Source organism: Telmatherina bonti, assembly GCF_933228915.1.
Source record: "Telmatherina bonti genome assembly, chromosome: 2".
NCBI classification, from domain to species: domain Eukaryota; kingdom Metazoa; phylum Chordata; class Actinopteri; order Atheriniformes; family Telmatherinidae; genus Telmatherina; species Telmatherina bonti.
This window is the reverse complement of record NC_136620.1, coordinates 25,650,686-25,722,774: the sequence shown is the minus strand read 5'-3', so window position 1 is coordinate 25,722,774 and position 72,089 is coordinate 25,650,686. Positions and strand designations below refer to the sequence as shown.

At 38.9% G+C, this 72,089-nt stretch overlaps 4 protein-coding genes across 4 annotated transcripts; all 4 read left to right on the top strand.

Moving 5' to 3' along the window:
- Positions 1 to 33,786: 33,786 nt before the first annotated feature.
- Positions 33,787 to 36,243, top strand: pthlhb (parathyroid hormone-like hormone b). Its single transcript, XM_079253620.1, has 3 exons — positions 33,787 to 34,178; positions 34,364 to 34,482; positions 35,151 to 36,243. Exons 2-3 carry the CDS (start codon positions 34,379 to 34,381, stop codon positions 35,560 to 35,562), a joined length of 516 nt encoding a protein of 171 aa, XP_079109746.1. The 5' UTR covers positions 33,787 to 34,178; positions 34,364 to 34,378; the 3' UTR covers positions 35,563 to 36,243.
- Positions 36,244 to 39,240: 2,997 nt separating this feature from the next.
- Positions 39,241 to 40,164, top strand: LOC306766020 (galanin receptor 2a; the record flags this gene model as incomplete). Its single annotated transcript, XM_079253595.1, has 1 exon — positions 39,241 to 40,164. One exon carries the CDS (start codon positions 39,241 to 39,243, stop codon positions 40,162 to 40,164), a length of 924 nt encoding a protein of 307 aa, XP_079109721.1.
- A 13,350-nt stretch (positions 40,165 to 53,514) lies between these two features.
- LOC306765940 (shaker-related potassium channel tsha2-like) lies at positions 53,515 to 57,770 on the top strand. Its single transcript, XM_079253486.1, has 2 exons — positions 53,515 to 55,242; positions 56,517 to 57,770. Exon 1 carries the CDS (start codon positions 53,789 to 53,791, stop codon positions 55,220 to 55,222), a length of 1,434 nt encoding a protein of 477 aa, XP_079109612.1. The 5' UTR covers positions 53,515 to 53,788; the 3' UTR covers positions 55,223 to 55,242; positions 56,517 to 57,770.
- Positions 57,771 to 59,763: 1,993 nt separating this feature from the next.
- Positions 59,764 to 61,239, top strand: LOC306763227 (potassium voltage-gated channel subfamily A member 1-like; the record flags this gene model as incomplete). Its single annotated transcript, XM_079249999.1, has 1 exon — positions 59,764 to 61,239. One exon carries the CDS (start codon positions 59,764 to 59,766, stop codon positions 61,237 to 61,239), a length of 1,476 nt encoding a protein of 491 aa, XP_079106125.1.
- Positions 61,240 to 72,089: the final 10,850 nt, after the last annotated feature.

Genomic DNA, 72,089 nt, shown 5'->3' with positions numbered 1-72,089 from the left:
GGTAGCTTGCAGACTACCGAAACCACCTACATTTCAATCTCAGTTTCCACTACTGCTCTCCAACAGCGTACACTTCACCTCCACCAAATAAAGGTTATATAGCAAAAAAGATTATTTTGAAAGCCCCCAAATCAACATCAAAATGAAAGAATAGGATAAGTCCATTTTATCATAGATGCTCTTTCACAGAAACTTGATCAGATGTACAACTATAAGTACATGTACATAGAACAATAACAAAACAGGTTTCCAATTTCATCAAAAAAGCACAGCCAGCACAAGATGTTACGAGCAAGGAACATGCCAAATTCTATCACTGAAATGCAACCTGAGTCTGAAAACATCTGAATCTGCTTGTCAAAAGGATGAAGACCCTGCAGCAAGGGTGTCCAGCTATGGTCCTCAAGGGCCACAATCTTGCAGGTTTGCCATGCGCTCCTTCTCTAGCACACCTCACTCAAATAATTCAGCCATTGTCCGGCTATTGGATCCATTTTGTGTAAGCCACGTGTGTTAGAGCAGGAATACGTCAAAAACCTGCAGGACAGCGACCCTGAAGGACCCACTTTGGACACTCCTGCTCTGCAGTTAGACCCTAAGAGTCATGTGTCATTGTTCAAATACATGGTACTGGTTTGAGAGAGGGCAAAAGTAGCTTTCTATGTTAAACAAGAAAAATCAACATTAGATAGGAGGCTGCCTCAAGTTTGATCTGTCCAACCTGTGACTTTCCTTCCCAAACAGTTTAATAACCTTTCACACCTAGTTTTGAAAGCAAAACACATCATATCCTGGCCCAGCAGGTAAGAGACTCATAGATGATAATGACCATCAGGATAGTTGGGTGGGCCAGAGGCATTCATGTGACTTCAAAGACCATCAGTGTGAATTGCCAAACTGCAACTTATATGCCTGAACTACTGATCAGTCAGTTAGGAACGGAAGATGATGTACTTTTGCTCACAGTTTTCTATGTTTCTGTGGCATGCACAACAGCAAATGTAAACAGAAAAAAGAAAAGAAAACCTTAAGAAATCACCTAAATGAGAAAAGGAAAAACGCTAATCAAAATATTTTCCTATGAAATGTCTGAAATAAAATTTATCATGCCTTAATATTTTCAGGCTTCATCATTTGCAAAATACAAACAGAAGTCAAGTTGCTTTCTATTCACCTCCGGTTTGCCATCAGACAGAATGAAAGTCTGGCTTTTCTTTTTAGACTCCAACGGTTCAGTCAGCTTTAATGTATACTGATGACATGAGAAGTACCAAATAAAATCTCAACCTTTTTAGCTTGGCTTATAGCTGAATGTTTATTCATATTTCCTTTATCACCACTTTTATAGTTTAATAGCGTGTAAAGATGGGCTGCATTGTTGCACAGTGGTTAGCACTGTAATCTCACAGCAAGAAGGTCACTGGTTCAAGCCTTGGTTGGAGGTGACTTGAACAGTGGTCTTTCTGTGCGAAGTTTACATGTTTTCTTTGGGCTCTCTTTTTTAACTCCAGTGATTTGCTTTTGGGGATTCTTTACATCGGCGGCTGTGCCTCTTCAATCTGTGAGGTTGTTGATATGATGACTGTCCTGGTCTGGATGGCTGTGGGGGTCCTGCACCACAAACCCTGTGGCTGTGGTGTGGACCCCAGGCAACACCATTCCTACATTCAGTTAAGAGACAGTAATGAGTGATGGGAGTTCATACTCATCCTAAATGGGGTAGGGGTGGGCAAGGGGAATGTACATGTGCTGTGTTTGTGTGTGTGTCTGTAAGTATGTGTGAAAGAAAGCTTTTTGATATGTGTAAATTGTTTTATATTGTAAAGCACTTTGCCCTGTACATGAAAGGCTTTAGAAATTAATATCAATGTCAAGTTAACAGCTTGTTCTGCTGCCTCCCAGTGGCCAAAATGAAGCCCCTGTGATTTAGCACAGACCTGAGCCCTGATGGTAAAGGACTTAAAAACACTAAAACTTTATACTTTAGGAAATGAATTGAATGTTAAACCAAAAACAGTCAGTAATGCCAAAGATTTCATGTTATACATGCATAGTATGGCACAAAGGGACTCATCTCATTTGGTAGATTAAAAAATTGCTATAAAGGTTTGTTAAGAGGTAAACTGTTTTTTAATGAGCCTGACATGGCTGAACTGAGTGGCCGATAGTTCATGACTCAAACAGAGAGGGCGACCTCATACAGGTGATTGCCAGACTCTTGAGTTAACAGGAAATAAATATTTCCATGCTTTACTTGGCTGAACCTCTAAACAGATCTGCCTCTGCTTAGTTTTTCTGTTTGCATGGCTGAACACAGATTTGGAAAGAGCCAAAGGCTCATATTATATCTATCTATCTATCTATCTATCTCTATCTCTATCTCTCTCCATATATATATATATATATATATATATATATATATATATATATATATATATATATATATATATATATATATATATATATATGTATATGTGTATATGTATATGTATATATATGTATGTGTATATATATATGTATATATATGTATGTGTATGTGTAACCCAGACTGCCAAAGAGGAGAGGACACATTGAAGTGGCATGGCAGTGTCACAACAGACACATTACAGGAGTTTATATATACATATATATATATATATATATATATACATATATATATATATATATATATATATATATATATATATATATATATATACATATATATATATATATATATATATATATATATACTATATATATATATATATACATATATATATATATATATATATATATATATATATATATATATATATATACATATATATATATATATATATATATATATATATATATATATACATATATATATGTATATATATATATATATATGTATATATATATATATATATATATGTATATATATATATGTATATATATGTATATATATATATGTATATATATATATGTATATATATATATGTATATATATATATGTATATATATATATATATATATATATATATATATATATATATATATATATATATAAACTCCTGTAATGTGTCTGTTGTGACACTGCCATGCCACTTCAATGTGTCCTCTCCTCTTTGGCAGTCTGGGTTCTAAGGTCACAAACCTCTCACACAAATGAAAAATCGCGGTTTGGAAGTGTTAAGCTAATGTAATGAATGAGAAGTGGGCAATCATCAGAGACTCTACACCAGCCTTTAGCACAAGTGCTCAATGAATGCAGCATTTTATTGTAATTGTTGGCAGACCTTGAGGTCAATTTCCATATTACATACCGAAAAAGGAAAGAGAGTGGATTTTATCAAAGCTGACAACAAGAAACCTCTTTGGGGATCTTTGTGTGAGGTGCCTCCATAGACTGACAAGACTGTGTTTGTAATTTCCTTACTGGTTGATGTGGGGGCTTTCTGGTGTCATGTTATTCTAAGTAATAGTTCTCAGCTATATATCTACTGCAGCCAAAACAAACCTTCTACTTTAGCCGATATATTCTTATCTTTTCAATCTTGAAAATGGAAACTTTTGGGCCTCAGTGTCTCGCTGGCAGAATAAACTGCTCTTCAGTTGGCTCCATTATTCAGACACCAGACTAGGAGGTGCATCGTGTGGGTAAAAAGCACTTGCCACCATATTTATCATTCTTCCACGAGGCAGGCTCGAAACGAGGAATCTTGTAGCAGCTCATAGTTTTGGGTAGCAAAACACCGGGGGCCTATCGATGCTCTGAAACCTCACAGCGTGGCTCATCCGTGCCAGTGGTAAAGGACAAATGTGCCAAAGTCTGCTGGGTTTGGCTCTTTTCTCACCCCCTGGCGTCCAACGCTGATGTATCCAGCTGAGGTACAATAATTTGACACCTCTTAAGTTGCTGGACCCTTTAGCATGACAACCACTGCTTTGTTTTATATTCCTACCTATTTTGAACGCAATAAAAAAATTACAGTCAGCAACATCTAAACTGTGTTTTTATCCACTTTGGACTTCTGCCCCTCCCCACCCCCTTCAATCTCCTTTATCCCTCCCTTTCCGATGTGGGATTTAACATACACTTTGTGGTAACCCTGCAAAGTTATCAGTTTTTTCTATGTACTCTCACAGTGAATAAAGGCTTGTTTCTCTGTGCCTGCTTGTTAAGACTTCAAGGACAGCTCCTTCCATCTGGTATTAAGTATTGCTGGTGCCAGTGTCGGGTTAACTGACACTACTGCACTTAAACTAATGGCAGCGAACAGTCATCTCCCATGAGGTGTTCACCTTGGGAAAAAAAAAATCACCTTGCTCCCTCATCTACAATCACAGTGTTGCTCTCGCCACCCACTAAATGAGACCGTGGGCATGAAAAGGGGGATTGTTTCACTATTCAGGCATATATGAGGGCAAATGAAAACATGCAATACGCATGTCCTGTCTTGGATTTGCTCTCCTCTGAAGTTCAATGAGACATTGAGAAATGGGAAAAGTGGGAAAAAAAGGGAAAAATCAGCAAATCATTATATGATATAGTGTCGAAGAAGCTGAACTTCCCTTTGCAGTTCTTTGGTTTTTGTTTTCATTATCAAGCTTAAAGGTAATTGTGGTTTAAAAACAGAACCTATGACAATTGTTACTTAATCCAGAGTAACCTATTTGACTCTAAATATTAAGTAGAGTATTTTCTTTAAATTAATTTTAATTCTCTAAAAAAAACAAAAACGCAATTAAATTCATAATTTCTTGTGGGTCTGAGATAATCACAATAATGTTTAAGTATTCGCTTCCTAGCTAAAGAAATTAGTTGCCTAACAATGCCTCCAACTGCATTTTCCATCTTTATAACTTAACACATGTTCCAGACTATTTCCAGCACAGCTAAGCTGTGACACAATTATCTTGTACAGGTGAGCTCAGAGCAATGAGAGCACCTCTCAAACCTCAACAGAGCATCATCTTCAACCGTCCTCCTCTGAACCCCCTTCCTAATGGAAACCTAAACAGCTTTTTAAGAATGAAGTTTTTAAGTTTGTTGCTAAATATAGGCCACCTGGTGGGCGGTGGCAGGTTCCAGTGCCATTTTCAACAAAGATGAGCCCCAGGACCTGCCCAGGGCCTGGCGGGTGGCGACTGCCGGTGGTCCGCCTTTCTCTTATGCACCGGCTCTTAAGTAAACACTGCAATCCTGCGGTCAGCTACAACATGGCAACGAGCAAAAGGACTCACTGTGCAGCTACACACAGCTATGGTGTGTTGTCTCATCTGGCCCACTCAGTCCGGGCCCCTCCCTGTCACTGAGGCCTGGGCTGGGGTCGAGGGCTAGCGACAGACCTTGATGTGTGATTCCAGGACCCTGCTGGGAGCTCCTGGTGGGGGCAGTGTTGGACTTCACCTCCTAGACCACTTTGACCAAACATTTTTCATTGAAAAAATAAGTCTAAATTAAGAACATTATGACCATTTTTTACTTATTAATAATTTTGATTAGTACATTAGTATATGCTCAGAGCCATGCATGGCTCATACAGTCATAACTGATATTTTTATAGGGACAGTTTAAAGGTTCATGCTGACAAAAGGAAAGAAAATTGCACATTAAGAAGTTTAGTTTGTTCCAGAATAACAGCAAATATCAGATCTAATCCTGAAGTATATGAAAACAGAGCTAGCAGGATAATAAGTTATTAATCATCACTATCATTTACAATAAAAAACTAGATTAATCAAAGTAGAGGATAGCTGACCGCCCCAGAGCTTATCCACTGAGGAAAATACGGAGCAACAGGTAAGCCTTTATCCATTGAGCTCTGTTCTCACGTTGCTCTCCTATACACGGAGATCATAATTTAGAAAGTCTCAGTGGCTACCTGTAAGGACCACAGGGGTGGCAAATAGCAGGGCTGCGGCTTTCTGAGGTTCTTAGTGGTGGGAGCAGAAGGATTTACGGTAACTCTCAGACAAGCGTTCACAGCTTGGACTTTTGGCACAAATTCGATATTGTCTCTGGCTGAGCATCAAACCCACTGAACCTGAGGTCCAAAAGTACCTACACAAAACCAGAGGATGTTTGAATGATAAATCGCCGACATTTAGTGGGAGAACAAAAAAATATTGGCCTTGCTGGGGATATCAATTTTAATCCTAATTTACAGTGAGGGCTCACGCTGGGTGGCTTGATTGACCAAAGATCGACTTCTGGTTTAATTGACACGCTCTCCTCGTTTGGGGTGAGGATATGAGTTTTTTCTGCAAAATCAGCACAGGTGTAATAGTAGAAAGCAACTGTGTAGTGTCAGAAGTGCCACAGTAGCTAGTGGGGGTGCTATTAAATATCGGCTACAATTTAAAGTATATTGACCAAGTTATCTTTCAGTTAATATCCAGTCCTTTCGGGACACACTATTTATTTCACTGTGTGGCCGGGGTTGCTCTCAATGCCTGTTTTAGCCTTGTGCAGTCTTGAACTTCTGGTTTTGATAAAAAAAAAAAGAGAAACCCCCGTCAAGAGATTTTCTGAGCAGTGTTCAACGATAAAACCATATGGCTGCATAGCCTCTGACATACAGGGTAACATAATGGTTCAACTGTGTAATCTGTTCTGCTATGCAAGATTAATGTCGACATGAGCACGTCTTAGATATCATGGGGATCATTGTCTTCTGTATTACAGCCAGGTAAAAAGCATCATATAGGAGGCTTATGCTGTATCCCATTAAAGTGTTACCTGCTGAAGGTGCCAAGAGGTGTTTTACTGAGCCACAGGTCTTAGTATAAGGTCAGAAAAGATGCACTGAGCCAAAAACACCAACCGCCACCCTGGAGAAAAAAGCTATGGTGCTAATATTAGGGGAAAGACTGATTACAGTGCTACTATTAGGTCTTGGCATCCACATTGGTCCAAAGTAGGAACGCCCTCAACACTTCTCTTTGGTGTTCATGCCCTCGGTACTCAATGGCACACTACATGATATTATGAAGAGCCAAACCAAACATGCCAAGGCAGACCACAGGGTTACTCACAGCCCCTGCACATTCTTTTTGAGGCTGAAATGTGACCTGGTCCTATTTTTCAGCAGCTTGTCAGACTCAGTGTGGTGCGGGGACGTAAACTAGGAAGGAAAACTGTTGTCACCTTTCTATTGCTCTTACTTTTTCAGATGGAAGCCTCAGGTGTCAAAATGAGAGGGCTGGCTGTCACCACAGGTATAGAAACAAAGGATGTGCTTATAACAACAGTAGCAATGGAAATGAGTTTATTGGTGAAACTTTGCAAGTTGATGGACACATTCTGGTGAAGCAATAAATGTACTAACCACATGTGCTAAGGTATGCATTGCCACATGTGAGACAGAAATTGAAGTGACAACATAATGATCTGAGGCAAATTCAATGAAAACCTTTGTAACAGCTTGAGGAAACTGCATGTCCAGTGGTGTGTATGATGCTAAAAACATTGCTTTCCTGGATTATGTCGACTTTGTTTCCAAGAACATCTTTTTCTGTTTCCTCTCCCTATACTGTTTGAGAGAAAGCTCTTGTCGGACAACATCGTCAGAAACCTGGACTGAAAACACTTTCAGGCATTCAATATGTCCAAGCTTGTCATCAAATGAAGCTTATTTTGACAAATGTTTGTTATGACTGCTGCTAACCATATCCACCAACTCTGCGCCCAGTGAGAGGGGACTGACAGGAAGTCTTACAGTCAGTTAGGTCATGCTTAAGCAGGTTTTAGATGTGTGGATAATGAATAGACAGTGACACGATGAATAGGAGACATGCAATAAAACATCTTCGAACGTACGTAAAAATTTCCTTAAGTGATTATCCCACTGAAGAGAGTTCTTTTCCCAGAAATGTTTCAGTAGGTTGGATGATCCATGGTATTACTCTTCAGTGCCTGTGACAGAAGTTTAGGGAACTCTTTCCTTTGTGATTTTTGCTATTCGTTGTTTTCTTTTATGCCTGTTTACACCATCTGTAATGCGTTTAATGTTTTATGTAAAGCACTTTAAGTTGTCTGGTACATAAAAGGCGCTACACAAATAAACTAGATCAGCTCACAAAAAGCTTGCTGTTGATCTGAAGAGCAGGGCTTTTTATTTTTTTTCTTGATGACAAAACAAAAAAATGACTGAAAAAAAAATTAAATAATGGCTCATGATTTCTCATCATGCAACAACATCTTCCCTTGTTCTGCTACAACCATCCGCTTCTGGTGAGTTAGTTAGTAGTCTGGTGAATAAAGTTATGTTAAACAATGCTACAAGTTCTAAACATTTAGCACACCATTGTGCTTTTACTTTTATTCACGTATGGTCACTGGCAGCTGAAATCTCCATCCATCCATCCATCCATCCATTTTCTAAACCGCTTAATCCAATTCAGGGTCACGGGGAAGCTGGAGCCTATCCCAGCTGGCATTGGGCGACAGGCAGGGTACACCCTGGACAGCTCGCCAGTCCATCGCAGGGCGCTGAAATCTCCATCACTTTAAATATCTGTTTTCTCTATCCCCTTTTATCCAATTCAGAGTGATGCAGGCTAGATCTGTCAAAGCTGTCTTTGGGCAGTAGATGCACTTTGGACTGATCACTAGTCCATCACAGATCTCAATTGATTTTTATATACTTTTGTTTTATTTTCAGTATATTCTGACATTTCTTTATTTTTATCTCCACACATGACTCTAGTCTCGCCAAAACTGGAATTTCAGGAATAGAAAAAAACCCACATCTGATTCACATCAAAAGACCTGTGTCAAAGTTTGTAGTAAGCTATTGCAGAGACTTTTTCTTTTGAGCCTGATGTGCTGCAGATATGAAACATCTAAAACCTAATCTAAAAGACCATAGTTAAAGATGGTCTGAGATGGTCTGGCTGTTTTTACAGAACTGAAGCTCTCAAAACTAGATGAACAGATCCAGACAATGGGCTTAGGTGTTTTTAGAAATTGGTTTCATTTGAGGGATGGAGATGTGGTCACATACCTAAAACTCAAACTAGTTCAAAAGAGCATCACAGCTGCATAAGTCATACTTCGAATATGTGTTACAGTATACTAGAGTATATCTGTGGTATACCATGAACTATTGATCTTTTGTGGAGATTGATGAGTCAAAATTAAAACCTTGGTTAGCGGTGAATCAGAAAGGCAGAGTACAGGTTTCTGGAAAGTAATCCAGTCAGTAGAGAAATATTTTGAGTTAATCTGCAGATATTCCACCTCTATCCCAAGTTTCACAAGATTTGGCTTGGTGCGTTTTTGTGATGTTGCAAGCAGACAAACATATGCACAAGGGCCACTGGCAACATGCCCCCTTTGTCTTATCTTTGCTGTAGTAACATTGAATTTCTGATGCTAATATGCTGATAATTCCTCACACATTCCTGGTAACTTACCTGCAGGAATAGGAGACTCAGTACTTCAATTTAAGACATAAACTACTTATAATCAGTCTATATATTATTTTCAACATGCCAATACAACCAATTCCCTTCACTTCAGCTTTCCATTGGCCACAAAACCTACACATTCCTCCTCTGGGTTCAACCACAAACGCGGTTCAACTCTTCATTGAACAAAATTCACCGCGATAGTTTTAAAAAGGAATTGACTCTCCAAGAAACACAGCCAACTTTACCACTGAAATACATTTCTATAAATTATCATTTCCGCAGCCACTTTTCCCGGTCTTCAGAAGGTAATGAATTAGCAAACAAGGTTCTCAAAAGAGTTCCCTCCCATTTCTCTTTACTCAATGAATTACCCTCAACCACACAAGGAAAACAAAAGATGGCAAGTTTATTTTTCTGTGGTGGACCGTTTCAACATAGCAATTATTCACTGACACCACCATCAAAGGTTCCTCAATCAAAAACATTCCAGTACTTACACTGCCACATTATGTTTTATCAAAAATGAAAGGGCTTGTTTTGTGAATGTGCTCACAGTGAAAGAGGTTGTTAAAGAAAAATGTTTGTGATGCAGAGCTGATTGACAGAGTTTATAAAAAACGGGCTTGTTTTTTTTTTTTTTTTTTTAAATTTAAAAAAAAAAAATTTTTTATGCTTATAATAGTTTAAATTTGTTAATAATTTAATTTATTATTGTTTTAAACTGTCAATAAAATAATCGGTCATTGTTTAAAAATGTTATCTAGTTACAAAAAGAAATTCTTAATTATTGATCTAAATAATTTAAACAGATAGATAAGCTGAATATAATGTTATTGTGTATAAGATTGAATCATCACAGCAATAAAAAATCAAACAAAAAAGAAAATTCAGCATGACTGAAGCCAGGGATGTAGTTTTAAGGTTACTGTCCTATGTCCTGCTGTAATCTGAGAAACAGCACAACTAAAGTATAATACACTCTTGCCACAAAAACAAACAAACTAAAAAAAACTGACGCTAATATTTTGTTGGACCTCCTGAACTTCTGGTGAATGGGTGACTTTTCAGGCTCTTGGAGTCTTGGGGTTGGCATCAGACAATCTTAGCACAATGGGGCCTGTACTCCATCCTGTGGGACGACTCTGACTGGAGCCTTCCTCTTCTGTCTTCTGGGCAAAACTAATTTGTTTGACAGAATGCAGCAGCAGGACGATTGTTCTGGTTGCTCCGATGATGGACAGGACAAATAAAACAAACAAACAAAAAAGAAAAACAACTGATAACTAATCATCCTCATTTAGGATTTCTGTCCTGTTCCCTAATGTCATTCAAGATATTATTAGTTCATTGAACAGCTGTAAACCTAACTTTTGAAGTTTCTGCATTTCCTTAGATCAGAGATGGGACACTCCGGTCCTGGATGACCGCAGTCTTGCAAGTGTTCATAGCTTCCCTGCTGCAGTGCACTGGACATCAAATTCTGCACTACTCTGCTGCTTACCATTGATCTGAGTAAGGTGTGTTGCAGCAGGAAAAACGCCACCTCAAAGACTCAAAGACTGGCCCTCAAAGACGGCCCTCAAAGACTGTAGTTGCCCAACATGCCTGAGATGCTTTGTACTTCCACTGTTAAAGCATATTCCTGTGCCATCCTTGCACCAAGTTTTCCTAGTTTCCAAGTTTTTTTTTTTAAATTTTGATTTTAGCTTGGATGCTTGAACCTGCCTGCTAACTTGTAAGCCTGTATTTGGGTCCACATTCCATATATGCCATAGGAATTGTTACAAACAGACTGACATCTTTTCCAAGACCACAGTATGCATCTTTTTGAGATGGTTGTTTAAGAAATGAGAAGCTACTCTTTGCATCAGATGGGGTTAAATATGTTTTTGCAAGCTAAAAACTAATTGCCTTATTGTCCAATAGGAGGCTTGTACTTATTTGGTAAGTTAAATCCAGGTGGGGACCTTTTTTGGTGGGGCAGGCAGTGTATTAAAAGGTGTAATTTGTTTGAGAAATCCAAACAAAATGACAGTCATATAAAAACTGAGAATTTGATGGAAATAAGATATAGATTCAATTTTATGCAGAAACAAATATGTATGCAATGAAGATGTATGCAATGAAGATGAAATATATGATAAAATAAGCTTGGTTCTTGAGTAGTTTTTTGCTCTTATTGCAATAAAATGCATATATGTTTGTTTGTGGGAGGTTTTATAACTGAGTGTCTGTGTAAATGTGTGTGTGTGCGTGTGTGTTTAAGTGGCATGTGTGTGGCCAGACTCTCTGGGCTGATCTTGGCCTCTGGCGCTTGCTGGCACGTCTGTACAGAAACAGCTGGAGGCAAAGCCAACACCAGTCCTGCTCAGGAGCTCTGCCCTGCCAGCAGCGACAGATTCCAGAACTTTCCACGGTCCTGCGTTGCCATGCCAACGGTCTTGGCACGCCACAGCTGTCCTGATCCTCACACCTGGCCCACCAAGAGTCCAGAATCACCTCTCCTGTCACTGTGTGATGAACAGGTCATTTACAACCCAAGTGTTTGTGTGTTTTTAAGAGTTATGGGCCCAGGCAAAGAAAACAGCGTGGCAGTGGACCTCCTGTTTGTTGCCCTAATCAAACAGAGCAGAGAGCATTAGGACTGTAGAATAGTCGTGCTTAAATTTGTTCATATTTCTTGTGTGGAAAATTCACACAAAGGGAAAGTCAAAAAGAAACTTAATTACAGACATAAAGCTAATAAGGATGATTTATTTGTTGCTGATTTTGTTTTGTTTTTGTTGTTTTAGCTTCAGTATATAAAAGCAAGCAGCAAACTGATCAGAAGGGGATATTAAGGGGATATTAAAGTGCTATTGCAGTTACAAGGATTTGTGTTATTCACTTATAAGTGCTACTCAGAAGGGGCATTTTTTCATACATACATAAAATATGTAAATGGTCATCACCTGATGAATTCCGCACAGTGACCTGAGGGTAGATGTCAGTGAAGCAGACTGTGAATACAGTACAACTAATTCAGAATTTTTATCATGAAAGGGGGAAAACTCTTGTGTAATTTTCATTTTGTGGGCAAACTCAGCAGTTAATATAGCTGACAACAACTTATTTAAAAGACATGGACACCAAACACCTGACAATCAGGACTGCCTTTGTTTGGACAGCCCACTTGTTCTTATATATTATATTTCTTATTGTATTTCTTATTGTGCAGTGTTTTGAGCACCTTCATTTTATTGCACATTATTGTGTAACAACAATAAAATTTATTCCATCATGAAAAGATGTTTTCCACTCCCCAGCTGAGACATGTGAAAAGCACAATTTCCTCACAGGGTAAGAAATGACAATAATGAGTAATGGCTGCAGGCAGAAACTGCACCAGCTAGCTTATACTCAGTCAGCTTCATAACGGCAGTAGCTAGCCATGCTTGATGGTCTGGGACGATGGATGTAGCTAAAAACTCTTTAACATAACTTTTGCTACAACATGGTTTTTAAACTGTTTCTGAATTGAAAATAGCAGCAGACAAGTCTCTGGCTGACAATTTTATGTTTTGTACTGCTTTTTGGCTCATCTTGCCAATAAATGGATTAAATAAGTGAGATACAAAGAAAGTTGCTTGTATGAGAAACACTCACAGTACTAGAAATGCTACTGGCGCTGAATAAGCAAGAAAAATTAGGAATGAGTCTGTTTTGGATCTTGCTTTAGAGTCTGTGTGTTGCCATTTCTAGCAGTGACACTGGATCTCCTACATTTCCACTCAGGTTCAGGATAGATTCAAGATATTAAGTGAGGTAAATGTACCTTCACATTGTCAGTATTCAGAGAATGGCCGAGCAAGTTGGCAGGCAAGCAGGCAGGGAAAACAGCTGAGACACTGAAACAGCGGGTCAGCAGGAGAACTTCTGGACTGAGAGGAACAAAAGGTAAGATTCCCACAAAAAACATTAACAAGACAAAAAACTGCTGCAGTGACCAGAAGTTTCTACTGATGTGCAAGCAATGATCTGTGAGAGTATTGTTATCAAATTAGAGTAAATATACTGTGGCAAATAATGAGATGATCATTATCAGCGGTGCGTGAAACTTGCTGCCAAGTTAACTTACACACACACACACACACACACACACACACACACACACACACACACACACACACACACACACACACACACACACACACACACACACCCCTGCCATAATCATCAGACCCATGACAGGACAGTTTGTATTTATACAAAATTTGTACATTACATATTTTTATGGAGTTTATATTTATGTCCGACATAATCACTGTGGATTTTTTTTTCTTACTGCTTTAATGACATGTTTTGTATCACAATCGCTGCTTGTCCCTGTGTTCATATCAGAGACTGTATATAAAAAGTTCATATAAGACTGAAATCTGCACCAGCTATATAAACAAAAAATTGATCAGTGTTACACTTTTCTTCTGCGTTTTTATTTAATTGTGGTTAATAATATAATAGTATTTATTATTCTAATTTCACTTATTTCTTGTCATTGTATTTTATGAAGTATTAAGGACATTAAACTTGAGAAAACAGACAAGTGGAATAAAACACTGGAAATCCTCGATCAATCAGACACTGCAAATCCCACCTGAAAGTTTCAGGATAGTCTTAAAAGTATGACCCATTTACCATGGCCATTTTTAGGGCTGAAACTTCTCCCTTAAATTTCTGGGCTCTGGGTCCTGCTGGAAGGGGCCACGGAAGATCAAAATCATACTGAAGTTCAGCTCTAAATTGCACAATGCTCTAAAAGTATATGATAAAAAGAAACGAAAAGAAAACTGCTACCTTAAAACTCCCAGTTTATTATAGATATAATTGCCAGTTAACATGCAAAGGTTTTATAATCTAACATTAAGATTTTAGGAGGAAAATTTATATATATTCATCTTGATGTGCTCAATGATCCCAGTCTGTTTTGTAACGCAAAAACTAAGCAACCACTTTGGACTTGTGTTGGGTACAGTACATAAATACCAGATGATGTTGAATGGTCCGTAAAAATCATCTCTTAATCACTGATTCAAGCTGAGTTTCATGATAATAAAGTCCCTGGCTTATGAAAAGACCAACAGTAGGTTTTCATTTATGCTGAAGGATATTTTGCTTTCTGCTGTTCATGCTGGCAACCAACTGGAGTACTTTTTACTGCCGAAATGCTGCTTTCTTTTGAGGTATGCTGACAGAATATAAACCATTAAACTCTTACTTGAACTCAGCCGTATTTATGACAGCCAACATACAGTTAAGGTCTGAACTTTATATTCACTTATTGTGGATATGAATCTGAGGGAAGCTTAAGACTGTTGTGTTTTTGGAACATCACCTTCACTGTCTAAAGCAAAGGTACTTTTATATCGTGATGGACTGAGGGGCAGCCATTCAAAAAGGTAGTTTTGGATTCAAAATCTTGAGCAAAACCGTCTAACATTTTAAAGTCAAATGAGAGAGAGCCTGAGTAGTTTGGACCAAAGTATCAACTTTTTAGCAATGTGATGGTAGCATAGCCTTCGAAGGCTAATTTTATGTGTGTGGAACTGTGAGACTGAACTTTGGATGGAAATATGATGAAACCTCTCAGCCAATTACTATACATGACTTGCTATGGATACTGACTCACAAGTTGGACCACCATCAGTTAGCTTCTGGTTGACATCAAACTGTATGCAAAGAGTGAGTAAGACACTAACTCTCTCATCCACACCATCATGATCCACGGCAGGGATATAGGAATGTCATTCACACTGGAGAAATGCTGCCGGATTGATAACAAAGAGTGCAAAGGCAGTTCACACAGAGGCATTGCACTCACAGAACACAGAATAGCAGAAGTTGAGGAGAACTACAAGTACCTTGGAAAACCACAGACAAATATCAACCATGAGAAGGTCCCAAGGAAAGCTGCAACTGTCAAATAAGTGCAACGAGCATGGCAAGTACTGAGAGGCCTGCTTAATGGCAAGTAAAAGTTCTGAACAATTAAAAGCTATGCCAACAACTGGCCAAATGAGGAAATTTAGACCACACGTTAAAGCACAAAAGCTGCTTACTATGTGGGTCTCGTCTCATGCCGCTTATCCAGGGTCGGGTCGCAAGGGCAGCAGCCTAAGCAGGGAAGCCCAGACTTCCCTCTCCCCAGCAACATTTGCCAACTCTGTGGGGGGGGATCCCGAGGCATTCCCAGGCCAGCCGAGAGATATAATCCCTCCAGCGTGTCCTGGGTCTTCCCCAGGGTCTCCTCCCAGAGGGACGTGCCTGGAACACCTCACCAGGGAGGCGTCCAGGAGGCATCCTGACCAGATGCCCGAGCCACCTCAACTAGTTCCTCTCGATGCGGAGGAGCAGGGGCTCTACTCTAAGCCCCTCCCAGATGACAGAGCTCCTCACCCTATCTCTAAAGAACAGCCCGGTCACCCTCCCAATCACTCCACTCCAGGTCTCACTGTCATTGCCCATGTGAGCATTGAAGTCCCCCAGCAGAACTATGGAGTCCCCAGAAGGAGCACCCTACAGCACTCCCTCTAAGGACTCCAGAAAGGGTGGGTACTCTGAACTGCTGTTCGGCGCATAAGCATAGACAACAGTCAGGACCCGTCCCCCCACCCGAAGGCAGAGGGAAGCTACCCTTTCATCCACTGGGGTAAACCCTAACGTGCAGGCACCAAGCTGGGGGCTGATGAGAATGCCCACACCTGCTCAGGGCCTGTCCCCATGAGCAACTCCAGAGTGGAAGAAAGTCCAGCCCCTCTCGAGGGTACTGGTTCCAGAGCCCAAGCCATGCGTCGAGGTGAGTCCAACTATATCTTGCTGGAAGCGCTCAACCTCGCGCACAAGCTCAGGCTCCTTCCCCACCAGAGAGGTGACATTCCACGTCCCTAGAGCCAGCTTCTGCAGCCGGGGATCGGACCGCCAGGGTCCCCGCCCCTTGCTGCTGCCCAGCTCACACTGCACCCAACCCCTACGGCTCCTCCCGCAGATGGTGAGCCACGGGAGGCGGGGCCCATGTAACCCTTTCGGGCTGACCCCGACCGGGCACCATGGGCGAAGGCCCGGCCACCAGACACTGGCTCTCGTACTCCACCTCCAGGCCTGGCTCCAGAAGGGGGTCCCGGTAACCCACGTCTGGGCAAGGGAACATTTATGTCCAGGTTGGTCGTCGTCATAGGGGTCGATGAGCCGTGCTTGGTCTGGTCCCTCCCCTAGACACCTGTTTGCCATGGGTGACCCTACCAGGGGCATCAAGCCCCAGACAACATAGCTGCTAGGATCTTCGGGATGCACTAACCCCTTCACCACGATAAGGTGACGGCTCAGGGAGGGGTTACTATGTGGGTTTCACCCCAAATTCCGTGTCCATAGGCAGCATGATAAGCGCAAAGAGGGAGGCAGAGGACTAATGGCTCCAGAAGGCCATAAGGAATGAAGCCTTAGGCAGCAGAAAAGGGAAGGAGAGGGAGTTGAAGGAAGTAAAAACCACTGCATAGGTTGTGCCACTGGCAGATAGCTGAAGTGGCGGACATGAACAAGTCCACCATTGGCTTTGGAGGCCTAGACTACAACTCCAAATTAGGATGTTGAGGTATTGGGAGAGAAGAAGATAACAGTGAAGTTCTCATCCAGGCTGAAGGACAGTCCCCCTCCCCACCACCTCACACCCCACCATCACACTGACATCCCCACAGAGCTCATTTAGTGACAGACTGCTGCATTAAAAATGGGAAGGTACACTGTTGCAAGTCCATATTTCCTGCAGCGGAGTAGGTTGACTACAGTCAAGAAACTAGCACTGCTCCCAGAGGACGGCAAACACACTCAATAAAATCCAATATAATTTATTTATGTACATACTTATTTTATTTTACCTTTTTTATACAGCTATAAAGACAGTAGACACAGGTTCCTGGTTGAAAACGGTGTGGATTTGCATGTTATCCAACTACGTGTGAGTTCTCTCCTGGCTTTCTTCCACAGTCCAACAACATGCCTGATTTGAGGATCTAAAACCAAATAAAACCAAACCAAACTTTAATAAAAAGATATACAATAAATTCAAATGAAACCATATCAAAATCAAATCACAAAAATGACAAATAAAAGCAATAAAATACACAATGCTCACTTCAACTCTGTGACACATGGATAAGTAGCATCAGAAAACTGTTGTGATGGATTTAATCACCCTGAATGTTGGTACTGCCATCATTCAGGATGACTACAGAAAAAGAGAGACAGCGAGCATCTGGTCCTCTCACTCTTTATTTAAGTTAAGCCAGAAAAAAAAAAAATTCTTCTCCCTGGCCATTAATGCTTGCCAAATGGAGGGTACCTTGGATTCATGTTCTTATTTGTGTCTATGATTGCGGTTGTTATTATGGAGCACTTTGGTTTCAACTGAAGTTGTTTTTGAACGTGCCATATAAATACATTTGAATTAAGTTGAGTTGCCATCGGATAAACAGATTACAATAGTTACTTTATGATATTTGGAGTGATTTTATTACAGTCACATATATGACTTTTCAAAGCTGTCACTAGTCACTCTGATTCAATTATGGAAAAACCCTTTCAAAACTTGATGTTCAAGGAGAAGAAATAAGAAGTTATGCACATCATAAAAATGCACATTTCACCTGGTTATTTTGGCTGAATATCTTTTAGAGTAAGCCAACTGGAGAAAAAGTTTTGATTTAGTCTGTGTGTTTGACAGGGATTATTTCTAGCCAGGTCTCCTTGGATGTGGTCGCCACCCATTATATTCTAGTCTAAACTTACATACAAGCAGGCTTTCCCACATTATGGGTGGTGTACAAAGAAAGAAACCAAAATATTGTTTGTGAATGGAGGTCCAGCTAGCAAACACTGTGACTAATGGGCAGCTAAATAACACAGGCAGATGCTTATTGAAGACTGAAGACTGCCAGTTTGAGGGATACATTGGTATGTCCTCCATGGTAAATGATCAGGTGTTTGACTGTCTGGTAGGAAGGAAGCCCTTATTAATGTTAAGAGCCCTGGGGTTTAGCAGCCTCAGATATGCCTGCTTCCACATATATTAACATACACAGCACATGTCTACTTTTGCTGTGATTCATTATTGTTTAGGACAGCTGGTGTGCTCACACACAAAAAACCCTGATTAAGACAAGATATATACAGGCGTGGATGTGAGAATACATTTATCAACATCTTTCTGTTACTATCCCTGACATTCAATGTTCTTCTTCTCCTTTTTGTTTCTGCATTAAACCTGTCAAACCTGAGAGTGTCTGGGTTCTCTGATACCATTTGTAAGCACTAAATAAACATAATTACCTTATGGTATGGGAAAAATGATACTGGTCTAGGATTTATTTTCAAGATCTTCAGACAAAGAAAAAAGCAGATTTAGTTTACCTGACTTGTGTGAGGGTCAGAGCAGTTAAACACAATTAAAAAGTTAGGTAAAGGGGATCCACACTGTACAGCTAAACAGTATGATATGCATATGTTGTTCATTGCCTTTATCCCTAGAAGCCTTTTAACTTAGAAGTAAATATGTACACTGAATATGGTTAGAAAACAGTTATAGATGAGAAGCAACAACCTGTACAAGGCCTGTACAATTAAGTGTAATGAACACATCTGTGATATTGCTCTTGTATTGGGGTTGACTTACACAGACCATCAGAAGCTGGATTAATGGTACGGCAAACTGGTTATCAACTTGGCAATCCAACTCAAGGTTTTCCCATGTTGATCAGCGTGCACTCACACATAAGGGATGGTGTTTGCAGTGTCTGACCAATCCAAACATGCAGAACCCTTGCAGAGCAGCATACTTCACTATGGAGGAGCAGATAATTATTCTTCAGAAATAACAAAAACACATCATCCTGGACAAAAGCAACATTGTTGCTGTAGCAAAAGCCTCAAAGCCATGTTGGCACAAAATATCTTACTTTGTAAATACATAAATTGGTCAGATAATATTATATAAATTTACTTGGCAATATAAGAAGACAGTAGTCTGATCACTTTGTTACAGCCCAGACATTTCGGGCAGAGCTTCATTAGTTCTTTGCTTCTTGTTTATATATTTCATTAAGTACTTTTCAGGCCCCATAAATTCACAGTTCTGCTGTTATTCCACGTGTGACCACATCGCTAACTTGATTATTTCAGATGCAATCAGATTGGAGTTAAATGGACTTGGGAACAAGTAAAAAACAAGAACAAAAACATCATCCAAAGTGGTCAGTGACAAGGCTTTATTTCTTCATCAAACTAACGCATCTGTCCTTGAAAACACGGAAAAAACAAGTTTAATAAATTATGGGTAATTTTGTCTGATTTCCTTTGGTGGAAACTCTACAGAAACCCTCCAAAAAGGTGTGGGCTCATTGCCTCATCACACTTTCAACATACAAGAAGTCACTTTGGAACCAAAGATATTATGGGTAAAAGACTTATGAGACCAACTTCTTTACTGGACTACTTTAACCATTACTTTAATATAAAGCGATTTTTTTTTTCAGCATCATCTGCTACTGGAGTAGAGTATGACGTGTATATTGCATTGATGAATGCTTAAAAACAAGTATTTACTGAATCCACAGTTATGATTGTGGTCTGGAAGGGTATTTACATAATGCATTTCTCAAGAAACTTAGCTTTACAATGGTGTATAACGTGTAGGTACTTGGGAGGGATACATATGTCATGTCTCACCTAAGGGACCTCTGGTAACAACAGGTTAATGACGACAGCTTTAAAACATTCATTTTAAATATATTTTCTAAGAAAGAAAGAAAGAAAGAAAGAAAGAAAAAAAGAATGAATACTCTCATGGACTGGTATGGGAATTCCCCTTTCCCTCCACAGAAATACAAGCAATGAACTGAACATATAACACCTACACAGCCACTTCACTCCCACCATTAACACTGAACTTTAAGCGCCTACAACAGCTCTTTTCCTCCTGTAATTCATCTGAGCCAAAGAGCTCAATTCTCCCTTGAGACCGCCTAATACAAACATGTTGAGCTTGCCTCAGTATTTCCAAAGCCACCCATGCGAGCCCCATCTGAGAGAAAGGCGATCTAGCTCTGAATCAGTGCTGCTTTATTTACAATTCTTACAAAACAAACTTTAAAAAGCTAATTCACTTTTGCTCATGCAGTGGAGAGGCAATGAAAGCCTGGCCTTATGTTACAGGGTTGTAAGAGTGTGGGCAACACAAAACAAACAGATGTGAGCCCTGCCTTCCTTCCTTTGCTTTACAAGGGGATGCAGATTGAAGAAATATGTTGGCTGTTTTGAGCAAATCCGCTTCATGGATTTAGACTGTTAGAAAACCACAGTCGGACAGAAAACAAGCTGCCTGGCCAGAGCTCGTGTTTGACTTACACTTGGTGTTGATTTATCTCCTGCCCAGAGTGTGTAATTGAATGTCTAATGGACTCACTGTTCATTAGTAGATTAACACTTTTGAACATTTACATCATCAAGCCCAGGTACATGTTTTCACAAAAGAAATGGTTAATTTGGAGTTTTTGTACAGAGGGTGGAAACGATTCTGAAGAAATATAGAATTAAAGTAAAAATTTAATCAAATGAAGGTAAATGCAAGACCAAGACCTGTTAAAGATTCAATGATAATATTGCTGTCAACTTTGAAGGGGTAGTATTTAAATGTAATTTTATAGACTTAAAAGTGTTACTCAAAATTATAATCAGAGAGGAGATGACTGATTTAGATGAACTCCGCATTTGAATTTGATGTGATTTATTTTCTAATCTTTGTCCGTGTCTGGTAAAAAAAAAATCCTAGTGTCCAAAGACGTCACTGTGCAAAAAAAAAAGCCATAATGTTACTGTTCACCATATTTGGCTTTTCAGTTGTACAGACAAAAGAATAAAAAGTACAATCCTTCGATACTGCAAATGTGAAAGATGTGACATATTTTAATTAAATGATCTACAGGTAGTTATTTAGGACATTGAGTTACATAAAGTATAGCAATGGTTCCGAATTGTCTTGAGCCATGACCCCTAACTTTATGGTGTTTACAACACCATAAAGCAGTGCTGCTCAAATCAAAGAGACATAACAGAATGGACTGTAAACATATATTGTAAAGTAATTATTATTAAAAACAAATAAACAAAAATCTGTCTGACTACTGAAAAAAAATTGCACTAAAATAAATTGCACCTGGGCTGGACCTGAGCTCATGAATAAAGATGTTAGTTACTTTTTGTGATTTAAATATAAATCAAAATGACTGTTTTTCATGAATATCATTTCATATCAGTTGGTGGATCCTAAATTAAATTACATCAAAACTGTATTGTGACCGAATTTAAGATATTGGCAAACATCCAACCCCTATGCACTGAATTGATATAATATTGTATCGCAGTCAAACCTACATTTTACACCCTTTATATGGTATCTCATTTTCATATAAAATCAAGTTGATAACTGATTTTCTCTATACACTATACAGTATGTGAAGTGTGTGGGGGTTGTAAAAGCAATGTGTGTGAGTAAACTGCTTTTATTCTTTGTATCCTTCATGTTTGAACTTAAGATCTGTTCATATGCCCGACATACACAACATACATCTAAAACAATTTCTCTTAAGGATTGAGTTTCTAATGTCAAAGGAATTTTTACTTTTTAACTTTAGTTTCCTTGTGTGCCAGTTGGTTAATTAAAATTGTGATTAGTTTTGTCAACTATGCTAAATTTAAATGTTGTGCTATATTAGCATGTGTGAATAATAAATGAGACAGAACTCATTTAAGCTAACCTCTCAGTTCCATGTTTTTGCATTGAGGGAGATAATTGCAGTAATGAAATATAATAATTTTACTAGCTAACAAATAATTGAATTAATTAATATAGAATCAGTTCACATCTGCAGACACATTCAACCTTGTTTAACCTTCATGCTTGTAGTATAGCCCAACAAAGACCATTAAAATGTGCTGTATGAAAGGTTGTCCTTTTTAAATTTATCTTTTGTTCCTATAGATGCTCATAAGAAGAAGTTTTGGAGACAGTCTGTTGCTAACACAGTGTACAAAAACACTAGGCTACTCATTAGTCTCTGCTGACTGTTCAGGAAATGTTAGCTAAGAGGACTTCCCTTGATAAAATTCCTCTATTAGGAACATAACCAATGCACACAGCTCTCCCACCATGCAGTGCCTTTGCAATATACCTATGAGATATCTACTACTGCTCTTGTTTTTTATTTGACAGATAACATTCTCACTCCTTGAGTTACCTAGCTATGCTAGCTACTTAGCATCAAATTAGCTTTTTGGCTAGTAATAACTTGTTTCAATAATAATCTAAGAATAATGAAATAAAGTTGACACTAATAATTACTATGAAAATGACCTTTATATAACTAAATATATTAAAAATTCTTTGGAAAACCTTTTATGTTTGAAACGTTTCTGTTTTCTTACATTGGTTGCCGCCTTTTATGCTTTCTTTGCACCATCAATCATGCTTTTAATCTTTAATGTAAAGCACTGTGAAATGTCTTGTACATGAAATGTGCTATAGGCCTACAAATAAACTCACCTTGCTCTTTACTGTATCTGCAGCTGTATCTCTGCTACATCTGATACATGTCAAAACGAAAATAATTTAGTTTTCCTTACAAGGGTCAGATGAGTTATTCCAACACGACCCTGTAATTCTCCTATGCAGATTTATTTCTTAGTTGATGTACGCCTCCATTACTTCTTTTACACAAGTAAAACCCCAGTTATCTGTAAACCATGAGCTTATGCATGGTAATGAACACACCCATCTACAATAAGGGAAAATTTCCTGTCCAGTCCAGAATTTCAAAAAATGTGGTTTTATAGATTAAATAAATGACTGCTGTTGGAGTTAAGCAACTGGTCCTCAAAGACTAACCTACCCCATGAGCACCATTTAAATTGGATGCATCTGTTAAAGTAATATTTTTCTTTACTTTTGAGGTTAGACTTGTTTAATTGTCTTCCTAAAGTAGGTCTACCTATTCTCTAGTCAATACTGACATCCTCTATTGGTATTAGGGCTTTAAAAAATGTTTGCTATTCTCTTCTCCTGGAAAGGCAGAAAATTGAGAGGTGAAAACTGAGGCCTGGGAGTGCCTTGCCAGTCACTATGCCCTGGTGAAAACGAAGCGGGTGGCCTTGCTCAGTGCAGGATAAAGCTGTCCAGAGGCTGCCTTCAGCGTCCGTGTCTGTCTGCCAAGCACCGCTACCATGTCCCAGGGCAGGCTGGGAGGACAAGACCGCTCAACAAGACCTCTGCATTGAATGCAGTCCATTTAAAATAACCTATGGATAAATAAATACAAGACAAAAGTTCGCTGTACAGTAATTGGCCAGGAAACCAAGAGAGACAAGCTCATTTACTGTAAATGGATCAGCTTTGAGTTGGTGAAGTGCACTTGGCTTACAGCGTGCATTATAACGATTTGGAAACTACAAGTAAAGCAATTTTTTTCAGTTGAAATATTCACACTGAAATGGCTCAGATACAAATTTCTTTTGCTGAGGAAATAAAGCTGTATCTGTGTGTCCAAGCACAAACAAATATAGCATGATGTTAAATATAGATACAAGCAAAACAGTTATGTAGAGTTGATTAGCAAACACACACACACAAAAAAAAAACCCAGACATTTACAAGAAGTGTTACAACAGGATACTTTAGTTCATAAATGTGAATTTTTTTAAAATAGTTTTTAAGGAAATGTTAAATAATCTCTCCCTCATACATACACTTGCACATGCACACACACGTGCATACATGCACACACACAGTGGTTAGTCTGGCCAACCTTGTTGACCCACTGGCTTAGCTGTGGTTGCACGCTGGACGCAAAGCACTCATTAACGATTTGAGCCCGCTCTTCACTTAAGCAAACAAACAGACTCAGCCATCATTACTGTAACACCATGTGTGTGTGGTCTTCTCAGTCAGACCTTTATTGATTCAATTTTCGGAGAGGCTGAGGCAATACAAAATGACACAATTTGTCAGGTGAGTAAAGGACATGGAGCACGCCGACTTGTGGCATGTTTCAAAGTGGTTCAAACACCAGTGGGTATATTTTTCATCAGCCTCAAATATTGCACAGTAGTTACTGCTGTGGGCTGAAGTCTTTTCCACAGTCAGCCCCACCACATCACCCCAAGCCGCAAAACATAAAACACCACAGTAGGTTTTACATCGCGTGTAAAATGCCATCATAACAAGAGTGTTTGCCCTTCTCAGCCAGCTCCATTTTATGCCCAGACAAATCTTTGTATCTATACATGGACAAGCCTGACTGTGAGAACTCCTGTAAGTGTTGTTTGGCAGCTGGGTTGAAGTTTATGGTAATGGTTTGGGAGATAGGTCACAGGCAGGAGAGTGGGGGTCACTGTTGATAGCTGTGTGGGGTTTTAGGCCATGTCCAGCTGGCCTGGGAGCTGGCTCTGAGGTCAAAAGAGTGGATGTATGTGTGCTTATGTGTGGTGGCGGTTGGGGAGGGGCTTATAAATTGGGCAGCTTGTGGTTTAGGCTTGCGAGACAAGTGTGGGCTGAGAAGCTAACCCCCCCCCCCCCCCTTTCCAATAGAGCCAGGAGCACAGGGCCACTGCAGAGAGTAAGGCACCCCACCATTAACAGCTGCCAAGAGAGAAATGCTAATGTGGTGAGCACCACATGAGGCTAGGTCAAAGACTCAAGCTGTGGACTTGTTTTCTCTGCTTTTTGACTCACTTTGAATTACTTTTAGGGCTTGATCAAACACCGTTTAATCATACACTAAACAACATTTGCAGTAGTCACCAGAAACTGAATAGATGAGTATAAAAACACTACAAGTCAGATGAGTGTAGAGCTGTGCCAGGCAGGAATCATTTCATCTTAGAAATACATTTTACAGGCAAAATGTCCAATGGCAGATATTTCCTGTCTGAAAAAATAATGATTTAATGTACCTGTACTCTAGACTGAGCCTGGACAACATTCTTTTGTCCTGGCAGGACCTCCCGACTCACTGTCTCCAGGAGCTTGACATTTATGGTTAACATAAAAACAACATTGAGTTGTAAATATAAAATCAGCCCAAAAGCACTACCTGAGGAGGATTATCATATATCAAGCAGCTGAAACAGAAACAGACAAATCTTGCAGCTACTTTCAGATCAAATAAATGCATGATGGAGGAGGCCGTGTTTGGGTAACCCTGAGCAGGAATTAGGTAATGTTCAGGATGTGTGCTCTTAAAGTGTGGTGTGGTGACCCTTCTCTGACACCCTGACTAAACAGCCCATTGTGCATTGTAAGACAAAACCTGAAACAGTGAATTTGAAGTTGGAAACAAAAAGAAAAAAAGAAAGCATTGAACAGCATGTGTCTGGGTTTGTGGCATTAGATTTACTGTGAATGACCACAAACAGAGTATTAGAACTGTTTTTATTAAAAGGGGTTATTTGAAAATGTTTTGTGAAACCTATCCAGAAAAATTTCAGTCTTAATTGATCAACATTTCCAAAATCTACAGTGTTTTAGTTTCCCATTTAATGACATGAAAACTCTTTAAATCTCTACCACTCAAGTAGTTTTACATAATTGGGAAAGTAATATTAATTCTGTCACACTGCCACCATTCTGAGTTTGTCTTAGGTAGATGCTGTTTGCAGTGATTGGGAAAGACCCTCAGTCAAGTGAAGCCACTGTCTGAAATAAGTCTAATGAAATCATATTTGAGGTTAATGACAAATGAAATATTGCTCATTGTTTGGAAATGGCAATTCCTTAATTTGTGAAACACGACACTGCTGCCAGTGCTGGTATGTTTTCTGTTTTGGTTGGTCCAGATTTAGAGACTGAATGTCTCCAGCACCATATTTTGTGTCAAAAGCTTTCTCTGGAAAATGAATTGTAATTAGCGTAGCCCCTAATGACTCATTTCTGTGGAAATTCAACAGAAATTTTCATTTAGACTTGTGTGAGTGAAAACATCAGAGACCAATTAAAACTGAGCACAGATGAGGTTTAACATCAAAACTGTGTTGTATGTATACTTAAGAGCAATGCTAAGTTGTTATCTGTAGTCTGTCATTGTTGTGAAAATTTATTAGTTTTTTAGATCTTCACTGTAACAGGACCTAAACTATGTCATATTATTGCTGTTACAACACTCTCACTTATTGTGTCTTCTGTATGAAGAGCTGTCCGCACCAAGAACAACAAACATAACAATTACAGTTACATTTCAAGCAACCACACTGCTGAGCAACAGCATCTTTTTATGTTTACGTTTACACTTAATTGAAGTTTTAATGAGTATTATAAAAACTGGACTTGGTCCATAGTTGTGCTTATACTGTACTTAGTCATCAAGAAAACAGTAAAAAAGAAAAAAGAAAAAAAAGAAACCGATGTTACAAAACTGAATTTTAATAACAATTTATTACCCCCCCAAACGGGAAATTATGTCTTTACAGCATAAATTACTGTTGAGAAATAAATGAACAATTCAGGCACTGTATTTTCATTGAACTAACAGAAGAAAACATTTTATAAAATTTAACAAACACAATGTTCCAAAAATTGTTTAATCATTGCAGTAGAAAAATCAGAATCTTAACTCAAAATTAGATAATTATGACTATTATTTTGCTATGATCAAGATCAAGATGCCTTGTTCATAATTTAATTACAAACCACCCTGAATCGGCATATAAACTGGCTATTTGGCAACATACTGGGAGATGATGGGTGTAATCTGCAGTATATTCACAGCCGTGGCAGATTAACCAGCAGTGTACATAAATAATTGGGCTAAAGAAAAATAACTAAGAGCCTCCCATTGGAAAATACATTAGTCATTAATGTTTTGGCAGGCAGCAACATATTTTGACTTCATTGTGTAGCTTTTTATTTATTCTCCCATGTTATCACATGTTTTGGGTTTGTGGAAGGGACTGCAGGTTAATATGAGTGGTCTGCATCGAGGAAAAAATTACGTAAACACCTAAAGCTCAGTAAAGATGTGGTCCAGTGCAAGATCAAGTAAGGACTGTGGTTGGAAGAAAAGCTTGAAAGATCATGATAATGGATAGATTAAACAACAAATACGGAAATATTTTTAAAAAGTAAAGAAGTCATAACCGAGTTTCATCGTAAAAGTAAGAGCTTTTCTTCATATATAATTCATAGGGAACTTGTAGTGCAAGTCACTTCTCTATAGAAAAGAGTTTAAATATGTCAAGGGCTTGTTCACAAAATTGGGAAAAATGGATTGTGAGACATCTGCAGTGGTGCCGGGTTCTGCATTGGTCTGAGTATGAGTTGAGCCAAAAATCAAAACTTGTTTGATTTTTGGATCAATGTTCCTACCCAGATATTTAGGATGAGGGTGTGGAAGAACAGGACTGAGATACAAGAAGCTGAAACAATTTTACTCTGCAGGGTGTTTGGATTATCCCTTAAAGATATAGTTAGAAACTTGGTTATCCAGAAGAGGATCAGATTAGAACAGCTGCTCTTCATTGAGAGAAACCAGATGAGGCATGTAGGATGAATCCTGGATATCTCTTTAGTTTGGTGTTCCATGAATGTTCCTCTGGGAGAAGCCTCATGGAAAACAAAAGACATCACTTCTCTTTACTAGAAACACCTCAGGATCTCTGGAGACAACCTGAACGAATTGCAGAATTAAAGGAAAGTTTGCGCTTCTCCACTTAAACGGCTGCCCCAGTGATCTGACCCTGATAAGTGATAGGAGATAGATGCAAGGTGGCATGGATTTTTAGAGCAAGAGAAATAATATTTGCACATATTTTCATCAGAGTACAAACCTGTTTGACTTTCACATTAACAATACATGATTTTGGCAAAATGCAGTATTAATACCTTCTTGATGGAAAGAAATGTATCATTGAATGTGTTAATAGAAATATTGCCACAGCGAATGCATGATGTAATTAAGGCCAAAGGTGGTCCAACAGATATTAGTGCAACTTTTTCTTGGCCAAGAAATGTATTAATAATGTAACCGTCTGGTATGTCTTGTGTCATTTATCAAGGGCAGAACCATTTCTTTTTGTTGACAGGTTTCAGTAAAGAATAAAGAAATACAAATAAACAAGCAATGTTTTGACAAACAGTCAAAGTCAATTGCCAGTCGAGATGTCTGACAAAACTAAAAAGTTCAGAAGAGTTGCTCTCTTCCTTTAACTTTTTAATTTCTTTCTTTTTTAAATTTAAAATACTAAATCTGCACTAAAGACCAACAAAACAAGAATAAAAAACAGAAAAATAATCATTTTAGCACCTAAATACTGAGAGACTCAAATGAAAGTTTTGCCTCTTGAGCACTATGAATCATTACGAATCATCAGTCTCTCTAGCAGAACTGTTGAAAATAGCTGAACCCGGCGAATCTTACGAGAAATAATGAGCATTCTTCAGATGACAGCTATGATTGGTAGGTGTGAATGAGTTGTAGAAAAGTCTTCCAACTACCCACAATACAACATTATAAAGCACGCCTCAAATGAACCAAATGAAATGGCCCATACAGTAACTCACGGTTAAAAAACCATTAACAGGGAAAAGTAAGTCTGCAAAACTCATTTTTCAAGTGAGGTTTTCCAGGATAACAAACCTGAGGTTCTCATGTGAACAAATCAAAGCCACAAAAACACTATAAAGAGACCATTATCAAATATACTTTAAAACTTATATTGTTCTTTGCAGCTAAACCTTTCGTTAAGTGTGACATTTGAGGTTTTAGAAAATTTGGTTAAGTCTGCCATTTAACAGAAACGGCATCAAAGTCATTTTTAAAAACTAACTTCAGATGTTTTAGTCTTCTCTTTTCACTCTACTGTAATAAAATTAAAGTGAAGGCTTGCTGTGAATTAGTAATAGAATAACCTAAGATGTGTGTGGGACTTAGCAGTACAGACACACTCGTGATAAAAACACCATTTTAATGCCAAGCACCAACTCCTAAACAAAAGAAGGAACTGTGGCTGCAGTCTAAGCCAGAATTTATGACATAATAGGGTGGGCCAAAGCAGGGAATGAGTAAGACACATACCTACTGAACTCAATCTTCGGTGTGTGTTTGTCTAAATGCAGAGTGTATTCGGGACAGGAGAATACAATTCCATTGAAACTTGCGTGGCTGGATGTGCATCTGCACTGGATCCTTGAAGATGAAGCAGGCGTAGTGTAAAAAGGATGAAAAACGGACAGGAATACTGTGAGAGTGCAATTTAACATGAATCAAAAGCAGCTTTCCTGGCAACCATTATATGCTGCAGTGTGCCAGGAAATGGGATTTTTTTTTCATATTTTTTTGCAGGTAAAGTCCTTGTAGAAAGGAATCACATGAGGTATTTTTTTCCCTGAACAAATGCTGAAGTGTTGGATGTTTCGGTTAGGAGCACTGGAAACAGAAGAGAGCTTAACTTTGGAGACAGTGGGGGTGGAGGCAAAGGATCCCTTTCTGGACCCCTTGCTGAAATGAATCATGACCGCTTGTAAAATACTGGACCCTGTATTAAATAATCTACCACCAGCTGGTTTCTATGCTGGCCCTAACGTGATTCTACTAATCATCACTGCACATGGAAATAATTTATGGATTTTATTTCTCAGGAAAAATTAAAGTTATTCCATCCAGGCAAAATACTTAGTTGCAGCAATGAGGAAAATGAATTATTCTGCAAATAAGTTAAATAATCTTCTCCTGCAGGAACACATCAAACTTTGTTATAGCAGTGACAGAAAAACCTGGGGTCGAGTGACTAGGACAAACACTGATTATTGTTTTTATTTTTTTTGTGAATTAAAAAAAAAAACAAAACAAAAAAGAAATGAAAGTGCAAAAGGGTGTATGGGCAAAAGCTAGTTGCTCATAAAGCATCTTCCTATTACCAGTGAAAACAATGTTAAAACAAGATTAACTTTGCATGAAGAAAAGATTAGCAACATCAGCGCCACTGATGATAAGAGTGCTGAATGAATGAATTACTATTATCCACAACAAGAGCTTTAGATTTTAGTTTGTCATGATAATTCATTATTATGTTAGTTCTATCCTTTCTTTTAATTCATGTCAAAGTAGAGCTTGTTTTTATATAATCAGAACAACTCTCCCACAGTTTGACAGTGACAGATATACAGGTATGTCTAAGAAAATTAGAATATTATGAAAGAGTTCAATATTTTTTTCACTCATTTCAGAACGTGAAACCCATATATTATATAGATTCATTACACATAGAGTGAAACGTTTCAAACATTTATTTCTTGAAATGTTGATAATTGTGGCCTATAGATAATGAAAACCCAAAATGCAGTGTCTCAGAAAATTAGAATATTGTGAAAAACTTCAATCTTAGAAAATCATGGTGTCATACCATAATCAACTAATTTACTCAAAACTCCTGCAAAGGTATCCTAAACCTTCAAATGGTCTCTCAGTCTCTCTCAGGCTACACAATCACTGGATGTTGCTTGATAATGCTCCCAGGCTGTGGTTATTCCTTTTGCTGGTGCACCTTTCCCTTCCACTCAACTTTCCATTAATAGGCTTGGATACAGCACTCTGTGAACAACCAGCTTCTTTAGAAATGACCTTTTGTGGCTTTCCCTCCCTGTGGAGGGTCAATGGTCGTCTTCTGGACATCTGTCAAGTCAGCAGTCTTCCCCATGATTGTGAGAGAGACCATTTAAACTGTTAACTGACATGTATTGTAAATGTCCCAAGGATATGGAGAAGGTAATGTAACAAACTACTTTTATCTCATTGCTGTTTTCCTGTAATGAACATCAAAGTAAATAATTCTGAGAAAATCTTGAAAAGCATATGATTTTAAAATCTATTGTTGTCAATTAAATGCTGACATTCAGATTATCTGAGATTAATAAAAATTACTTTAGTTCAGCACTTATCTGGTTATACATCAAAGACAAAAGTGCCACTTTAACCTGAGCAGGGTTGAGAAAAGGGACCACTAAGGTTACCTTGGTCTTTTGCTAGGTTGACGTGATAGACTGCCATAAATATTATTGTAATACATCCACTAGACAAGTCGGAGTAGAAAAAAACCCCATTTCAGTCAGAACCAAAGATATTGGCTATGTGATACTGTGAGAGGAAACAGGAGAATTACTCAAGTCATTTGGGATTCAGGACTGTATGCTCTGTTGTGTCTCAGTCTACAGGGTAAGACCCGTAAATGATTCACAGACACCACAGATATGCGCATATGCATGCACACACATATTTTATTTTCATTATAAATGTTAACTTTTATTTGTTTTATTTGTTTATTTGTATTTTATTTGGATGGATGGATGGATAGATGGATGGATGGACGCTGCATGCACTGATCACTGACAACTTTAACAAACTCCAGAACAACATTCACATTCCTGAAGCAGGAATGCTGTGAAGAGAGCTGGCAAACTGTGTGTTTCAACAAAACTCACAGCTTCGGGAAAATGCTAAATTTACTGTCCATACCTCTGCAAAACCAAAGATCATGGCACATCATGCCAGAGGTATTTGTATTCGTTTTCTCTTGACCAAAACATAGAGACAATTTTTGTACAGGTTATCATGAAAGTTTGTACAAACATTCATGATTGACAGTTGCTGAATCCCGCTGAGTTTGGCAGAAATATTTATTTCTTTTTTGTGGTGAGTGCAGGATCACTCAGTTACTTACGTTGTTTTTGTTGTAAGGTATTTTTAAGAAGAGAGAACAGAGGAAAACATAACAGCGCCTCAGGTGAAATTCATGGTTTAGAGTAAAGATACTGATACACTGAAGCAGGCAAGTGACAAATGGCAAAAACATCTACATTTGACCTGAAGCCTTGTTAAACTCTTACTGCAACAGTTATCTCATCTCTGTTACTTCAAATTGTAAATTTCATAGTTTTTGCCACAAAAATAAAAATAAAAATTGATGAAACTCTACCAGCCCATGCCTAAGCAATGGATGGATCTAATATTGGGGTAACTGAGGGATTTCAAAAACACGTTTGAACCAGAAGCCAGATCTCAAGGAGAGTAAGTTAAATTAAAGGGGAAGTTTCGGATTGGTAATGTATGCACTTCCTATTGCTTTTAACAAAAATCAGTTGCATCTACACATTGAAATGCATAAAGTAATTATTTATTTATTTATTTATTTTAAAAAAAAAAAAAAAGAAAAAAAAAGAAATGCATAATTTAAATACCAGCTGATGGCTATGGCTGGTTGTGGTGTTTCCCAGATCATTTGTGAAACACTGTTGTAGGCTTTATAATCAGCTCAGTGTCAATACCTGTTATTCTAAGGTCAAATTAACAAAGCTGCTATCTAACAAATGAATACTGATCAGTCTCTTCTCAGATCATTTAAACAGAACACTTTAATGTTTATAAATTAACTTGATTGAATTTTGTTGTATTTTAACATGTTTAGGTGAAGCATGAAGTCTTACATAATGTGTTTTTTCCTTTTTTTTTTTAAAAAAAACCCTTGCAGTTGCAGCAAGCACTTGTACACCCAGGCATGCAGCACTCAGTCATTGTGATACTAAAAATACCTGAGCTTTTAGTCCCAGAGGTACCTCTTACATCATACATCTGAGCTTTAACATTTGCATGTACTAAGCTGTGTGTAAGTTAATAAATATTTAAGATTTCATGTAGACCGTAAATCCGAGACGGTATACAGCTGCCTAATGTAAAGCTCTACTGTCTTTATTAGCTGAAAATCAGAGATCCCTCAGAAACCACTGTGACCATCCAGTGGTGAGCTGGTTTACTGAGGCAGAGTAGAGGTGAACTGAATGGTCTGCAGTGAGAGGCTGTGGGCTGAGTTTCTCTGAGGTTATGGTCATTCTCCCGTGGGAAAGTGGTAAAGCCTGCTGTTTACCTTGAGGTAATTCTGCTCCTCCCCTTATACTGTACGCCTTCCACGTCATGATTTATGATTACCTATATTAATGCACAGCTGTCATTCCTGACCCGTTTATGAAGAAATGTGTGTGTGTGTAAACTTTACCTCGAAAGTGAAAGAAAAATTATTTGACTGATTTAGAGCCTTTTCAGCTTTCTCTTTGTGAGATATAGTATGGGTTGCATGGCTGCCACATCCATGTCCCAGCAGGTGTGTGTGTGTGTGTGTGTGTGTATTTGAAGGGTTGGGGGTTAGGGAGAGACGTCAGGGTTGGAAGGTTGGGCAGGGTGTTAAGATTGGATAGGGGCTGAGGTGGTGCATGCATCTTCAACTAAAGTGGAGTTGGACGTTCGCTCAGTTCCTCTCTCTCTCACGGCTCAGAGTGCAGGAATGAACTTTTTTTTCTGAGCTCTGCTCTCAGTTCTGGCCACCAAAGATGATGCTTCAGTGTAACTCTTCATGAAGGTACTGCAGAACTGAGCAGAGTCACAGCTCTGCAGCTGATGGGCTGTTGCTCTTTCTATCTTTATCCCTCTTTTAATTTGGACACTGGGGAGAAATAAATAGCTCAACCCACACTGTTGGGAGGCAAATGAATGGGGGAGACTTGTGGGGGGATTACCCAAGACAGCATTTACACCAATGGATATGGACACAAGTTCTGAATGGACCAAGTTGCATTTGGCATAAAATTTCTTAATAACATTTTGTAATTTTTATTTTTTTCTGAAGATCTTGGACTATTTTGTGGATTTTTCTGGGGAGATAAAAAAAAATCACATTCTGTAAGTTTAAGTTTGCTTCTTCCTTTTAATAATTCTTAAATAAATAAACCATCGGTTTGAAAAATGCCAACAGCTTAACAAATTTAATAATTAAACTAAAGCTAAACAATCAGTTTAGCATTAAATTACAAAATTAGGTATTCGTTTATCAGTCAATTGATTGATAGTGTCACTTTTTTCTGCAGATCTTTGGCTCAAGCATGTGCTCTTCAATATTACTTCATCAGTGGAGCTTGGCTGTGTTTTTGCTGTTCTCCCCAGTGACTCTCGATGGAAAACCAGTTGATATACTTATTAACAGAACGTGAGTTTTATTTTTATTACATTTTTTAAATGCTTAGAGAAATAAATAAATGGCATGTTTAAAAGAAAATGAATATTTGCTTCTGTTTGTATTTTAAAAAGATTGCCCAAAATCTTTTAAGGATTCCTTTTGTTTATTCTTCTTTTTGATCAGAACAATACCATAAAAAAACAAGAACAAAACAACAACAACAAAAAATACAGTTTAATTTAACCTGGACATGTTGATTTGGAAAACAGAAGTTTTCTCTCTTCTAAGTCTGCGACAGATCTCAGACATGTTTATGCTGCCACCTACTGTACTGAGGTTTCCTGACGTATGACCTTAAATTTCAGCAGCCACCACTTCTAAAACTATCCCACACACACACACACCCACACACACACACACACACACACACACACACACACACACACCCACACACACACACACACACACTCTACACTGTGCTGTCAAGTGAAGTCCCAGCAAAAGCTAAAACAAAAAACACATTTAAGAGGATTGTTAAAGTGTATATCTCAGAAAAACTACTTTGACCAGTTAGAGCAAATAATCCATGTCCTGTGTTTATTCAAACATGAAAAATCTAGCCTAAAAATTGATTTTTTTCACTTCCTTTTGATGTTAATCAGTTTTGATCTGTATCTCTGTCACTTTGCTGCTGTAAGGAGGAGGTCTGTCGGTCATGCGCAGCTGATGCATGACAAAAGCCGTACCATGCACGACTTCAGGCGCACCATGTTGGTACAGCATCTTCTGGAGGAGTTGCACACGGCTGATGATCGTCTTCTGCCTGCACAATCCAGAAACCTGGGGCAAACTTTTAGTGGAAATGCTCTACACCAAAAGCCACCAGGAGCCACCAAGGATTTCATTGAGAGGTTCAAGCTGGACAGGGATGGCCCTAACCTCCCCCAGGAGACCAACAAGGCTGTAGCTTATAAGGACCAGCCACTAAAGGTTGCTACCAAAAGGAAGAAAAAAATGAGGATAGGTCGGCGCAGAGACAGTGAAAAGAAGAGATGGCGAGCCCGGTCTGCCATTGCAAAGGGGCCACAAGGGACACATAATCCTGCCTAAAAGACTGCAGACCTCTGATGGTACTGCATTAAAACATTGACACTGACTGACTGATGCCTGACAGACTGTTAATGGTGCCAGACTGGTGCTTGTATGATATTGTATTTTTGTTTCCTTACACTTCCTGGCGTGTCACCATGACATCTTCTTAGGTCCATACAGTATTTATTTGGAATTTCTTCTCATCTCTAAAACTCCCTGCAAAACATTGACATACATTCATTGTAATGCTCAACCAGCTGTGCACAGATTGAGCACAGGAGGAAGTATTTATTTCCTATATAGAACAAGCAAAGGAATTGCTGAGAGATCTGCTTTTGTTTGGCTTTGTATGCGTAAACTATCAAGGACAGAGAGTCACAAAAACCTGTAAAAACTGTGTAATTAGTACATCTGTTCAAATAGTTCTGACATAATTTATTTCACTTTGACAATGTATATTATTTTGTGAATGTATCATGGTGCTGCTGACTAAATTCCATTATGCACTTTAGTTACATCCTGTATACGTTCTTTTGTGGTTGAGTTTTATCTTAGTAAGTCTTGTTGATCGTACTAATTTTCCTTTCCCACCTCAGATCTCTTGTGGACTAATAACTTATTGGAAGCGTCATTGGATTCATAATCATTTCATATAACAGTTCATTTACATGTAACAAGCCAGAGTCAGGGGCTATCAGACTCAATGTTCTGCACTTGCACTGAGGGAATGCTGTACATTTTTCCAGTTAACCAAACATTAAAATGTAGCCATTAGATATATTGTGATTTTTGTTGTCTTTTATTTATTAGCTATGCAGAATTTATGATGGGTTTAATTAAAGTGACTTGCATAAACCAGGCCAAGTACCGGTACTCAATTAATGGAAATTTTATCAGCAAGGATAAGTTTGACATGTAGTGGTTTGCACTGGCTCACAGCAAGAAGGTCCGTGGTTGGATCCTCGACCGGGGGGAGGTTTGAATGGTGGTCTTTCTTTGTGGAGTTTGCATGTTATCCCTGTTTATGCATGGCTTCTTCCCACTGTCCAAAGACATGCATGTTAGTTTAACTGGTTACTCTAAATTGTCCATAGGAGTGAGTGTGAATGGTTGTATTCCCCTCTGTGTTGGCTCTGTGATGGACTGGAGACCAGGGTGTACTCTGCCTTCTCACTCAATGATTGCTGGGATAGGCTCCAGCTTCCCTGTGACCCTTAATTAGACTAAGTAGTTAAAAATATATTTTATTTTAACAGATTTTTGTGGTATTACATAAAATATATTTAGATTTTCAAGAATACTCCTCCACTGAACATGAATTTGACTGAACTCAGCACATTAACACATCACCGTTCATTGCAGCATCAGGAACATTGCATGTCGTCAGTGTTTTTCATCTACTGCTTAACTAAATAGCAAAATGTGATACATTGAATATGTCATATTTCCAGCGATCAAATCGACATTTTCTCTAATGTCACAAGAACACAAAACACCTGTTTGAAGAGCATAAAATGTTCAGTATAGTTTCAAGTCTTGGAACCAAACAGATGTAGTTCAGCAGGCATACAAGAAAAGGTAAAGAAAAAAAAAAAATTGTTCTTTGCATTAGATTAAAACCTTAAACCTCCTTAAAAACAATGTTAAAAAACAAAAATAATAACAAGCATTGCAAAGGTGACTGACCTTTCAGCATAGTTAGTTCTCTATGACCTCTAAACGTTGAATTAAAAAGAAGATGCGTACACCCAACACTGGGTTTGATCAACATAAATCTGGCCTCAAAGATTTTTCAGCAAGTCACTTATTGTGATGCCATATAGAAGGAGGGGCAGAAACGCCAAGGGTCAAAACATATTTTAAATATATCATGTATAAGTTGGTATATGCCCAGGGTGTACCCTGCCTGTCGCCCAAAGCCAGCTGGGATAGGCTCCAGCTTCCCCGCGACCCTGAATTGGATTAAGCGGTTTAGAAAATGAATGAATGAATGAAAGTTGGTATATAAAAAATAGATTTAGCCCACTTTTTGGCAAACACAGAACATAATTAGGCTGTTAATGTCCTGCTGGAGAACATGAGGCATTTTAAAAGCCACCAAATGAAAGCCACAGACTCTGGAAATAGAAAGTTTACCAAACGCATTAACATCAGCTATATCCTGTGTTAAAAGCAGTCATGTAGAGGACAGACCATTAGCAGAGACAGAGTCATAAATGCTGTGGAAAACCTGATAAAGCCACTGTTAGGAGCCCACAGTTCATACTGAAGAAATCAATCAAAGCAAAAGAGAAAAATGTTGATATCTCAGTGGAAGAGGGAAACAAAGAGCACAATCAATGCACACTGACCTGTAGAGAGTGACCATCTTTGGATTATCAGCAGTGTTGGTTGTAAAATATGATTCACGGTATGATAGAAATAGCAAAACAATTATAAAATGAGGGGAGAGTTGGTGTATGTGTGTGATGTGTTCAAATGGTACAAAGCCACCACTTTAACCTCCCATTTAGCATTTATAAGCTATTCTTAAAAAGTAGGTATAAAAAACTATGAGCTTGTTTATACAAAATTCATTATCCAATGACTTTAAGATGAGCTTTTTACAATAAAACCTATTAAATGTGTACGGTTAATAACAGTTAATATATTGTAATGTTAAAATGTTATGGTGATGATTTAGGTTTACAAAACTTTTACATATAATTATAATAACACATGGGGATTTGTAAATAGTTTATAACTAAGAGCAGAAAATTCTTTTCACAGTTTGTGGTGCTACACCATAAAGTCATGACATGAAATGTGAATCTAAAACAAGACTATATCTTAAAATAATAAATAAACAAGGTGGGCATGAATAACACATAACTATTCTCTCAGCACCTGGGCAACATGCATTATTTCGCTTTAAATGCAGTCAACCAGAATCAATATGGACCCAGTAATGTTTGCTTTTCTTCCTCTTGCATTCAGTTGTCACACTTTGTGACGCTTAGATGCCGCTTCGCCTTTGTTCAGGCCATTTTAAACAGGACAAAAATCACTAGAAAAAAATTGTTTAGGATTAATAATGGAGCTGGTTTGCATACAGACAAAGCTTAGGAGACAAAGCTGAAGAACAAAGATGGTGAGTTTGTCTAAATGATGAGATATTCTATTAAAATATTATAAACTGTGGGGACAAAACCCTTTTATTTATTTATTCTTTTATTTTCAACCAATATGTATTTATGTATGTATGTAGCTGCTTTCATATCTCAGCACGTTAAAAGCCTTTTTTCTCCTCAGTTGACATTAATATTTTACGTTGAACCTACAGGTTTAGTGGTACTACATCTTGTGTTTTGTTGGGATGACAAAGGATCACTCATAGAGTTGGTTAATTTAAATGTACTGTGACCAAGCTTACAAGGCTTATTCCTAAACATTTAGAGAAATGTCATCAGTGGGCTCGTCTTGGAGAACACTCATAATTTGGTTACTTATCTCATAGAGCCATCTATTGATGCCAAATATCAGGGAAAAGAAAAACTATTTTTTTTATATTATTTTACTACAAAAATCTTGAATTCAGTTTTTCTTTAATTGGAGCTGAATAAAAACATATTACATATTAAAACAAGTTAAAGAGGCTGAAACTCATTCAAATGATTATTTTTTTTTATATTTGGCAGGTGCTAAGTGGATGATAGCATGGCTGTTCCTAATACCTATGGGGTGATTTTTGCCTGCACCTGTGGAGTGATCCTGGGCATTGGGCTATGTGCCAACCTGCTGGTCTTCTCTTTGTTTGCTAAGTACAACACACTGCGCAAAAATCGCCTGGATATCCTCCTCCTCAGCATGACTCTAGCTGACTTCCTAACCCTTGTACTCATCCCCTTCACCCTGCACTCTGCTGTAAGCCACTCCTGGCCTCTAGGAGACACCTCCTGCAAGGTGTACCAGTTCCTGCTTGCCTTCAGCCTGGCAGCTAGCACCTACTCACTGTGTGCTGTGTCCATGACCCGTGCCATGATCATCACCAATCCATACCAGCCGCCCACAATGGATCTCGTCATCCTCATGTTTGTATTGGTCTGGGCTCTAAGCTTCTTCATCAGCCTGCCCTTGCGAATGTTTGCCACAAAGGAACGTACAAACCCAAATCTGGCAAACTTCACCTTCTGCCTTCCAACCATTCATGAGCACCACTACCAAGTGGTCCTGAGCCAATTTGTACTTTACTACTTTGTTCCAATGCTGGTCATCGCCTTCAACTATGTCCGCCTGGCTCTTTTTCTTCACAAGAGCCCTGTAATGTCAGTGTCCAGTGCCAGGAACACCCGCAGAGCCTCGGTCATGGTGTTCTTGGCTGCTGCCACCTTTTCAGTGTGCTGGCTGCCTGGCTATGTGCTAGAGCTGTGCGTGTACCTGGGCCTGTATCGTCACGGAGAAGCTTGGGATCTGTTTTACTTTATTTGCACTGTGCTCCAGTACCTGCATCCCAGCATCAACCCAGTGCTCTATGTACTGCTGTCGAAACGCTATCGCCACAGGAGGGCAGCCTGGCTCTTTGGCTGTAACAGGAACAGAGTGCAACCACAGATCATCAGCATCACCACAGACAGCTTTTAAATTCACCATTCCTGTTTGTAGACGTCAGCTAGTTCTGTGTTTCAATCTAAAACTGCAAAATTAAATATAATTCAATTACCTTGACATTTCCGCAACTATTGTTTTTTTCCCCGTCTTTTTTCAGCCCATTGATTAGATTTACACAATCCCTTTTGCATATTTCAATGTTATTATTGCTTCAAATGACTCTGTCTCTGTTATTTCTGTTTAACATGCAAAGAAAACTTCTTAGGGTTCTTGTGTATCAGTTTGAGGACAGGATTCATTCTTATCCTGTACCATCAAAGCAAACATGATTTTTTTCTTTAATATGCTGATTGTCTAAAATAGTTTTAACTGAATATGTATTTTAGGGGAAGATTATTGTGTTGCAATTCATACAAAAACAAAACAAGCAAAAACAACAAACAAAGAAAGCCCAGAAAGAATTATGAATGCACTCCTGTTATAGTAAATAACTTTTTTGTTCTTTTTTTAAGCACCTTCCAAATTCTTATTTTTAACTGAGGAAGGAAAAAAACAACAACAAACAAACAAAGAAACAAAAAAAAACAAAACATGTTTGATTTGTATTAGTTGCGTTCAGTATAAAAATATATACTAACCAGCACACGTTAGCAAGTTTTTCTCACAACATGGTAATTGACTGTAATAAATGCACTGGGGAGCTGATAAATTTTCCCATCTGAGACAAGTTCTTTCTATTCACAGGGTGGTTATCTTCCAAACAGCAGTAAATCATGCAGAGGGATTTGCTAGCTTTGCAGAAGATGGCTATTAAATGTGAGCTACATGATCCTCTAGTATTAGACTACAAGAGGAATAAAGAAAAACCCGTTCAGTGAGCTGCTGCTTCTCACCATCATACAATTAAATTAAGCCATCAAATGTGACATTTCCATAGCTGTGAGCTGAATTTCATACTGGACAAGATGACATGTTTGTGTATAAATAAAAAAGTTTCCAGTTCAGTAACAACGTGCCTACAGGTGAACTACAGGAATGAGGAGGTGACACCGCAGATGATGACAAGTGAGATGAAGGACTTAACATGACATGAATCAGAAGTCTAAATCCGGATTATTACTGAAAGTGTGACGTTGCCGATGTATTCTTCTATCACTTTCCTGAATATATATTCCTATGTAAGATAAAGTCATGTAGCCAGCCACTGACTGAGGGTTTAATGACAAGTTTACTATGCAAGTCTTAACAACTTTAAGTGATCTGTAAATAACTGTGTGTCAGGTGAATCCACAATCAGTGGCATTACTCACACGGACATATACATATCGGTGGGTAAACACACCACGATCAGAGCTCTTTTCTCTGGGAGCTACAAACTTAAAGCGTACCAATACAATAGTCAAATAGATTAGGGAATGGGATAATACAGCTTGCTGGGTTCTTTCTGTAATAAGAGACCAATTGCCCCTCCCTATATCATCTTGCCCCCTGACTTTTGGCCTTCTCTTTAAGGAGTATCAAGGGCAGCTGGTATGACTTTTACAGACCAGTACCAGACTGTCACAACCAATCGACGTGATGGATATGCTGTTTCAGAAATGTACAGCTTGCAGGCCATTTGCAGTAAAACAGTCTGAGCTTTCTAGTAACCACATTTATTAGAAAATATAAATTATCTGTATTGACACCAAAAGCAAAAATATTTATGTGACATGTTGTTAATTGTTTCCTGAAATGAATACCAATCAGTTGTCAAAACAGCAGCAAAGCCACCAGGAGTTGCTAGAGGATGCTTGGATTATATTGTTGATCAGCAGAAAAATTGAATATTGCAATTTAAATGATGGAATTGTTATAAGAAATCTCTAAACATGCAAACTTTACTTCTCAGTTGTCAAAAAATGACAATATTCTCTCTTTGGTGATTCTAAATTAAACATATCCTTTGGCTTTTTTTGATTGAAACCAAAATATTTTTGACCAGCACCTGTAAGATTGTTTCATAAATGCTTTTATTTTTTTTCCCCCCACTGAGGTTAATTTGTAGAGTTGGCAAAGTAAACTTTGAGAGGTGTGCCTGTTGTTCTACACTGGACTGACAAAGCTGCGGTGCTGGTGAGACTGAGGTCTACAGAGCAGCCAAATCAACAGGTCTGCTGTAATAAAGCTGTTCAAGTTGAAGGAAGGATGACGATATTTTGCAATAAATTTTTTGTAAAAAAAAAAAGAAAAAACATGCTGTCAGACTAATTAATATAGCTTGAGATTTTGATGTTTTTTGTTTATTTATTTATTTGGCTTTTAAACTGCAGTGTACATAACAAGGTGGATATAAAATTAACAGAAGCACAATCTGAAATCAATTACTTATCAGCTCAGTTCATTATATGCAAATACTAACACAATATAAGCATTTAATTATTTTAATGCCAGTGTTGCTGTCAGCTAACACATTTATGTGACACATTTCTATGGTTTGTAAATGTTTTTATTGATACATTATGATGAACTGTGGAGTAAACAGATTAATATTTTATGGCTTTCTTGAACTGTCCCCTCCTCTCTTTTTTCATTTATAGAGCAGAAAATGTGAAAGTAAGTTGCTGGGAAGACTCATAGGAAGAACATAAAAAAAAAAATAAAAAAAAAGTACAGGGTGATATAAAATGATCACTTTCCCTCCCCGGGCAACTTCTCATGGTAAAATATTTTCTGAAAGTTTTGTTTAAATCTTCAGTCCTGTGACAGAAATGGAGGTGGTTTAAAAATGCACCAAACAAAAGACACAAAAAAGTTCCAGGAAACAAGTTGAAATGCAGCCAAAGCAAAACAACTTTGCATTTCAGAAAAAAACAATGGCATGAAACGTGAAATGCTTTTGCAATCCTAGATGCAAACTTACACAATCAGTTGCAAAACACTTTTGGAAAGTTATACATTACTGAAACACTTTTATCGATGACAAAGCAGCTTTCCAATGACACAAAACACTTTCACAAATCATCAGGACACTTTAACATCTTCAAAAACACTTTTACAACTTTACAGAAACAATTTGACAGTTTCTGGAAACACACACACACACAAAAAGACATGATCCAAAAGCCATATTGAGGTGTTTGGAGTGGTAACAGTGCAAACATGAGACCAGTAGCTGAATCGATCCAGCCAGCAGAAGAACCAGCAGAGATGTTGAGAAGTGGAGCCTGCTTCCAGGTTTTAGTGTGATTTTGTGAGCATGGTGAGGACAAAATGTCTGCTCGATTCAAAGGTGCCTGATTCACATTAACAGAAGTACTTTGGGACTTTCGAACAAGAAATTTTGTGACAAATAAAACAGAAAAATATTTGAATGAATTTCATTTGAAGTGCTCCAATCAATCAGTTCAGCGGTAAATTATTATCAGGGTCTTTGTATGCAGCAATGATAATGATGTTAGTGAACCATGGAAAAATAAACTTTAACACCATCCTTTCATCTGTAAGACACAGATGTACTGTAATATCACCATGTAACAACACAGAAACAAGTAATGCCTTACTTTAGAGACCTGATTCCTGGTTATTATGCGGAAACTACTGATGTAATTTCCAAGTTATTGTTGCTGTAATGTCATATTATTATGAATTAAAATGGAAACATTTAATGCATAGTATTACAGCCTTGGTTTGTGGATATTGCATAGAAACCAATCTCTTATAAGTAGGTAATAATGATATTATGTCACCATAATTACTCCTTTCTTTAAGCATATATAGATATTTGAAGACATTTCCAGGCAGCTACTAGGTAATTACCACAATATTAATACATAGTTTCACATTCTTGTTAAATGTGTTACCCCCCTATTGCTTTGGGTGCAGTGCCACCTTATTACTCTTTTAAATTCATCTCAAATCTCTTATTGCCATGACGTTTCCTGTGTTACTACTAGGATATTACCTGGTTATTTCTATTATTAATTAATGCGTATTATCTGTAATTACCAAGTATTTTCTTCTTTGTTTCTATGAAATTACTACACAATTACTATATAATTACAGATCTGTAATGTAAAGTGCTACCTATTTTTCTTTAAACTTTGTTGTTTAAAGTTCAACAAACATCAGCTGATATCTGACTAATATTAAATAAATGCCCCAGCCTTCATTCCTACCCTCCTTTATATATCTACAGTTGTTCGTTTCATAATAAGGCTGTTAGCCTTGATGCTCAATCAGGTGCTACATGTTTCACAAAGCAAAGCCTATCATAAAAACTTGGCTGTGGAATCAAGTTGGGACTTTGTTCACTTTACAAATAATCTTTTTTCAACAATATTACAAATCAGCATTCATCAGCAAAAATAATATCAAACCAATGCACACAATGACTGAACTATGTTTTGTGTAATCCTTCCAGGTCACATTCTTGAGACACTCCATGAGCTAGCCAGTGTACATAGCTGACAGAAAATAGTTGTGGCTACATGCTGTAAGATCAGAGCGCTCTTGCAATGAGCTAATCATTCCATGTGCCATATAGGCAAGTGTTGAAGGAGTGCTGCCTGTTTATTTATAGGAGTCTCTAAGGTTCCACCACAGAGGCTGTACTTTATAGCTGGATTAAATTACAGCTCTGGTAAAAGAAGAAAATACAGTATCTCTTCAGACACAAACATGAGTACAAATTCCCACAATAACACTGCAAGCAGATTTAGTATTTCTTACAATAGTTGATTTCACAGTAGTGTTTTTTTTTCCTTAAAAAAAAGTGGGTCCTCTTTGCAAACAAACATAACCAAATGTTCATATTTAGGTCAATTTTTACCATGTACATTTTTTGTGTAATTTCAGTGTGTGACATCTGTTTAGGAAACAACTACATCTATAACCAGACCAACTCTACATGTGCTGTCACCATCAACACACCAGTTAACCAGTGGCTAAATAAACAAATGACAAAATGTTAAGGAAAACAGAAAAACAAACTACTTGCTTTCAATTAGCCTGCCACAACTTGCAGTCGTAGTCCAACCTAACATCACAGTTCAGTAGTTTGTTTACACTGTAGAGCTGACTGTAATATGTACTGTAGGTACATGGCAGGTGAAGTTTAAGGGAAAACACAGCAGTTAACACTGAGTAAATTGAGCTACAGAACAAGCGAGGCCTTGTAAGTATCCGCGCCAATGTGGTACTCCCTGTAAAAGAAAATAATCAAAAAAGGAAAATCTGCTCTTGCTTTAAATGTCTTGAAATTATTTGTACAGAGGAAAGTTGGCTGTTGAAACTTAAACAAGTTTACAAAAAGAAAAAAAAACTGCCAGACTTGCTGTGTTTAACAAATGTATGAGCAGAAACTGGTCCAAACCGGGTGCATATTTCAAATTCACGTGCCAAGATGTTTTGGTCCTGATGAGCATCAGATCTGGAAGGTTTACTAAAACCTTTTCTGTTCAGCATCCAGCATATTGTAACTGTGATCAGAAGAGAATCTGGAAATAATTTTATGGAGATTGCTTTGCCAATGTTTCATCAGAACTGGTCTTGCAGTGGCACTGCATGAATATTTCCAAGGGTTGCTAGTCTTCAGAGGTTTAAGATGCCCCAAAGTGGGAAAATACGCCTTTGATTAATTAATTTTCCATTATTTTGCTGCTGTTAATCACTAGCTTTTTTTTTTTGCAAGTTATCATCAAGAATAAACTTAGTCTGCCATTTTTATTTATAATTTTATTTTTATATTCAAGTTTAACTTTGCTTTTGGTAATTCTGGTCTTTTCTTAATCATGTGTATCAACTTACATGCTAGGCTTTAATATTAATCTTTCAAATGATATTTTATTTTATTTTATTTTAGTAAAGCCCACATCTTGTAGTGTAACTTCCTGAGATTCACCACAACACTACTGAAAAGAAAGTTTACACAGTGCATCTGTGTAGTTAAAGCAGTAGTAAACTGAATTACCCAACAACCCTGCAGTCTTTAACACAATTATGTTTTGGTTAACTCTTAAAAATACAGAGCCATAACGGAAAATACCTTTTTTTTAAAATGAACAATAAAAGCTATTAATCAACATATTTCAAAGAATAAAAAATATTTTTTAATGCATTTCTATTGCCTTCTTTAATCTAAAATAACTTATCCAGCCAAAATATTTACAATTAATTAATATAAAAAGAACCTGTTACACATCAATGAACATAAGGGAAAGAATAAATTGTTAATGTAAATGTGTGTGGAGTTAGCATTATACTGCTAATTTATATCAGTCTATCAGTAAGTTTTGACCAAACTGACCACAAATAGAAAACAAGGAGCTTCAATTCCAGACAGTCTGTGGTTGCCTGCAGATTCTGCATAAAGTATTTGCTCATAAAATTGATTGCATTCCTCATATCAGCATTGTGATCCGTGCACATCAAACCTTGTGTATAGCTATATGTATGGTTCAGCTCAACTCAGTGAATATGGATCGCTCAAACATGTCAGAGTGTCAGACAGAAGTCAGCTGGGGTTCAGTCAGCCAAAACAGCGAACAGGAGTCTGGATGTAGAATATCGAAACATAAAGTTCCCAATAAAATTTGACTTTGACAACTTTGAAGATACCCTTGATTAATAACGCATGTGTGGTTCTCTTGTGAACTGATCCTGCTGCAGTTGCCACCAGCCTGGATTTTGGACGACTTAGTCTGCTAAAAAAGGGAAAGGCTTGATCAAGGAGTGAAATAATAATCTGAGATAGACGTGGGACAAGATATGCAGAGGCATTTGCAAGGAACCCCGCCCTCCGGATCTGAGGTGTCCAGTTTCATGTCTTGCTGCATGCCTCATTGCATATCTGCAAAAACATGAACATCAACTTCAGATGACAGCAGGCTAAAATTGGTGGCTATCAAAACGCAGGAACTGGCAAGAAGCTTGGTAGGGTATCCAATTTCTAAAGTGGAACCCCTGGGTGCAGACGCCTCAGGGTGAGGGGCCTAAGCTCTGCTCATTTGAGGCACAGGTAATGAGGATAAAATAAACACACAGCCTTAGTTCACTGAGGCAAACACTTTCACACCATTAATTGGATGCAATGGCATTCCCATTGCATCTTTGCCACTGAGTCCAACTTATAACACTTGGATCACAAGCATCACTTGATCAAATTTCCAATTCGGACTCTGTCAAAGTATAATAACTTTACTTTACAGTTGGAACTGTTTTTACTGGAAGAAACAATGTACATTCAGGGATTTACCAGGAAGGACATTCAGTCGGTCTGATCCACTGGGACTGGCCAGGGTGTGACAAAGTGCATAGGGCTTGGTTTGTTGCTTGGATGTGTTCCGTGTGAATTGATTACAGTTGTATTTTCTCATATGCACCCTGAATGACTTATAAACAGGAAATGCTGATAAAGAGAATGTGGTTTTAAAAACTTCATTGCGGTAAGCAACAGAGATTTAATGCCCAGTAGACAGTTTACTATTGTTTACCATGTTTTAATGTGAAATCTAAATGATTTTATATTAAACAGTCCTAATAGGGAAATTAAATCATCTTATGTCAGAGCTAACAATCAAGAAAAGGCACGCCAATGGGATTTAATACATAAAAGATATTTATCTTAAAGGAAATATTACTTTATTTGAGCAATTGTGATTCCAATAAAGTTTATCCTGTTTTAAAAGTACCTAAATGATCACCAAAAAGCAAAAACTTGATTGCTAAATTAGCTAATTGCTTCCTTTTACCCATTACATCAGCAGACAATGTTAAAACAGCAGAAGAAAAACAGACGAGAACTCACCAACCAAACAATTCCTGGATGGAAACAATTCCTCTCTCAAATTCACAATTGCTCAATCAATAGCAGACATAAATAATCAGTCTAAAGTGATTCATCGTTTCTGTTAAGGATAGCTTTTGCACTCTTTTTTGTTTTTTTAGGGGAGGGTGGGGGTGGGGTTCTATAATAAAACAATTGTGTGGTCCAGCATCTTTTTCTTTTTTGTTTTCAGGGTTTAATCAGAGAGACTTAATTCCAGACAGAGGTATGATCATGTTTGGGAGCTCAATAGAAACAGAACCTTCCACAAGGTCCTGGAACTGCTTTGTTACTTGGAACAGTTTGGGCCAAAAGAATCATCCTTAAATAATGGAAAACATCATCTGCGCCAGGTTTCAGAAACTGGCTTAATGAACTGGTGAATGTAACTTGGAAAGCACTAGATTTATAAACTCTGGAAGTTTACATAAATGGGAAGAAACCTCGAATCCTTCACTGACATATAGGTACATATATCGTAGACTATTTTCTCGCTCCTCTTCTTTTCTTTGTTGTTTTATTTTTCCTATGATGACATCAATTACTGCAACACTCTACAATACTGAACAAAAAATTGGCTTTGTTTCAAGGGAATGCCTTAAGGGTGAATCAGGAAATAATGGGTAATCAACCAGTACTTACTGGTGACCACAACAACCAGGCTTATTAGGGAATGACTTAGTTATCAGGCAATCTAAAGAGAAACGAATCAGGGACAACTTGTCTTTGTGGTCATCAGTAAATACTGGTAAAGTATAATTTCTCTTTGGTTTCCCTGATAACTAACCAGTAGTTTCCTAATAAGCCTGGTCTTTGTGATCACCAGTAATAACTGGTTATTTACAGATTAGTTTTAGTTATTTTTCACACCCATGTTCACCCAAGTGAACTACTTTGAGTATCTCTTGAATAAAATAAAAATTGAAATTTAAAAAAAAAAAAAAAAAAAACTGTCGCAGGAAATTATATGTTTCTATCTAAACTGGCAAATATGTCAAGATATTGATGAATAACCAATGAACTAGTGTTCAACCATGGATAATCAACTAGGGGTCAATTAATCGCATGAATCAACATTGAGATTGTCAGTGGTTCATAATGAGCAACAAGAATTCATGATAGTCTTCATTGATAAAAACATTAGTTCATCATGAGTTACACACTACTTAAGTATATGATTTTTACCATTATTGTAGTGTTACCATAAAATCTTTCTTACAATGTGAACAATTTTTGAACCTTCAACAGTAATAAATAATTTTCTGCCTGATTTGTGCTATCTGCAGTTCTTTGAAGCAAAAAAAAAAAAAAAAAGACATTTGTATGTTCCTATAATTTGCGATTCAGTCAGCACAGTCTGTGTGTCTTGAGAAAGAGGTGCTTTTCACTGCAGGGATGCTTCCTATGACACCTGTCCTACATCAAAGTATGAGTATCCAAGCATTAAGGTGTTATTTAATTTATACAGTTGGCCTTAATTTTGCACAATATACTAAAATTCATCAAGTCAATCATTTAAATTATACAAATCAGCGTAATAGAAAATTTGATAACAACTGAGAACTTCTACTGTGAATGAAAATGCAGCGTTTCTTTCTTGCAGTGGTTTTGGTTTGTGCAGGGTTTTCTTCTTGCAGCTGTTTTTCCTATATGCAGCCTGTTCTTGTATATGAAGTGCGTTTACACCATAGACTGTACATGAAAGATGGACGGAGCCTCCAGTGGTTAAAAGTGAAGTCTATGTGGAAGTGCATAAAACTGCAGTCCCCCCTTCATCCTCTAGGGACTGGCTCCAAAACAGAGCAAACCCCATAGACTCCCATGTTAAAAAGGCCAACTTTACAAACATGTTTACAGCCTGGTTCAAAAATGTATTTTCGGCTAATAGGTCACGTTTACCTTCATGACAAAAGTGTGGGGAATGATTTTTCTTTTTAAACTCACCCGTTTAAAAGTAATTTAATCTCAAAGTTCGGCATATTTAGGGGAGTGTCTTTTTGATTGACAGATACCCAATCTCCTGCTTCAAGTCAGAAGAATGTAGAACAACCACGGTTTTTGTTTGGTTATCAACGTGACTTAACTTTAGCCCACTTACCTCTGTTAGCTGGTTAGCTGTTATCGACGGGTTAGCTCAATTAGCTCTTAGCTACAGAAAGCTCGGAGTTCGCTCAACGTCAATCATCGACCATGACGCTCACAGCCCCCCTCTCAGCTCTACCTCTTTGCCCATATTTGTATTTTCCGGGCAAGACGACATGCATGCCTCTGCCAAGATGGCGATGGTAGGAACCGCCCACCGAGCTTCAATTCAGCTCCTCAGAAACCTATGGGTGACGTCACGGAGGCTATGTGCATCTTTTTATATACAGTCTATGGTTTACACCTGTCGGCCACTGTATTAAAGTATTTAGAATGATTGTCATGACAAGATTTATCTTACAATATTAACTAATTATCAATCCATCCATCCATTTCCTTAACCGCTTGTGCGGGGATGTAGGGAAGCTGGAGCCTATCTCAGCAATCATTGGGTGAGAGGCAGGGTACACCCTGGACAGGTTGACAGTCCATCACAGGGCCAACAAAGTGGAACAAACAAGCATTCATGCTCACACTCACCCCTATGGACAATTTAGAGTAACCAATTAACCTAACATGCATGTGTTTGGACAGTGGGAGGAAGCTGGAGTACCTGTAGAAACCCATACTCACACGGAGAGAATATGCAAACTCCACCCAGAAAGGCTATCATTCGAACCTCCCCCCAGCCGAGGCTCAAACAGCGACCTTCTTGCTGTGATGGCACAGTACGAACCACTATGCCATTGTCCTACTATTAAACAATTAATAATGTAATAATACTATAATAATTACAGTATGAAGTATTTTCCATATTTCCCTAACCTTGATCTTATTGTCATCTAACAGTAACATGTACATAAGCATGTAAAACTTAAGCTTATTACACAACACGACAGTCTCACAACACAGAGGCGCAGCTGTTAGACATGGACATGAGGGTAGCATGGATTTATTGACACACTGAAACGACGGTTTCCTGATATGCACATAGAAGGCAAAGGCAAGAATTCTTGATGGTCTGGCCTGGTTGACATGACATGGTATGTTATCTTTGTCCAATCTGCACTTAAACACATTTAAATATTTTGTGTTTCCATTTTACATCTAAATTGCTTTTAGTGTAATTTCATTTGTAAATTACTGTTAGAATATGAAACTTACTGTGAGTCTTTAAATAATAAGTTTTCTGCAGGTAGTTGTAGCTTTTGTGTCTATGAACACATTCCAGTGTCTGAGACAGTGTCATCACCCTTTCCTGTGAGAGCATGCGTCACCCTGTCTCTGATGCCCCCGTTTCATTTTGAGCTGAATGGCTGACACTAAAACAATTTAAGCCCCATTGCTGACCCTTTGAAAAAAAAAAAGTCCTACTTCAAATTATAACAATTTTAAACACACAAAACACGACATACTCACGCATTCATTCACCAATCCTACTAATGGCAACGCCAGATATACACTTACAGAAATACACACATGCACACAGTGCAAATATTTGGCCTGGGGTTCGGCAGGAGGTGAAACCCAAGGGGAGTAGCTGACACATGTAGCTACTGTGATTACCTCATGTCTGTTATGGGTTAGGAAGGAAAGTCATCCTATGTATATTTAGACAAAGACAAGCTTTGGAGGGTCAGGTGTGATGAAAGGAAATGCTCATGAATAAAGTCATATCCTTCAAGAAAATATTGTAAAAGTAATAAAAGTAATTATTATTTTGTATAATTATTGCTTTTATTATAAATAAAAATTACAGACCATACTTTATTTTCACTATATCATGGTCACATTTTATTCCACCCCACAATCCCCAATGTAGATATTTACTTAAATATGGGTTGATTGTAAAAATGACAACTAATTCAAATATAGCTGTTACAACGGTGTAAATGACTGTCGCTGATTTTATCTGTAATGTTTCATTAAAGAGGGATTAGAAAGCAGATGTTCTCTTGCTGTGAGTGAATTCACAGTATCTTGTTACTTAGGGGGTTCTCCTGCCTTCATAGCTCCAGCCATTAATAACGAAGGGAGGTTCCTCACTGTCAGCAATCATGTACGCTGCCAACTTTACGGCATGTGTCCCCGCATATCCATCTACATAGCCTGTCTGTATATATCTATATGGAACTCGACATACGCATAGTGACAAAACATGCAACACACTGTTGTTAGGTAATCCAAAGAGATAAATAAAGAATATTCTTAAAAAGAGATTTTGTTCTTCCATGATAAGCAGTTAGCTTGTTAATGCTTATTAAAACAATTAGAGGGAAGTGACTGTGGATTGTGACTGAAAGACAAATGTTCAATTCTTTCTGCAACTCTTTGACAGATATGGCCTACAGTATTAGCGACATGTGTTAGAATATAGCTTGTTTGTTGTTGTTTGTTTCCTTGGATACAGTCAAGACCTTTCGCCTCTGCCTCACCCAAACAGACGTTTGGTGCATGTGCTTTGCTAACACATAAGCAGCAGGTGGTACCAAGTCATGAAGCTGATATTTGACTCTGAAGTCACGGCCTTTGTTCAGCATTAAGGAGATTTTTTTTCCCCTGTTGGGATTTTTAACCTGAATGCAAATAAAGGATCCTTTGTGACATAATAGGAAGTTAAGCTCTGTGGTTATAGTGTAGTTAGATTTTTATTGTTCTGTTTAATACATTTGTGCTGTTATTGTGCTGTTGAGTTCACAACTAAACTGACTGCATGAAGCAGTGACAGTTAAATGTTTTAGATAAAACGCTCCCCGAATGAATCTCAGGCTACTTCTGGAGTAGCCTGAGATTCAAATTTTTACAACTAAGACCTTTATGTGCAAGTATATTAATGTTATTTTGGCTGCAGCTTCCTGAAGGCGCTATCCCCTCGACTACTCAGGTGTCAGTCAAGACAGCAGTTTCCACTGGCTGAGTCTGCGATGCCCCCTGGATATACGAGGATCTGTGCTTCACAGCATTCAGGTTATATTTAATATTTTATATTTTAAGATATTTCTAATAGCTATTTGCAGAAAAAGAACTATTCTTATTAACAGGGATAGATGTGTTTGTAAGATTCACTAGAGGTCCAGGTTTCTAAAATGGGAGACAGTGACCCAAGTAGTCACAGAGTAGGTCCTGGAGGCTCCCCTTGTGACAAAAATAACTATGATTTCATGAATGAAGGACCAGCAAAGTGAGGAACTCCATTCCTGAAGCCACTTAATCTGAAAACAACCTGGCCTTTCTGCACAAAACAATACCGCGAGGAAAGAAAGATAGTAAGAAAACAGAACTTGTTCATTTATTTGAATTAAAAAAGGATTGGTTGCTGCATGTTTGGAAATATCTGCTCCATTTCTTTGAAGCGACTCAGTATGAGAGGGACAGCAGCAGCAGCAACAGCAGCAGCAACAAGTGTCATCTGGTCTTCCAACATGGGGAGGGCTTTGGAGTTTAAAACGGTGAGAATATGATAGCCTTCTGGAGCTGTTAGTATGGCTTATGCAAGTGGAGATCTGTGTACACCACTGAAAGTTGGCAGTTCAGAGGCACTAATCTGACAAAAAAAAAAGAGGTGGTGTAAATAAATAACAGTACAAGGATTTTGGATATAAACAGCTACAAGTGTTGGGGAGCAAAAGAGGGAAATAACCCTAATCTAAGGAAGGAGGGGGGGGGGGGTCTGCATGAGAGAGAGAGAGTTAGAAAAACGGACGGGGAAAAGGGGCAATAGGAAGGCACCAAGGAGGTGAGTGACGGATTTACCCTCAGAGGGGTAAAAAGATGACTGTGGTGTCTCAGGATAATCGCGAAGAGACTGTGGTGGTCACTCCTTTGTTGCAAGATGTTACTGACTTGGAAGCATCAGAGCAGGAGTGCAGCGAGAGGGTGGTCATCAACATCTCAGGCCTGCGCTTTGAGACGCAGCTGAAGACCCTCTCACGCTTTCCGACCACGCTTTTGGGAGACCCGCGCAAAAGGATGCGTTTCTTTGACCCTCTGAGAAATGAATATTTCTTCGACAGGAACAGACCGAGCTTTGATGCCGTCCTTTATTATTACCAGTCAGGAGGGAGGCTAAGGAGGCCTGTAAGCGTACCTGTGGACATTTTCCTGGAAGAAATCAAATTTTATGAACTTGAGGAAGAGGTCATACAGCTTTACAAAGACGACGAGGGTTTGGTAAGAGAGGAAGAGCGCCCACTGCCCACGAACGAGTTCCAGCGACAGCTGTGGCTCCTCTTTGAATACCCGGAGAGCTCCGGACCCGCAAGGATCATTGCCATTGTGTCAGTGATGGTTATTTTGATATCTATTGTTATATTCTGCTTAGAGACTTTACCCGAGTTCAGAGATGTCCCCCCAGAGATCGAGGCCAATGGAAGTTCTGAAGGCAAAGAGCTCAATCCGTTCACAGATCCGTTTTTCATGGTGGAGACTCTTTGCATTGTGTGGTTCTCCTTTGAATTCACCATGAGATTTCTGTCCTGTCCCAGTAAGGCAGCGTTCTTTAAAAATATGATGAACCTGATCGATGTTGTGGCCATAGCGCCATATTTCATCACCCTGGGCCTTGATCTAGCTGAGAATCAGGGCAGCAGCCAGCAGGCTGCTTCTCTGGCCATCCTAAGAGTCATCCGTCTTGTGCGTGTTTTCAGGATTTTTAAACTCTCCAGACACTCCAAGGGTCTCCAGATTCTTGGCCAAACCCTGAAGGCAAGCCTCAGGGAGCTGGGATTGCTGATATTTTTCCTGATCATTGGAGTAGTTTTATTCTCCAGTTCAGTATATTTTGCTGAAGCAGAAGATCCCGAGTCTGAATTTTCAAGTATACCTGATGCGTTTTGGTGGGCTGTGGTGACAATGACCACAGTTGGCTATGGAGACATGTGTCCCTCCACCATTTGGGGTAAATTTGTTGGATCCTTGTGCGCAATCGCTGGAGTACTGACCATAGCTTTGCCTGTTCCTGTAATAGTTTCCAATTTTAATTATTTCTACCACAGAGAGAACGAAGATGAGGAAAATATTCAGTATGTACACGTAACTTGCGGGCAGCAAGAACCACAGCCTTCATTAGGGGACAGTGACTCCATCAAAAGTAACCAGTCGCTCTCCAAATCTGAGTCCTATCAGGGAAGCGACGAGTTGGAAGCCCTGACACAGCTATACGTGAATGAACCAGAGACATATATCGGGGAACTGACAGATGTGTAAAGAGGACGATTTTGTACCTGGTGAGTTGTGTAAACTTACATAACACTTCAGGTTTATTCTTGTCAAGCGCTCTATTTTGCTGTGTCCTGACTCCAACAAGTGGAGATTCACAATATTCTCTAACCAAAAGTCTCACTTTGAATATGCCCTATGACACTTGGCACATTTTCACACATGCTACTATTGTTAGAAGTACATGACATCACCGCAGTGAGTAAATATAGTACGACATCTCGGGGCACATTGCGCATGTCTATACATTTAAAGATTTTCTCTTGTCATTTCACGGTGTTAGATATCAGGCGTGTCTTTGTATGGCGTTAAATGACACAAATGGTTAAAGTCAGGATATAAATTCAGCGTTTAGTGTTGGCGTCGTCAAGCAAAAATGAAAAAAAAAAATGTAAGTCATTCATATGACAGGGTATGAAAGTTGGTAAACTGCACAGCAGCCTTGTTAGATTAAAGTTACAACCCTGTTCTTTAAAAAAGACAGATGAATTAGGGAATGTTTTATTATGTTCATATATTTAGACATAAATTCAGCAATCTAATTAAGCTGAATCAGGTCTGTTGATGGACCAAGACAATATTGGACTGCGCGTTAAGACGCAACCGGTTTTCCACATTGCTTGCATGTGATTTTCATGTTATTGTAACGCTATCTAACTGTAAACATTAATAATTAACTGATAAGAGGCGTGGGCAGGAAAAAAAAAAAGGACGTTCATGTTGTCACTTAAAAGTGCTACTGAATGCGTCTTGAGAGGTGCAAAGTCCGCCTTATCTGAAAAGAACAATTCAGATAACATACATGTACACAACAATACATAATAATTACGTTATGAAACAAACAATCCCAATGGTTAATGCAATAAAAAAAAAAGCTTTCCTTTGCAAAGTCACCATCATCAAATAAAACGCTGAATGTATATTATAGCTTCATAGTTAATAAATAAATACATTTAGAATTGAACAGAAACGGAGACATCTTTGTCTTTGTGTTTTGTGGAAAGTTTGCAGTGTGCTTCCATGGGAATCTGATCAGAGCTAGAAAAAAAAAAGCATGAGCTCTCAGCGCCACTGTGTGGATGATTAATCTCTTTGCAGACAGAAGCATATTAACACTTCAGCTTGAGCATCTTCACACTGTTCCAGCCGGCCTTGACTGATTTAGCACGAGCTCCGGTGATCACGCTCCCCATGTGCACTGGATGCTTGCACTGGTTTACTAAGCCCCATCAGCTGTTAACACGGTGTTGTTGTTTTTTTTTTTTTTTCTGCTTACTTTCAGGTGGCAGACGATTAGGTGAAGCTTGTCGTCCCCTCAGTGTCACAAGTTCACGGGTGGCATTCTCATCTTCTCCGATATATTGGATCATTTTCTCACGGACTACTGTTGCAATGCCAGTACTTTAACCTACAGTGACTTCACGATGGACACACTTGGAGATGGCAATCGACACTGTGTGTAACATCCATAGAAAACATTTTATTTTGTTTAGATTTTGTGAATGAATGCGCAAAAACCTGTTGTATATATACATTGAAATTTTGTAACTCTTACTTTTTCCTCTGTTATCCAGCTTCTAATGCAAAGTTAAAATGGTAACTTTTTTTTTTGTTATTACAACCCAGATGGCATTGCAGTCCACTGTAGATAACATGCTAGTGAGCATAACATGTACTATTCACTGTGAATTCTAAATGTCATACATATTTATTTTTTTTTATTGAAACATTCATATGAACTTAACTTATTCGTGTTTCATAAACAAACATTAAGAAGAAAACATACCACTCGTCATTTTCTTTATTTCATCGAGGAGATGAGATGAGAAGAAGTATTTTGTCTAAAAATAAAATAAAATAAAGAAATAAACAGAGTAAATTTCACAAATAAGTTCAGTACACTTTAACACTTCTGGCGCTGAACATTGGGAACAAAGGTACAGAAGCATTTGGCCTGTCTTCCTACAAAACAAATTAACTTAATAGAATGTCACAGTGATAAATGAAGGGTAGTTATTTGGTTGCATAAATTAGAAAATTGCGCAGACGCCTGATAAGCTTTGCGTTAGGCTAGTTTTGAAATGGGAAATTTTGAATCAGCAAGGCCAACTCCTTTTTTTTTTTTTTTTTTTTTTTTTGTGGACACTGATAAACAAGCACAAACCAACATGTACTGTATATCAGTGAGCGCCAAATGTCAAAAGCAAATGATTTCTAGTGTGTTCTGCAACGTTTGAGTAAATCCTTGTGTTTATTTTAGGAATTGCAGCTTTGAGGGAATTAATTATCTGTGCTGTCCGTGGTGCTGAAACGACTGGTCCTCTGCACAACACTTGGTCAAATTCCCACAATTTTTTACTTCATTTGTGTACCTTACAAAAGCAACAACACTACAAAACGATTTGATCTAACCAGTAAGGAGGAGATCTTGTGTGTGAAAAAACACAGCCAGGATTCCCACATTTCCTGTGATGCTTGTTTCACATCTATCAAGGCTTGTAACACATACAAGTGTGACTTTATTCTTTTTTTTACCTGTTTTAAAAAAAAAAAACATAAAATGACTAGTTACTATTTGATGTAACTCACGCTAAGATCTGCAGTTGCGCATCTCACGTCAAACTAACGCCTGGAAGCTCTTAAATAAAGGAGTGGCTGAATGAAAAGGTGATGTTTTAATCTCTTAACAATTGATGCAAAGGCAGATTTATCAAATTACAGATTACTAAAGATGTCTCACAGCTACTTTAGGGAGATTTGTCTACAGTTGCAGAATGATAGTGTCAGTGCTGACACAGAACAGCTCTTGTTTTTGTGGTGTATGAAGAACTTCTGGCGGCGTCCTTTAGTAGAGCCAGTCTGCATTGCGTCGAAACCCTCCAACTCCTCCTCCTCCTGCTGCTCCTGCTGCTGATGCCCTCCCTCTCCCCTCCCCTCCCCTCCCCTCCCCTCCCCTCCCCTCCCCTCCCCTCCCCTCCCCTTCCCTCCCCTCCCCTCCCCTCCCCTGCACTTGCATGTACAATGCACAGCAAAACATGCTTCACATAGTTGAGAAACTACTCGGACGTCGCTGCTACACTTGTCTATTCCTCAGCTAGTCCTTTCGATTTAAAAAAAAAAAAAAAAAAATCTTATTTTTTCTAATCGTGCTCAGGATCCTGCTCTGAAACACATTCTGTCCGTCATCTTGTTTAGTGGCAAAAAAAAAAAAAAGAAAAAAAAAAGAAAAGCAGCAGATTTCTGCTGATGCAGTGATGTCTGGAAATGTCAAGGGCTCGCTTATTGCCCCTTAATGTATCTCCCCCCCGAATTGCAACGCAAGATTTTCTCCTGCGGTACATACTGTAAGCTCATCTCACCACCGTGCCGCCGCGCAAGCAACTACCGAGTCTGCAGCTTTGCACTTGCCTCTTTTCGCCCTCTTTTTTTTTTTTCCATCTTAGACTCTCCTGGTTTGATTAATCTGGTTTTCATGTTGAATTATTTCCTTTTGTAGACCAGCTGAGAAAACTATGCTCACAGTAAAGCTTTAGGCTCTTTCTAGGCGCAACGTGAAGTTTCCACCTGACACCCACCGGTGCCCCGCTGTTGGATGATTTTACTCGAGGCAAAGACGCATTCAAGACCTCTTCAGAGCAAGGCACGGTAAGTCCCCGAAACTGCTGACTTATACAACATTTATCTCTCAGACGATATAGTTGGCTAAGAGCTTCTGTTGATGTAATAGTTCTGTACTAATAGATTCTGTGTTTTTTCTGATTTTGTCTGTGGATTTGGAAAACAGTCTGTAGGCCTGTAACATGCATGAAGAAACAAGAGTTAAAACAATACCAGCAAAAATTGCTATGCGTCACTTTACAACTCAGGCTGGAGAGAGTGGCGTAAGATAAATGTTGCCATGCTCCTTTAAGAACCAAAGAACTGATCTGACAAACTAAAACAAACATTCCCATGATGTGGGAAACATGATGTGACATTATAAAAATGCCATCTGAGTTAAGACTTGGGATTACTAAACACGTAGAAGGAAAAAAACAACACTTTTTGTGAAAAACTCACTCGTGAATGTTATGTTTGCAAAATGGTTATTAATTCTACGTTAAGATAATATGATTTTACCTTAGAAATGGATAGTAACACTAATGCAACACTTGATATGTAAATAAATAAATGAACAAACTATAGAAAATTGCTGAGCCAGCAAATATCTTGGCTGTTTGATTCCATTATTCCTCCCTCCCTCCCTCCCTCTCTCTTTGGGTGACAGAAGCACCAGCAGCAACTGCTGCAGATGCACTGGAGAGCAGCAATGGTCAAGTCAGCGAGAGCCGCAGTGGAGCTGCACTGAGGCAGAGCAGCCAACCACCCCCCTTGCAACTGGGGACGCCTCCAACAATCTAAGGGGTGTGGGAAGCTGAGGAGTGGAAAATTTCTACCAATCCTGAATACCTGCTCAATCTGACTAACCAACACCCCAATATATTTCCGACTCCTCTTCTTTCTCATCCTCTTCCTGTTCCCAATCCAAAATGACTGTAGTAGCAGGGGATAACATGGACGAGACCTCGGCCGTCCCGGGCCACCCTCAGGACACCTACCCCCCAGATCACAATGACCACGAGTGCTGCGAGAGGGTGGTCATCAACATAGCCGGCCTTCGGTTTGAGACGCAGCTAAAAACTCTCTCCCAGTTTCCGGAGACATTGCTGGGCAACCCAAAAAAGCGGATGCGGTACTTTGACCCCCTGAGAAACGAGTACTTTTTTGACAGAAATCGCCCCAGCTTTGACGCCATTCTGTATTATTACCAGTCTGGAGGTCGGCTGAGAAGACCAGTGAATGTACCCTTGGATATGTTCTCGGAAGAAATCAAATTTTATGAGCTGGGAGTGGACGCGATGGAGAGGTTCCGTGAGGATGAGGGTTTTATCAGGGAGGAAGAGCGTCCTTTACCTGAGAAGGAGTTCCAGCGCCAGATCTGGCTCCTCTTTGAGCACCCAGAAAGTTCAGGCACCGCCAGAGGGATTGCCATTGTGTCCGTGATGGTAATCCTGATCTCAATAGTCATATTTTGTTTGGAGACTTTACCACAATTAAAAGAAGACCCAATGGGTCATTTCCAGAGAGTGGGGAACACTACTATTTATTATAAACCAAATATCCTCACTGATCCCTTCTTCGTCATTGAAACTCTCTGTATAATCTGGTTCTCCTTTGAGTTAATAGTACGCTTTCTGGCATGCCCAAGCAAACCGGCCTTCTTCAAGAACATGATGAACATGATCGACATTGTTGCCATCATCCCTTATTTCATCACACTCGGCACTGAGCTGGCTGAAGACCCAGATAATGAGGGGGTAGGGGAGCAAGCAACATCTCTGGCCATACTCAGGGTGATCCGGCTGGTCAGAGTGTTTCGAATCTTCAAGCTGTCACGACACTCCAAAGGACTTCAGATTCTAGGGCAGACCCTCAAGGCCAGCATGAGAGAGCTGGGATTGCTGATCTTCTTTCTGTTCATTGGAGTCATCTTGTTCTCCAGTGCTGTCTACTTTGCTGAGGCGGAGGAGCAAGGTTCCTACTTTGGCAGCATCCCAGATGCATTCTGGTGGGCTGTTGTATCCATGACAACTGTGGGCTATGGGGACATGGTCCCCGTCACTATTGGGGGAAAGATTGTTGGATCTCTGTGTGCCATCGCTGGAGTGTTGACAATTGCTCTCCCAGTGCCTGTCATCGTGTCCAACTTCAACTACTTCTACCACAGAGAGACCGAGGGAGAGGAGCAGGCCCAGCTGCTCAACGTCAGCAATCCCAACATCCCCTCTGAAACCAACTCCAGCCGCCGCAGCTCATCTACTGTCAGCAAGTCAGAGTACATGGAGATTGACGGTGATATCAACAATAGCATCGACAATTTTAGGGAGGCAAACCTTAGAACTGGCAATTGCACTATAGCCAATCAAAACTGTGTAAATAAAAGCAAGCTGCTTACAGATGTTTAGACACCAATAAGGAACTTTAAGATCTCTATTGGACTGTCATATGTGGTGTAGACCATAAGTTAAGAATGCTTCATTTATCTCCCCAAAGCACTCTAAGACATTAGACTTACAACTACGCTCAGCTATACAGAAAGGAAACAGAAAAAAAAAACAAAGCTGTTAAAGTATATGCCATGTAGATAGAATAATTAATTCTACTGATCCTACAAATATATAGTTATATAAAAGACAAGACATCCATTATTACACATATTCACGGCTCCCTGGAGGACGCAGAGCACACCCTGTCTTATCAGACGACAGCGTCATAATTAAAATTTTATGCATGGAGTACAGATAACATTTAAGCAAGTTGCACAATGCACCAGTAATGTCTGCAGACATGCAAGCCTCTGCAGCCAAGTGGTAACAGCCAAGAAGTTAGACCATCTCCTCCCCTTCTAGCTTCTCTCCTCCCCTCTCTTCCCTGTAAAGGATCTACTACTCAGCAAAGCACCTTATAGGAGGAAGACTGATCTCTCTTGTTTGGATGTAAACAGATGGCGATCTGCTTGCTTCACGGACATCTGCAATGCTGCTGTTTTCCAGCAGTTGCTGTAATTGTGTTATCACCAAGTGATTCAATGCCATGCCCTTTAGATGCAACACAGCACAACGATAAAAGTGAGCTTCACACGAGCATGATTTAGAGACTTTCCATTTTGATAATGGCATGCATGAGACATATGTCACATACTGGAAAGGATGTTCTTTTGGATATCTGCCTCCATTTTCCTCCTTCTCATATGTTTTCATACCGAGTGCACTGGATGAGTTTTTAATTAGAAATGCTAATCATTTAGAAGCATAGAAATTGAATGTTAAATCTTAAGGGAACAGTACATAAATGAGATCATAGCATGAAAAAGTAACCTGCATTATGGCCTATCAACTAAGGTACTTATGTATCCTGGTATATTTAATGCATGATGTGAGTATACAGCTTGTTGCAATTCAAGCACTCTGCAGTTTCCCTGTCATCAGGGCAACTGAAGAAATCATACATCTGGGTGTTTCTGAATTGTGATCAAATATATCCAATGCCACCAAGATGCAGAGTTTCTAATTTAAAAGTAGGCAAAGAAACTGAATAACTAATATCAAAAATACATATAATCATAATAGGCACCAGTTACAGTAATAGTCAATAGTGCAGTGCATGGACCTTCTTTGAACAAGAAAAGTTAACATAATGTTAGTCATGCTTCCATCTCCACCTCGGATTTTAGTATGTATTCATTTTGAATCTGATCAAAAGGGTTAGTCCAAATTTCACACTTGTGAGAATTATTCTGACATTAGTTGCCAGTGCCTTTTTTCCCTTCCACCAACAGGACCAGTGAAAGTGCCTCAGTGTACAATGGTATATGCGTGTGGTTGAGTGGAGCTGGCCTTATAGCTATGAAGCAGTGTTAGTGATGATATTAGTGAGGCCAGATGAGTAAAGTTCAAACAGCAGGTGACTGTGGTCAAAAAAAAAAAAAAAAAAAAAAAAAAGCTCTATGCTGTCATGCACAACAAGGTTTTCATGCTGTCATGCACTTAATTACGCTCTTGGGCAGCAATGTAATGTATTCTGCATGTTTACCATTCCAACTTAAAAGGGAATATCCTGTTTTCACGATATTTGTTCATGGCTATTGTTTTTCGTTGTGCACCATGCATCCTTTCAGGGTCTCTACCTCGGCGAGGTCATTGCAAACTTGCTGCAGAGCTGCAAGCTTCAATGCAGGGCTTCCTATCCCATAATGCAAAATAGAACCTTAAGTGTAAAACTGCAGTCATGCAATATTGAATGTGAGAGTCCCAAAGCATAGCCTTTACACAAGCACTTAAATGTAGGGCAAGTAGTGTACCACGGTCCTGCTAATTTTTCACATTAAGCTGCGCACAATCAGGACATTTATTTGTAAAGAGTTTGCAGAGATGACTTGACTCTTCCTGACTGAAACAATGCAATGTCAAGTTATAGCTGTGTCACAGGGAAACACCTGAATGTGTTTAAGCACATTTGTGTGGACTGCAACAAGAAATTTAGATCTGTAGTCATAATCTGTCATACTGCAGATCGGGGCATTATCATGAACACAAAATGCAGCTCATCCTTTTTGCACAATAGCTTCATTGTGTTTTGCTTGGACCTTTTCATACCTGCAGGTTTGTTTTTTTTCCACTGTGCTTGCACATTTTCATAAATATATTTCCTCAGCATATTGCAGGAGAACTGCAGATGGGTTGGGACTAAGTGTGACGACTACTTGAAAATCTCCAGTTACTGTACATTAATCTACACTCAGTACTGGGGTGAATTCATCCAAATGATAGTAAGTTTTGTACTGAACTATATGCTTTTTTAATTATTATTTTGCACTCTCCTGACAAGATCCTGTATGAAAAAAATCCACAGCAGTGCTACATGAATGTCATAGCTATTTCTGTTGGTGCAATGGCCATCCTTTGTGGTGCTAGTTCAAGCCTACTGCTGTTGTCTTGTTACCACAACATGTCATCAGAAGCTGAAGTGAGCCTTTGCTAAATGTTTAGGGGAAAAAGTCCATTCAAAGACTTTTCTTTCAAACTCGTAGAGGATTGTTTGTACTTTTGTTTGGAACTGATCTTTGTACTGTACTTCTGCAGAGTATCTGCCTCAGGCAAAGTGAATATGCTACATGTCAGTAACAACTCACAAGATATAAAAAAAAGTTATTCATCTATCTTTCATTTTTAGTACTGTAAAACAGAAAAAAAGTGGGCATGGTAGGATTAATTATGACTAATATATATATATATATATATATATATATATATATATATATATATATATATATATATATATATATATATATATATTATATGTACATACACTCACATATATGATATATGATAGATAGATAGATAGATAGATAGATAGGTTGTTTAAATTGTCCAAAGTAAGGTAATGAACATGTAAATTAAACCCCTCACTCACTTTAACAGTGAGGGCATGTACGGATGGTGCTATGTAATAAGTTCCCCAACAGAAACATGCATTCTTAACAGCAATAGAAACCCTGCTCATAATATTTTTGTTGTAAAAGAAAGAGAGAAAGAAAGAAACCAATCAATCAATGTGTGAAAAAACACTCTGATCACTTGTCAGATACTCATGACAGGGCTGCTCATGTACCAACCTCTGATTGTCTGTCCTGGGGAGTCTGTAATGCCATTAGATGTAGAGGCTGATTTTTTTGTTTAGATTAAATCTAGAAAAATGCAACTAAACAAGCTGCGGTTTGAGCAAAAGCTGCTAAAGGTTTAGTCAACCCCACAATGAAGAGCTTGTAATACATTTAGAGAAAATTGACTTCAGTTCTGGACACTGTTCAGAAGTTAAAGACAATGAAATAAAAGAAGAAAACTAAATAAAACAATTAGTTAAGATTCCTTAATTATTTCACATCCATCTTCATTTTGCTCACTGTTAGCTGTTATGCTTCTGGAAATACATGTAAGAACACAAAAAAATGACAAAATTGATCCCATGAAGAAAAAATGAACTATCATAAGAACAAAATGTTGTTTAGCTACAATAGCTTAGAGAAAAGTAACCACTATATAATGCAATTACATAAAAAACAAAGCCTAATGTGTGCTTTTAATTTAATCTAATTAAGTTTTGTTTGTCTGTGGTGACACTGTACCCTGAGTGGTTTTGGACAAACATGCCTTACACTGGAATATAAAAACAATGTTCCTTAAGCAAGCCATGAAAATTAAACTACTGTATAATGATCACTTATAACATACTAGATGATAGGAACTATAACAAAAACCTGTGGTTTGGGTTTTTTGTTTTAGAAAAAAGAAAAGAACAAAAACCAGGATTCGTTCCTGTTCACATTTTCTTCTCCAAACTTTCTGCTAAAATTTCTTCTACAGTGTATCTTTACAGAACCCTACTGATCGCAACAAAAAGAAAAGAATAAAACAACCAAAACGAAAAAAAAACAAACCTGCATGGGCGATGGAAGACTGCATGAGCTTTGCCTTTCAAGCAGCGGATCAACTATTTTACAGTTGCATCATTTAAAAAAGAAACCCTTGCTTTCATCTGCACCAAGGCTTCCTGTAAGGCCCTGTTCAGGAGTTGTTGTGAAGCTTGTCCTTTGCTGGATTTCTTAAAAGCACCTTAGTGCTGACTGCATCACTGACACGGCGCCGGGCAGCCGTGCTCACCGACTCTGCGTGATGTTCAGGTTATGTTTGCTGGGCTCTGAATGTGAGCAAGGACAACAAGGGCTAGTTTCTTAGACTCTTTTCCAGATCTGAAATGCGCTCTCAACTAATATTACACCCACTATTATCTCACTCCAGACTGTGGTGATATTGTGTTGTGGGAAACATGCCCATCACATTTAAACAGGGCCTGTGCTGCACACAATCCTCTGTACATGTTTCAAAATGTTACTGACAGTCATGTTGCTGGACTGCTCGTTTGGTCTGCTGAGGAGTCACTGAATGGGATCGTATGTTGTGACGGTGTGTACCATGCTTGAGAATTTCTTGTTTGTATTAGAAATGTGATGGCTAGGACTTTGTATTTTCTGTCAAGAATGCACATTTACCTGCTGGTTGGGAAGGTGGGCCTCTTTGGAGCAAAGCGCTGAAGGACTGTTGAACTTTTCTGCTCTTCTTTTCATCCTCATGCTAGCCAAACTCCGAATGTGTTATCTAATCCAGCCATCATCGTCATGTTGTGTTTACCGAGGATTATGCTACTATGTGTTCAGTTTGTCAAATGATGACAAAGGCATGGTCTGTGATCTATGCAAGGGTTATTTATGTTTTCTTTGTTATACCACCTATGATTTAATCTTACATTAACTTCAATAAATTTTTAAGGATCTGCTGGTGTATGCTTATTTTAGCATGGGGTTGGTCGGGGTGTATATCTGCACCACAGACTTGCACTATAGAACAAATTAATGGTTCCATCTCATACACTAAGCTTCCACAACCCTCTTTGTGTGCCACTAAGAGCAGAAATATGCTGCAGTGTTAGAAAAGTTGAGGTGTCTATCTGCTATACAGTGCCCTCTCACTGAAGCCATTAGCAGTGATTCATGGGGCTAAGGTAATGGTTCCACACTAATCCTCTTGTCCCATGAGGGGACCACTTACCTCTGTCACTCCCTGCAACTTGTTTCACACCTCAAATGCCTGAAAAGATCCTCTCTCTCTTTCTGCTCACTGCTATCTTTGGCAATCCTATCTGAGTGATGGCTGAAAATGTTTTTGTTCTTATTATCAAATTATATGATAAATAAAAATATTTTTTTGAAGTCCAAAGGGACAGTCCCAAAACTTTAAAGTAGCCTCTTCGTTTTGACTTTAAAACATTCAGCTCCTCGCATCTGAGCAACTCAAACAACCCAGTGTTTCATTTTTGCTGTATTATTAATAGTAATTAATAATCACATAACATTGGCTGAATATAGCTTTACTGTTGTCTCATCAACTCATTGACTGTTTAACGTGTAGAAATTCTCCTGAGAACACAAGTTACTGGCTTCATATTTACACTTATTTTCTCTGCTGAACTTCAAAAGAAATGCAGAAATAAATGCAGGTAAAAACTATTTATATTTCTGGAATTTTAGACTAAATTAAAAATAAAAACAGAGCAAAAAAAATTACTTATATAAATTTATATGAACTATGGAGCTTGCTGCACTCGTCTGCAGGTATTCTCAGATACATGTCTAAATTACACAGTCACCTCCTGATATCTTTCTTTAAACTTGAGGATCCCAGCAACAGCTGAAGGTTAAACCTTGTCTTCAACCAGCTGTATTTCACGATATGTGAATAAACCAATGCACTGGCACTCCATTGTGGCTAATTTTAGTGCTCGTCTTTCCTGCTTGAACCTTTCCTTTCTGGTAATAGTGGCATGTCCCTTGGCTTTTACGCACAAAGTCCTCCTTGGTTTAATGTGCAATGTATGATATTGGCTGAAGGTCAGCCTGAAATAATTGTTATGTTTTTACCACAGTCCACAGAAATCTTTATTGAAATCTACCACAAATGTTTTTTTCATAGAATTACATCAGGATAATATCTTCTAAGTTTTTTTTTACTATAAAAATCACAAATCTAAACTTTTGAAACAGGAATTTCTCTGCAAAGGGCCTTGTATCCATTTCCTCTTTGAAATAATTGTGTTGTGGTAAAAGAATTTAACTCTTATTTTGTCCTCAATCTAAAAATACAAAAAGTCAGTCTCTCCTTTGAGGAAAAAATGATAATTCAGGTTTGTTGGAGTCCTGTGAACATAGCAAATAAAGCACACATGAGCATGGGTGGGCCATGAGGAGAGGTTTGAGGGTCACAGACCACCTCTAAAATTTGGGTGACCATGCAAGAATAAGCGATCAAATTATGATAAATGTTTACCTTTACCTGGGTGAACCTCAGATGGACAAGTGCAGGTAAATGCAGCTTGTAATTTACTTCTTTATGTTGCTCTACATCAATGCCACCATGTTCTTGATTGTAATACAGCATTTACACAGACTCATCTCACTGTGAGTTTATGTAGGTGATATTTATTTTTTCAAACTGTTTCATTTCATGAAAAGGGTGGATGTGACTTATGTGACAATGAGACATTCAAAGTTAAATGGCCAGTATAAGATAGAGACAGAGAGAGAGAGAAAGTGAAGAGAGAGAGAGAGAGAGAGAGAGAAAGAGAGAGAGAAAGAGAGAAACAACACTAAAATATCAAAACTTAAAAAAAAAAAAAAAAAAAAAAAAAGATAGGAGCAGAATATCAAAATTCGAATTCATACATGTCTAAATGTGCAGTTTCAACTAAGTCTCCTCAACAATCCATTTCAAGATATTTACAAAATATAAACTCATAAAAAAGTTTCTGTAATTAGCAGATTAACTGGTGAAGGGTGAGGGTGTCAAGGTTGGGTATAAAAGAAACAGCCACTAAAGGCTGCGACTTTCCATGCAGTGTTGGTTAGTCATTCACTTCTTTTTGCCAGACCGTGTCAGTTTTATGTCAGGAAAATGTTTCTCAATGCAAAATTACAAAGAACTCAAGCCTGAAGAAATCTTAGTTTGATTAAGCAATAAACAGAAAATAAAGTTGAATATGTATAACTGTCAAGCATTCAAATGGCCTGATTATTGTAGTCACATGAGATCAGTAATATTTAGGAGAGCTGGTGTCACTCAATGCGCTGCATCCTGTGCTGGATAAGTTATGAACTCTTCTAGCCTAATTACCTTGCAGATGGAGAAACAGATTGCCATGGTCAGATGAAAAGGTTGACATCTTTTCTTACATACCAAAGATGAGTGAAGTCATTCAAGACAAATACTCAAGATCCAATGTTTATGATGGTTCAGGGGCAGATGAGGGTTCATGGCATCGAGAACACGCAGATGTGTGAAGATACAACTGACACAGAGGTGTATGTTTGAATTTGAGCAGACAACGCTACAATCAATATTATGTCTTATAATAGAGGTCATTATTTGTCTATATCAGCTAAATATAGTGATGCTGGGTAAATCTTTGTTGCATTTTTGAAAATGTTTCAACTAACCTGTAATTTTGTTGCATAGTCTAATTTTACTAAATTGACAAATAGCTGCTGGTCATTTGTTTCTTACTTGCTCAATTTTTTTCCATGTTTACTGTACGCTCTATGGTGACCTGAACAATGAAGTGTCTTCCTCCTTCCTCTGCATTGCCCTCAGGAAATGCAGCACTCTCCTCTCTGCAGGCAGCAGCAGTAAGGGTGGGGTAGGTTGGCACTGGTCCCACTATCCTTACACACACTAAGTCTCACTCTCTCGTTCACTCCCTCTCTCTCTGCCTGCCTTTGTCTTTCTCCTTCATTCTCCTTCTCTTGAGTGCTTATGAGCCCGACTAGACTGTAATGACCAGGAACATCGTTCAGAGGAGGAGCTCAGACACTGAAAGTGTTCACAGGCCTTTGTTAGTTTATATATCTATATAGATATATAGATATATAAACAAAAGTATTCTGGTAAAGATCCCATTTTAACACAATAAGGACCTTGTGAGTAACATTTTACAGGTAAATGGGATTTGAACTGGTTATCAGCTGTGGCCAGTTTACTGAACCATGCTCTTGTAACATGTACAGAATGTTCTTTGCTATCGTTTGGCTGAAATAAACATCTTCCCTTACAAATATGTAATGTGGATGTAGCTATATTACTCCCAAACCTGTAAAGGTCATCCAGCATAAATGGTACTTTCACATTTGTGAATGTTGTCCATGTCATGTGAACTGAGCAAACATCACAGATGATGGTTTATAAACTGTGTGCAGATAACAAGCTGGGTGGTCCCTGTCCTGTTATGCTGGAGAACACAGCGTCCAAAAGGTGTTTTGATTCATCTGATAACAGGACAGTTTCCCCAATTAAATTCAGTAAATCTTAAAAGTGGAGGCATTTTTAATTTTTTATTTTATTTTTTTTTTTTTGCTAAACATAAACCATCTCTAGCTGCGTTTCCATTATATTTTTTCCCAAAATAAAAGCGACAATTGTAGGATTTGACAAACAACAATTTCGATTTGCAGGTGTTTCTATTGAACAGTGATTAGTGCATTAGCATCAAGTCTCTTAAAATCTTGTTACTGTCGCGAGATTTTACAAAAATTGTGGTTTATGTAAAGTAGACACTTAACGCTGCTTTGGAGTGTTTTACTTGCTGTGGAGAATTTGCCAAGGATTTTCAAAGCTTTTCTTCATTTTCTTTTTTAAAACTCTGAAATTCACTGTTTGTTCTTAACCGCATCTTTACCAGAAATGAACTGGTGATGATCCCCCACATCACGTTCGGGGACACGTAAATGCAAAAAAAAGTGACCTGGACTTGCCGCTGCAGTGGGGGCAGGTTCGTGCCCTGGTGCCCGGCAGAGGGGCCCGGGCCCAAGATAGTGGAGGATGGGGGTGCCTGTGTGTGTATGGGGTGTGTATGGAAGAGTGTAGTGGTACATGAATGTAAGGGGGGTAGGGGTGCGTGTATCTGGGAGTGTGTTGGGGCATGTATGTGTGGGGATGTAGGGGTGGGGGTTTAGGGGAGTGTGAAAGTACATGAGTGTGTGGGGTGTGGGGGGGTGCGTATGAGGGAGTGTGGTGGTGTATATGTGGGATGTGTATAGAAGATTGTAGTGGTATATGAAGGTATAGGGGGTTAGGGATGTGTGTATGGGGGAGTGTGTGAGGGGTGTTGGGTTGGAGGTTTAGGAGACTGTGATAGTATATGAGTGTGTGGGGTGTAGGAGGTGCGAGGTGGTTTATATGTGGGAGGTTTAAAGGGAGTGTAGTGGAGCATGAGTTTATGGGGGGGTAGGATTGTGTGTAAGGGGGAGTGTGTTATGGCATGTATGTGTGGGGGTGGAGGTTTGGGGGAGTGTGATGGCACATGATTGTGTGGTGGGTTGGGGGGTGTGGATGAGGGAGTGGTTCGTGTGTGTGTGTGTGTGTGTGTGTGGGAGGGGGTAAGGGCTTGTGTGTGGGGAATCTGGTGTTAAATGCATGGGAGATAGGGGTGTGTATAGAGGAGTGTCGAGGTGCATGTGTATGGGGTGGTGGTGGTCCGTGTGTAGGAGGGAGCGGGGGGGGGGGGGGGGGGGTGCATGTAGGTGTATGGGGGGTGGAGGGTTGTGATTAGGAAGGGGGTAGGACTTAAGTGAGAGAAGTGGGGAGTTGTGGTGGTTTGTTCTAGGGTAGGTAGAATGGGAAGGAGTGTTTTGTGGTGGGCAGGGGGGTGATTGGGATGTAGGGTTTTGGAGGTGGACTAAATGTTTGGTCCTGTATCTGTTAGAATGAGTGTGTATGTGTATAGATGTATGTGTGGGTCTGTAGGTGTGTGTGTGTGTGTGTGTGTATGTGTGTGTGTAGATGTGTGGGTCTGTAGGTGTGCGTGTGTGTGTGTGTGTAGACGTGTGGGTCTGTAGGTGTGCGTGTGTGTGTGTGTGTAGACGTGTGGGTCTGTAGGTGTGCGTGTGTGTGTGTGTGTAGACGTATGGGTCTGTAGGTGTGTGTGTATACCAGGCTGATGGTGAGGGGGTGTGAATGTATTGGTGTGTAGAGGAGGAGGGAATGCAACGTGTCTCTGGGTGGGGGCGTCTCCTGGGGGTGTGGGGGCGGTGGCCCCTTGGTCTGTCTCTCCTTCTGCCGCCCCTCCTGGCTGAGTCTTCCTTGCCCCCCCCCCCCACTTTTGCATGTGGTTCATTGGTGCCTTCTGGGGCCGGTGGCGGCTCTTTTGTTGGTGTTGCTGAGGGCCCTGGTTGTTGGAGCAGCTGCTCTTGGCCTGTCCTGGCTTTCGGGGGCCCCCGGAATGGGGGACGTGCCTCGTGCCGCACGTGGCTCATCTTCTTGAGGGAGGCGCGCCCCAGACCCCCCTCCTTCCCTTCTTCCACCACACACAGTTGGGAGGTGGACACGTTGCCATCAAGGTGATCTCAATCACTGCACTCAGCATCGGTTCACCTCCCAGTTTTAATTACACTTAGTCAACATAATACAAAAAAACACACATGTGACAACACATGGACATATTTTGGGGGGCAGGCCATGCAGTGTGTGGTGGGCGGGGCTGCTTTGGTGGTCCCGCTCCCAACATGATGTGGTTACTTCTTCCTAATTTTAATTGCAAAGACACACATCACAATCATTCATAAGCTGGAAGGGAGGGGGTGACAATGGGGTCCTGCCAGGCCCCTATTTCCAGGGCTTTGCCGGAAGAGTTTGGGCGGGGGAGTGGTGCTGTT

Coding starts and splice junctions, on each gene's coding strand:
- pthlhb (XM_079253620.1), top strand. CDS start 34,379: ATGTGCTCTTCAATATTACTTCATCAGTGGAGCTTGGCTGTGTTTTTG. Junction 34,483..35,150: donor GATATACTTATTAACAGAAC/GTGAGTTTTATT, acceptor TGCTGCTGTAAG/GAGGAGGTCTGTCGGTCATG.
- LOC306765940 (XM_079253486.1), top strand. CDS start 53,789: ATGACTGTGGTGTCTCAGGATAATCGCGAAGAGACTGTGGTGGTCACT.